We start from the raw sequence: 72089 nt of genomic DNA on the forward strand, positions 1-72089 counted from the left end.
ATACACAAATAAAAATAAACATCCTCCTTGCTAATTTGATTGTCTTATTCCAGAAGAAGACTAAAAAAGTGTTAACTCTCCTAGCACATAGAACCCATCTATTGAGGGCATGTAATGTTCCAGATACTCCCTCTCAATCAATTTTGGTCTATATGCCTGAGTCATATGTTTTGGCCAAAGTATTGTAACTGAACCCAGAGTTAGCTGCTTGTTGTTCAAAAGTGAACTCAAGAGACAAAAGTTGGTGGGCGGAAAAGCAGGTTTATTTAGAAACTGGCAACCCAAGCAGTTGTCGGACTAGTGTCAAAAAGCTATCTCTGGTTCCTCCGGCTGGCTGAAGGGATTTTAAAAAGGAAGCACCTTGGGAAACTATGTGCAAGTCAACATGTCTTGTTCTGATGATTATCTTGAGTAGTGGGCCATCTGGTGGTCTGGTTGGTCTCAGCTAGACTATAAGAGGATTGTAGATTAATGCTCAACTTTGTATTTTGAGAAGGCATTTTGCAACTGGTTTTATCTCAGGGTTCCTTCCTGAAGTTTTTAAGCAAGCACAAAGATTAGGAATTGGAAGAGAAAGAATGATTATTCTAAAATGGAGTGACTGCTTCAGTTACAAATTCCTCAATGCCAATTTTTAAATCCATTTCTATAGAAATGGAGCAAGTCTATTCTGGCTACTTCCTGCTGAATGGGGGCTCCACTGGGACCATAGAAATGAAACCATTTGGCCAGGCAGTGAGCTGATGTTCAGGATCTTATTTTCAGGTCTTTAGGACTTGATCGCCCAGTTGAAAAAGATGTTGGGCTACATCTGTGGGTTAAGTGGTCCTGCTAGAAGCAACTTACGAAGAGAAATTAATTTAGTCCTTAGAACCTTAATATATTTTACCATTGCTAGATTTCTTAAAGTATTAGTAGATTCTCCCCACAGTGTGAAAACTTGGAATAACCAGCCATATAATTTTAAAGAGAGTCAATTTGTGCCTATTTTGGGGAGCCATTTTGATTTACAAGAGGGCAATTGTCAGTACCTTATGTTGAGTCAAATTAGTTTTTTTGACATACATAGGGATTTTTTTTAAGAGTACAGTTTATCTTTTTCCACCATTATGGTCTCCAAGATACAATTTAAAGTTTGCAGGAAGCGGTGAGTTACAGCTTTTCCTGATATTACTACCACTACCATAGTCTTTTAAAAATCGGGATAGACTGGTATTAACTACAAAATATATAGCCTCCATGTCAATAAGAAGGCCAATAAGTTTGTTCCCCACTATCAGTTATACTTGGGTCTCCTGTGAGAATATGATATGTTGATTAAACATACATATTTAACAGGTAATAGGAGGAGCTATGAATATTTATTAAGGTGGTCCTGACACATGTATATTGAACAAATATGCATGTAACACACCACTCATGTTCACTTTGGGGTAGAGACTTAACATTTAATTGTATTACAGTTAGGCCCTATATGTTAAAGGTTCTTTTCAGGACAAAAAGGAAACAAAGTACACAATTTCTGTAAACTGGCCAGAACTAATCCATGGTCAATGATATCAGGAGAAAGTTACTGGAACCAGTCTCTTGTTCAATCAAACTTGTAGTTATGGCTGGTGACACAGGAACTGGGGTTCAGTCAACATCTGGTGGAGCTTCAAATTGTTTTAATACTGCTTATCTCAAGGCCAGTGCTTGTTTAGCTGCTAGAGAAAAATAAACTTGTGACAGTTAGAACATAGCATATTCTTTAAGTGTAGGGGTGTGTGCCTTGACCCTTGCCTGGAATAGCCTTAGGTTCTGTTTTTAATTCGGTATCTTATTGTCACAGAGAGTCTGCTATCAGTTCATGATTTCTATGTAAACATTCATGACGGTCACTTGTGTCTAAACCACAAAAGGGAAGGGGTTTAATGAGGAGTGTCTTAGTCTCCTATTTCATGTTGGAAACAGTTTTTAAGATTTTCTTTCCTGGGGTTTCCTTGGCCAAGGAAGTTTCCATTCAGTTGGTGAGGGGCTTATCATTTCATTATTTTATATTCCCTCTTTTTTGGTAAAGATACGCCAGAGGCAGTACTGGTGGTCAAGTTTTATTTTATTCCAAATGGATGCTGGGGTTGTGTGGCTACCTGCCCCGAGTTCATCATGTTATTAGGTGAGACCCCTATGGCCAAGGGACTTAGAGTCAAAAGACTTAGAACCAATTAACCATTCTGAGCCAGATGGGAATAGAAGTGGGCAGGCACTAATTAACACTTGGATCCCTTTTAAGTAACACAAGAGCCAGAAAACAAAAGCCAAAAAGCAGGATTACAAAGTTGACTTCCCTATAAGTCTTATGTATTGAGCCATTAGCTGCTTAGGCCCCTGTGTATCTGTCTTTGATTTGAAGGCTCTGAAGTAACTTTATCCTTCAGAACCGACTCTTACAATATCACACAGCAACCCCTTCCACGAGAGTCCCTGGGCTTAAACAAAGGGTGCTTCTCTTGTTTAGTTTTAGCAGTAGTGCATTGGCAATGCAAAACAGACTGGTCCACCGGGATTGAACAGTTTTGAAATTCTGAACTTATTAGGTAGAGAGAGAAAGGTGATCTTTGTTGTTCTGTTCAATTTTTGTAAGCTATAAATAGTTGAAAGAAAATGATTTTCCTGTCTCTGGAAGAAATATAAAGAATGAGCAATATTTATTTTATTTTGAGGATGTTTGTCAAAGATGTTAAAAGGTCCAAAATATGTGATCAAAATAGAATCACAGGCCAATGAAATATAGCTATTCAATTAACCAACAGTAATAATCAAAAAACATTTAAAAATCAATACAGAAAGTTACATAAATATAAAACCTTAACTGTTTTAAAGTTCAGTTTTCCTAAGAAACAAAAAACCTGAGAACACAACACAGGAATTATCTTGATAAAATGTAAAATCTTTGACGTGAGCACTGAAGCCCACGCTATTTATTGGTAATCCAACAGAGAAACAGGTGGTGAGAATGTGGAGGTCAAAAGGGCAGGCACATGATCTACAGCTGTGATGGTTTAGCATTCTCAGGCCAGTTATTGAAAAGAAAGAAAAAAAAAAAACTTCTGCAGTGTGATTGCTTCTCCTATGGAAAGCTCATTTAGACAACTTGGAAACCAAATCTGATGAAAAAATGTACTTGTGTTTCATCAAACCCAGGAAGAGTGTGTACAAGGTTATGAGTAGAGCAGGGGAATATATAATTCTTAGTAACTGTATGAGAATTGTCCTAAATAAATTGAAAATTTTAGTCATGTAAAGAAAAGCCAAGAGCACAGAATCAAGTTATTCAGGGAAAAAAAAAACATTGTTTTTCTAGATCTTCAAGGTAAAACTTTTCATCGTCAGGTCACAACAATAGTTAGAGCCAGAGGAAGCAGACAAAAAGTTGGAGAGAATTATCAAGGAAAGAAAAAGCTGAAAGCAGCAAGACACAGTAAAAGTTGAACTTTTTAGTTATAAATCTGAGAAGTTTTCAAAAAGAAACTGGTAATATAATTAAAAATAAAAACTTTTTGTAATTTCATTAAGAATGTTAATCAATACCTTAAGAAAATCTTGTTTTAACATAGGGAATCAATATTAGAAAGAATGTTATGTTTCTCATTTAATTATAGCCAATTTAATGACAAAATTCTTTTATAAATTCTCTTTCACAAACCTTGTAACAATGTACACGGACAATTTACAACATGCATGACATTTCTGAGTTATTCTATACTATAAATAACCAATCATTTTACTTTAGGACAAAAATTTACCATATAAGATCTTTTCTCATACAAAATTAATGTGGTTTTCATAGTCTTTCTTACCAAAAATACACCTTCCTATTCATAATTTTCTTGACATCTCTCTCTTCTGCTTAATGGCCCTTTTCTACCTTCTTTCATACATAACTTTTAAATAACCTCCAAATTACATAAAATTATTTTCTCAATAAGAACACAACCGACAGAATTATGTATTAACTAGAATTCTTATTCTTAATGACCTGAAATTTTAGTGAAAACCTAGGAAGAAATGCTCAACTATCTCAGATGTTAGCATTTTATAGATAAAATTACTCCACAATTTTCAAAAGCATATTTCCCCATATCGTAAAACTTTCTTCATGGGAAATGACCAGACATCCACTGAGTATCCATAATGAAATTCAGAATAATTTTAAAATAAATTACACAAAAAGTTCACCTACAACCATTCCTCCCATTTACATGTACTCAATTCTTTCATTTTTAAGTTTATCTAGGTTACTTCTGAAAACTGAGATACTGCTATTGGACAAAGTTAATCATTATTTAAGGTTATTTCCCTGTTAACTACTTTTAAAGCCTGTGAACATCAGGTGTTCACCTAAAGAACCTTAAACTCATGGGTATTTTGACAATAACTCAGAAAATTCTGTTTTCATTGGATCAACAATCTTAAATTTGTTTTATTTGCCAAAACAACCCACACAAACCAAGGTTATTCTGTTTTTGGTTGAGTTCACAGTATTATAATCTTTATGCCATACTCTAGCCCCTTAAAATATCTACCAAAGGCAGATATAAAATAATCAGTAAAAAATCTATGTTGACAATTCTGAAGATATTTTTATTTTACAAGTAATTTTAAAACAATTTTATTTACTAGGGATTACTAATTTCATAGGAACTTGAAAAGCATTTGGAACTACTTAATGTTGGGGTGGCCAGACCCAACACCAGGCTGTGGGGTGACAAAGTTCAGCAGAGTCAAAGGATTCAGAAAAGACAGCTTGAGAGAGAAAGGTGAAACACCAGAGGGCCATCGCGATTGAGGAGACTGCGAAGGCCCTGAGCGCTGGAGCCCACGCTATTTATTGGTAATCCAACAGAGAAACAGGTGATGAGAATGTGGAGGTCAAAAGGGCAGGAACATGATCTACAGCTGTGATGGTTTAGCATTTATAAGGAACATGTTCTGCTACTTGAGATAATGAGAATAGGAGCCTCGGAGGGCTAGAAGCAAGGAGCCAGCAAGTCTAGACACATTCCAGAGGACATTATGTCAGTCATACAAACCTGCCTCAGCTTTCTTCCCAACCCTCAGCCTTTTTTTTTTTTTTTTTTTTTTATGCTTTAAGTTCTAGGGTACATGTGCACAACGTGCAGGTTTCTTACATATGTATACATGTGCCATGTTGGTGTACTGCACACATTAACTCAGCATTTACATTAGGAATATCTCCTAATGCTATCCCTCCCCATTCCCTCAACTCCATGACAAGCCCCAGTATGCGATATACCCCACCCTGTGTCCAAGTGTTCTCATTGGTCAATTCCCACCTATGAGTGAGAACATGTGGTATTTGGTTTTCTGTTCTTGCCATAGTTTGCTGAGAATGATGGTTTCCAGCTGCATCCATGTCTCTACAAAGGACACAAACTCATCCTTTTTTATGACTGCATAGTATTCCATGGTGTATATGTGCCACATTTTCTTACTCAAGTCTATCATTGATGAACATTTGGATTGGTTCCAAGTCTTTGCTATTGTGAATAGTGCCTCATAAACATATGTGTGCCTGTGTCTTTATAGCAGCATGATTTATAATCCTTTGGGTATATACCCAGCAATGGGATGGCTGGGTCAAATGGTATTTCTAGTTCTAGATCCTTGAGGAAATTCCCCACTGTCTTCCACAATGGTTGAACTAGTTTACAGTCCCACCAACAGTGTAAAAGTATTCCTGTTTCTCCACATCCTCTCCAGCACCTGCTGTTTCCTGACTTCTTAATGATCACCATTCTAATTGGTGTGAGATGGTATCTCATTGTGGTTTTGATTTGCGTTTCTCTGATAGCAAGTGATGATGATCATTTTTTCATGTGCCTGTTGGCTGCATAAATGTCTTCTTTTGAGAAGTGTCTGTTCATATCCTTTGCCCACTTTTTGATGGGGTTATTTGTTTTTTTCTTGTAAATTTGTTTGAGTTCTTTGTACATTCTGGATATTAGCCCTTTGTCAGATGAGTAGATTGCAAAAATTTTCTCCCATTCTATAGGTTGCTTGATCACTCTGATGGTAGTTTCTTTTGCTGTGCAGAAGCTCTTTAGTTTAATTAGATCTCATTTGTCAATTTTTGCTTTTGTTGCCATTGCTTTTGGTGTTTTAGACATGAAGTCTTTGCCCATGCCTATGTCCTCAATGGTATTGCCTAGGTTTTCTTCTAGGGTTTTTATGATTTTAGGTCTAACGCTTAAGTCTCTAATCCATTCTGAATTAATTTTTGTATAAGGTGTAAGGAAGGGATCCAATTTCAGCTTTCTACATGTGGCTAGCCAGTTTTCCCAGCACCATTTATTGAATAGGGAATCCTTTCCCCGTAGCTTGTTTTTGTCAGGTTTGTCAAAGATCAGATGGCTGTAGATGTGTGGTATTATTTCTGAGGACTCTGTTCTCTTCCACTGGTCTCTTATCTCTGTTTTGGTACCAGTACCATGCTGTTTTGGTTACTGTAGCCTTGTAGTATAGTTTGAAGTCAGGTAGTGTGTAGCTTCCAGGTTTGTTCTTTTGACTTAGTATTGTCCTGGCAATCCAGGCTGTTTTTTGGTTCCATATGAACTTCAAAGTAGTTTTTCCAATTCTGTGAAGAAAGTCATTGGTAGCTTGATGGAGATGGCATTGAATCTATAAATTACCTTGGGCAGTATGGACATTTTCATGCTATTGTTTCTTCCTATCCATAAGCATGGAATATTCTTCCATTTGTTTGTGTCACTGAGCAGTGGTTTGTAGTTCTCCTTGAAGAGGTCCTTCATATCCCTTGTAAGTTGGATTCCTAGGTATTTTATTCTCTTTGAAGCAATTGTGAATGGGAGTTCACTCATGATCTGGCTCTCTGTCTGTTATTGGTGTATAAGAATGCTTGTGATTTTTGCACATTGATTTTGTATCCTGAGACTTTGCTGAAGTTGCTTATCAGCTTAAGGAGATTTTGGGCTGAGATGATGGGGTTTTCTAAATATACAATCATGTCATCTGCAAACAGGGGCAATTTGACTTCTTCTTTTCCTAATTGAATACCCTTTATTTCTTTCTTCTGCCTGATTGCTTAGACCAGAAATTCCAGCACTATGTTGAATAGGAGTGGTGAGAGAGGGCATCCCTGTCTTGTGCCAGTTTTCAAAGGGAATGCTTTTAGTTTTTGCCCATTCAGTATGATATGTGCTGTGGGTTTGTCATAAATAACTCTTATTATTTTGAGATATGTCCCATCAATAACTAATTTGTTGAGAGTTTTTTTCGAAAAGAACTGTTAAATTTTGTCAAAGACCTTTTCTGCATCTATGGAGATAATCATGTGGTTTTTGTCTTTGGTTCTGCTTATATATGCTGTATTATGTTTATTGATTTGCGTATGTTGAACAAGCCTTGCATCCCAAGGATGAAACCCACTTGATCATGGTGGATAAGCTTTTTGATGTGCTGCTGGATTTGGTTTGCTGGTATTTTATTGAGTATTTTTGCATCAATGTTCATCAGGGATATTGGTCTAAAATTCTCTTTTTTTTGTTGTTGTGTCTCTGCCAGGCTTTGGTACCAAGATGATGCTGGCCTCATAAAATGAATTAGGGAGGATTCCCTCTTTTTCTATTGATTGGAATAGTTTCAGAAAGAAAGGAACCAGATCCTCCTTGTACCTCTGGTAGAATTCGCCTGTGAATCCTTCTGGTCCTAAACTTTTTTTGGTTGGCAGGCAATTAATTATTGTCTCAATTTCAGAGCCTGCTATTGGTCTATTCAGGGGTTCAACTTCTTCCTGGTTTAGTCTTGGGAGAGTGTATGTGTCCAGGAATTTATCCATTTCTTCTAGGTTTTCTAGTTTACTTGTGTAGAGGTGTTTTTAGTATTCTTTGATGGTAGTTTGTATTTGTGTGTGATCATTGGTGATCTCCCCTTTATCATTTTTTATTGCATCCATTTGATTCTTCTCTCTTTTCTTCTTCATCAGTCTTGCTAGTGGTCTATCAATTTTGTTGATATTTTCAAAAAACCAGCTCCTGAATTCATTGATTTTTTTGAAGAGATTTTTGTGTCTCTATCTTCTTCAGTTCTGGTCTGATCTTAGTTATTTCTTGCCTTCTGCTAGCTTTTGAATGTGTTTGCTTTTGCTCCTCTAGTTCTTTTAATTGTGATGTTAGGGTGTTGATTTTAGATCTTTCCTGCTTTCTTTTGTGGGCATTTAGTGCTATAAATTTCCCTCTACACACTGCTTTAAATGTGTCCCAGAGATTCTAGTATGTTGTGTTTTTGTTCTCATTGGTTTCAAAGAACATCTTTATTTCAGCTGTCATTTCATTATGTACCCAGTAGCCATTCAGGAGCAGGTTGTTCAGTTTTCATGTAGTTGAGCAGTTTTGAGTGAGTTTCTTAATTCTGAGCTCTAATTTGATTGCACTGTGGTCTGAGAGACTGTTTGTTATAATTTCTGCTCTTTTACATTTGTGAGGAGTGCTCTGCTTCCAACTATGTGGTTTTTTTGGAATAAGTGCGATGTGGTACTGAAAAGAATGTATATTCTGTTGATTTAGGATGGAAGCTCTGTTGATGTCTGTCATCAGGTCTGCTCAGTGAAGAGTTGAGTTCAATTTCTGGATATCCTTGTTAACTTTCTGTCTCGTTGATCTGTCTAATATTGATAGTGGGGTGTTAAAGTCTCCGATTATTGTTGTGTGGGAGTCTAAGTCTCTTTGTAGGTCTCCAAGGACTTGCTTTATGAATCTGGGTGCTCTTGTATTGGGTGCATATATATTTAGGATAGTTATCTCTTCTTGTTGAATTGACTCCTTTACCATTATGTAATGACCTCTTTGTCTCTTTTGATCTCTGTTGGTTTAAAGCCTGTTTTATCAGAGACTAGGATTGCAACCCCTGCCTTTTTTTGTTTTCCATTTGCTTGGTAGATCTTCCTCCATCTCTTTATTTGAGCCTATGTGTGTCTCTGCATGTGAAATGGGTCTCCTGAATATAGCAAACTGATGAATCTTGACTCTTTACCCAATTTGCCAGTCTGTGTCTTTTAATTGGAGCGCTTAGCCCATTTACATTTAAGATTAATATTGTTATGTGTGAATTTGATCCTGTCATTATGATGTTAGCTGGTTATTTTGCTCGTTAGTTGATACAGTTTCTTCCTAGAATCGATGGTCTTTACAATTTGGCTTGTTTTTGCAGTGGCTGGTATCAGTTTTTCTTTTCCATGCTTAGTGCTTCCTACAGGAGTTCTTGCAGGGCAGGCCTGAAGTTGACAAAATGTCTCAGTATTTGCTTGTCTGTAAAGGATTTTATTTCTCCTTCACTTATGAAGCTTAGTTTGGTTGGATATGAATTCTGGGTTGAATATTCTTTTCTTTAATAATGTTGAATTTTTGTCCTACTCTCTTCTGGCTTGTAGAGTTTCTGCCAAGAGATGTGCTGTTAATCTGATGGGCTTTCCTTTGTGGGTAACCTAACCTTTCTCTCTGACTGCTCTTAATATTTTTTCCTTCATTTCAACTTTGGTGAATCTGACAATTATGTGTCTTGAAGTTGCTCTTCTCGAGGAGTATCTTTGTGACATTCTCTGTATTTCCTGAATTTGAATGTTGGCCTGCCTTGCTAGGTTAGGGAAGTTCTCCTGGATTATATCCTACAGTGTTTTCCAACTTGGTTCCATTCTCCCCGTCACTTTCAGGTACACCAATCAGATGTAGATTTGGTCTTTTCACATAGTCCCATATTTCTTGGAGGCTTTATTCATTTCCTTTTACTCTTTTTTCTCTAAACTTCCCTTCTTGCTTCATTTCATTCATTTGATCTTCAGTCACTGATACTCTTTCTTCCAGTTGATCGAATCGGCTACTGAAGCTTGTGCATTTGTCACACAGTTCTTGTGCCATGGTTTTCATCTCCATCAGGTCACTCCATCAGGTCACTTAAGGACTTCTCTACCCTGGTTATTCTAGTTAGGATCAAAGATTACCAGATTAAAAAAAAATGTAGAAAAGAACTCAATATATGCAGGTATACAAGATGGATTTGGTAAAGGAATCACAAAACATTACATAAAAATAGAAATATATAATTGAAACAGGAGGTCAAACATCCAACTAATTGGAGCTTGAGGAAGAGAAGATTTAACAAAGAGAACAATTTCAAAGAAATAATGTAGGAAATTTCTCAAGCTAAAGGACATAATACTTTAGATTAAAAGTTCTATGTAGACTAAAGTACCTATTCACCATGTTTGGAACATTGACAACAGCAAGGCTAAAGAAAGGATTCTAAAATTTCCAGAGTGAAAAAGCAAAACAAGTCAGAAACCAAACAAATCAACTACAGGGAAGGAAAACTGACTGGGCTTAAAAATTTCATCAACAACAATGAATTTAAAAGAAAAACTTGGATTCATTCTCCCCATCACTTTCAGATACACCAATCAAATGTAGATTTGGTCTTTTCACATAGTCCCACATGTCTTGGAGGCTTTGTTCATTCCTTTTCATTATTTTTTTCTCTAATCTTGTCTTCTTGCTTTATTTCATTAAGTTGATCTTCAATCTCTGATATCCTTTCTTCCACTTGATCGATTTGGCTGTTGATAATTGTGTATGCTTCACAAAGTTTTCATGCTTATTTTATTTTATTTTTTTTTTCAGCTCTATCAGGTCATTTATGTTCTTCTCTAAACTGGTTACTCTAGTTAGCAATTCATCTAACTTTTTTTCAAGGTTCTTAGCTTCCTTGCTTTGGCTTACAACATACTCCTTTAGCTCAGAGGAGTTTTGTTACCCACCTTCTGAGACCTACTTCTGTCAATTCATTAAACTCATTCTCCATCCAGCTTTGCTCCCTTGCTGGTGAGGAGTTGTGATTCTTTGGAGAAGAGGCATTCTGGTTTTTGAATTTTCAGCCTTTTTGCACTGTTTTCTCCCCATCTTCATGGATTTATCTACCTTTGGTCTTTGATGTGGCGACTTTCGGATGGGGTTTCTGAGTGGACGTCCTTTTTGTTGATGTTGATGCTATTCACTTTGGTTTGCTAGTTTTCCTTTTAACAATCAGGCCCCGCTGCTGCAGGTCTGCTGGAGTTTGCTGGAGGTCCACTACAGATGCCAGTCAGAGTTCTCCTGTATGAGGTGTTTGTTGAAACCTACTGGAAGGTGTCTCCCAGTTAGGATACATAGGGGTCAGGGACCCACTTGAGGAGGCAGTCTGACCCTTAGCAGAGCTTGAAAGCTGCGCTGGGAGATTTGATGCTCTCCTCAGAGCCATCAGGCAGGGACATTTAAGTCTGCTGAAGCTGCACCCACAGCCGCCCCTTCCCCCAGGTGCTCTGTCCCAGGGAGATGGGGGTTTTTATCTATAAGCCCCTGACTGGGGCTGCTGCCTTTTTTTTCAGAGATGCCCTGCCCAGGAAGGAGAAATCTAAAGAGGCAGTCTGGCCATAGTGACCTTGCTGAAAACATACTTCAGGATATTATCCAGGAGAACTTCCCCAACATAGCAAGACAGGCTAACTTTCAAATTCAGGAAATACAGAGAGCACCATGAAGATACTCTTTGAGAAGAGCAACCCCAAAACACATAATCGTCAGATTCACCAAAGTCGAAATAAAGGAAAAAATGTTGAGGCAGCAAGAGAAAAAGGTCCGGTTACCCACAAAGGGAAGCTCATCAGACTAACAGCGGATCTCTCAGCAGAAACCCTGCAAGCCAGAAGAGTGGCAACCAACATTGAACAATCTTAAAGAAAAGAATGTTCAACCCAGAATTTCATATCCAGCCAAACCAAGCTTCATAAGCAAAGGAGAAATAAAATCTTTTACAGACAAACATATGCTGAGAGATTCTGTCACCACCTTACCTGCTTTACAAGAGTTCCTGAAGGAAGCACTAAGCATGGAAAGGAACAACTGGTACCAGCCACTGCAAAAACATACCAAATTGTAAGGACCATCAGCACTATGAAGGAACTGCACCAACTAATGAGCAAAATAACCAGCTAGCATCATAATGATAGGATCAAATTCACACATAATAATATTAACCTTAAATGTAAGCAGGCTAAATGCCCCAATTAAAAGACACAGACTGGCAAATTGAATAAAGAGTCAAGACCCATCGGTGTGCTGTATTGAGGAGACCCATCTCACTTGCAAAGACACACATAGACTCAAAATAAAGGACAGAGGAAGATCTACCAAGCAAAAGGAAAGCATTAAAAAAAAAAAAAAAAAGGCAGGGGTTGCAATCCTGGTCTTTGATAAAATGGACTTTAAAACAACAAAGATCAAAAGAGACATATAAGGGCATTACATAATGATAAAGGGATCAATGCAATAAGAATAGCTAATCCTCCTAAATACATATGCACCCAATACAGGAGCACCCAGATTCATAAAGCAAATTCTTAGAGACTTACACAAAGACTTAGACTCCCACACAATAATAGTGGGAGACTTTAACATCCCATTGTCAATATTAGAGAGATTAACGAGACAGAAAATTAACAAGGAGATTCAGGACTTGAACTCAATTCTGGATCAAGCAGACGTAAAGATATCTACAGAACTCTCCACCCCAAATCAACAGAACGTACATTCTTCTGAGCACCGCATCACACTTATTCCAAAATTGACCACATAATTGGAAGTAAAACACTCCTCAGCAAATGTAAAATAACAGAAATTATAAGAAACTGTCTCTCAGACCACAATGCAATTAAATTAGAACTGAGGATTAAGAAACTCACTCAAAACTGCACAACTACATGGAAACTGAACAACCTGCTCCTAAATGACTGCTGGGTACGTAACAAAATGAAGGCAGAAATAAAGATATTCTTTGAAACCAATGAGAAAAAAGACAAAACATACCAGAATCTCCGGGACAAATTTAAAGCATGAAATTTATAACACTAAATGCCCACAAGAGAAAGCAGGAAAGATCTAAAGTTGACACTCTAACATCACAATGAAAAGAGCTAGGGAAGCAAGAGCAAATAAATTAAAAAGTTAGCAGAAGACAAGAAATAACTAAGATCAGAGCAGAACTGAAGGAGATAGAGACACACACAAAAAAACCCTTCAGAAAAATCAATGAATTCAGGAGCTGGTTTTTTGAAGGTCAACAAAATAGACCTCTAGCCAGACTAATAAAGAAGAAAAGAGAGAAGAATCACATATACACAATAAAAAATGACAAAGGGGATATCACCACTGATCCCACAAAAATACAAACTACTATCACAGAATACCACAAACATCTCTATGCAAATAAACTAGAAAATCCAGAAGAAATGGATAAATTCCTGAACACATACACCCTCCCAAGACTAAACCAGGAATAAGTTGAATCCCTGAATAGACCAATAACAAGTTTTGAAATTGAGGCAGTAATTAATAGCCTACCAGCCAAAAAAAAAAAAAAAAATCCAGGACCAGATGGATTCACAGCCAAGTTCTACCAGAGGTACAAAGGAGCTGGTACCATTCCTTCTGAAACTATTCCAATCAATAGAAAAAGAGGGAATCCTCCCTAACTCATTTTATGAGATCAGCAACATCCTGATACAAAAACCTGGCAGAGACACACACGCAAAAAGAACATTTCAAGCCAATATCCCTGATGAACATCCATGTGAAAATCCTTAATAAAATACTGGCAAAACAAATCCAGCAGCACACCAAAAAGCGTATCCACCATGATCAAGTCAGCTTCATACCTTGGAGGCAAGGCTCATTCAACATATGTAAATCAATGAACGTAATCCATTACATAAACAGAGCCAATGAAAAAACAAATGATTATCTCAATAGATGCAGAAAAGTTCTTTAACAAAATTCAACACCCCTTTATGCTAAAAGCTCTCAATAAACTAGGCATTGATGGAATGTATCTCAAAATAATAAGAGCTATTTATGACAAACCCACAGCCAATATCATACTGAATGGGCAAAAACTGGCACAAGACAAGAATGCCCTTTCTCACTACTCCTATTCAACACAGTATTGGAAGTTCTGGCCAGGGCAATCAGGCAAGAGAAATAAATAAAGAGTATGCAAATAAGAGGAAGTCAAATTGTATTTCTTTGCAGATGACATGATTGTATATTAAGAAAATGTCATCATCTCAGCCCAAAATCTCCTTAACCTGATAAGCAACTTTGGCAAAAATTCAGGATACAAAGTCAATGTGAAAAAAATCACAAGCATTTCTGTACACCAATAACAGATAAACAGAGAGCCAAATCATTAGTGAACTGCCATTCACAATTGCTACAAAGAGAATAAAATACCTGGGAATACAAGTTACAAGGGATGTGAAAGACCTCTTCAAGGACAACATCAATGCACTGATCAAGGTAATAAGCAAGGACACAAACAAATGGAAAAACATTCCATGCTCATGGATAGGAAGAATCAGTATCGTGAAAATGGCCATACTGCCCAAAGTAATTTATAGATTCAATGCTATCTCCATCAAGCTACCATTTACTTTCTTCACATAAATAGAAAAAACTACTTTAAAGTTCATATGAAACCAAAATAGAGCTCGCATATCCAGGACAATCCTAAGCAAAAAGAACAAAGCTGGAGGCATCACACTACCTGAACTCAAACTATACTACAAGGCTACAGTAACCATAACAGCATGGTACTGGTACCAAACAGATATATAGACCAATGGATTAGAACAGAGCCCTCAGATATAACACCTCACATCTAGAATCATCTGATCTTTGACAAATGTGACAAACAAGCAATGGGGAAAGGATTCCCTATTTAATAAATGGTGTTGGGAAAGCAGGCTAGCCATATGCAGAAAACTGAAACTGAATCCCTTCCTTACATCTTATACAAAAATTAACTCAAGATGGATTAAAGACTTAAATGTAAGACCTAAAACCATAAAAACCCTAGAAGAAAACCTAGGCAATACCATTAAGGACATAGGCATGGGCAAAGACTTCATGACTAAAACATCAAAAGCAATGGCAACAGAAGGCAAAATTGACAAATGGGATGTAATTAAACTAAAGAGCTTCTGCACCGCAAAAGAAACTGTCATCAGAGTGAACAGACAACCTACAGAATGGGAGAAAATGTTTGAAACCTATCCATCTGACAAAGGGATAATATCCAGAATCTACAAATAACTTAAACAAATTTATGAGAAAAAAACAAAGAACCCCATCAAAAAGTGAGCAAAGAATATGAACAGACACTTCTCAGAAGAAGACATTTATGCAGCCAACAAACATATGAAAAAAATCTCATCATCACCTGTCATCAGAGAAATGCAAATCAAAAACCACAGTGAGATACCATCTCACACCAGTTAGAAGGGTGATCATAAAAAGTCAGAAAACAACAGAATCTGGAGAGGATGTGGAGAAACAGGAATGCTTTTACACTATTGGTAGGAGTGTAAATTAGTTCAACCATTGTGGAAGACAGCGCGGTGATTCTCAAGCGTCGAGAACTAGAAGTACCATTTTACCCAGCAATCCCATTACTGGACAAATACCCAAAAGGATTATAAATCATTCTACTATAAAGACACATGCACACATATGTTTATTGCGACTCTATTCACAATAACAAAGACTTGGAACCAACCCAAATGCCCATCAATGAGAGACTGGATAAAGAAAATAGCACATATACACCATGGAGTACTATGCAGCCATAAAAAAAGAATGAGTTCATGTCCTTTGTTGGGACATGGATGAAGCTGGAAAACCATCATTCTCAGAAAACTAACACAAGAACAGAAAACCAAACACCACATGTTCTCACTTATAAGTAGGAGTTGAACAATGAGAACACACAGACACATGGAGGGGAACATCACACACCAGGGCCTGTCAAGGGGCAGGGGCCTAGAGGAGGGATAGCATTAGGAGAAATACCTAATGTAGATGATGGGTTGATGGGTACAGCAAACCACCATGACATGTTTATACCTATGTAACAAATCTACACATTCTGCACATGTACCCTAGAACTTACAATATATTAAAAAAAAAGAATAGGAAGGACCTGATCACACAATATTTTGCAGCAAGAACCTGGAACATAGCATTTTGCTAGAAGGATAGGTAACATATTATTTAATATTTTATGATTCTGTGTTCAAGTTTATTTTATATGGTTCCTAAGTGGACAAATATTGAAGGCATATATATATATATATATATATATATGAAAACAGATAATGTAGAAATGAAAAAAAAATTATTAATTGGTAACTATAAGTGGTTTTATAAGTGTAAAAATGAAACTGTTTTGCAATTATGGAACAAAGAAGATGGCCATTTTTCTATTCATAAAATCTATAAGGTAAGGGTTTAAAAAAATTCATCAGATGTGCTACATTTTGATGATGTCAGTTCAAGAAGAACCAGAGTAATGATAAGTCAGATCCAATTAGGGATGTGTTTGATATCTGGAATCAATATTTATAAGACAGATATATTTCTGGTTCATACATGACAATTGATGAAGCATTAGTTGCATTTAGAAAACAATTCATATGCATTCAAAACCAAAACTTTCTAATGAAATTTCACTGCCCCTTTATTTTTACTTGTGTTATGTAAAATGACTTGAATATGAAAATAAAATTATCTCTTACATCTGATCCAGCTGGTGAAAAAACAAATAGAAGAACAGTAAAAACATGTCTTCAAATTTGTTTATTATTCTACTGATAATTCTATGAACAGTGAAATTATCAAATGTCAAGATAGAAGAAATCATTTTTAGGCATCCAAACAATTACAATAGTTGTTTATCATGCATCTTATCTTAGCATGTTACTTTAGGAGAAATTTTAAAGAAATAAATACATAAAAAACTAAAAAAGCAAACAGATTAAATATTTCTCAAAGGAAATTAGTAACTGTAAGAAAAACAAAACTAACACTAAATCATAAAAGTATAATTCTCAATGTTCCAATAATTAATGTTTTATATACTCATATTAACATGATTAATGCATTCATTTAGAATTTTTAAATCAATTTAAAGCCAGAGAAGATGACCTAATTTTACTAACTGAATGAAATCACCCTTGACCATATAAATGTACATGTGGCAAAGTCAAAGGACAAAATGATAATCAAGAAAAGATAATCAGAAGGATAATAAAACCAATATCTAAATATTATAATGTTTAGAGTAAAAAATACTATAATTCCATAGAGTAAGAAATAAAAATATGAGCAATATTATTAAATTTTCCAAAACTAACTAGTAAAGCATATAAATTTGGTGTTGTAATTATGCTGATAGTAAAAGATGAAGTGAGCTTGACTGAATAAATCGTAACAAAAAAACTCAACTTTGTGAAGTTTATAAAGTCAGAAGTAGCAACATTAATATATTATTTTAAAATATGGTCATAACTCCCAGGAAAAATAAAGAATTGAACGTGTGATGGGATGAGGGAAGACAATGTTATGTTTAATTTTTAACAATCTTATTTGATTAAAAATAAATCCATAGAATATTTTAATAAACAGAAAGAAGTTTAAATACATAGATGTATATGTGCACCCTGAAGTTATAAAATTTATTAAATTAGCTAAGCTCTACTCTCTAGTAATTATTTTTTGATGGTAACTAGATAGCAGCCACCATAGGGAATAACTGAGAGTCTAACCATTTTGCAATTCTTAAAATCTAATGAGCTTCATACTCAGTTTATTTGATCCACTCCTCCTGACTATAGCTTACTCATCATTTTTGTGTGTTACTGATTTTCCAAGTACCTCATAACTCAATGGTCTTTATCTTTCTTTCTTTACCACTGCTTTCTATAAGATGTTAGAAGGTATAGACATTTTTGATGACTCACTGTTGGAAATTGTTTATTACCTTATTATCTACATTCTGTGACATTATTTTCTCCTCATTCCTCTTATACATTTTCAGTTTCTTTTTTAATCTCCTTTATAGGTCTCTCTTTGTCTTTATATTAGGTCTGCAGGACTCACTTTTCATACAGTTCGTGGATCTCTACATCTAAAAATACAACTGTACATAATGAGTCCAAAATCTACATTTAAAGTCTCATCCAAACAACTTATCCAAAGTTATTCTTTTATATATGCTACTATATTGTGCCCCTCAATTTGAATAACTCACCAACATTTCAAACTCAACCTGCCATAAACTCATAACTGTTCCTCCTCCACGTGACCTACTTCATCAAGCTACTGGTCCTCCTAAAATAGTTGCATTATCTACCTTTACCAATATTCATAAAAAGTAGCTCTCTAGGATGATCATTGAGCATACCTTCATCAGTTACCATGCTTCTTGTCACCAAACAGTGTAGACCCTTCCTCTGTAGTAACTTAAAAATAAAGGCTCTCAACTCTTTTAATATAATCTACTTACTCTTTTGATACTATCCGCTTTATAAAAGCCTTCAATGACTCTTGTATCTTTCATTTTTCTCATTCAAAAATTATCTATCTCAGCCAAAGTGGGTCTCCAGTTTCTCTAAAAATGTAATGGGCATTTTATCTACAAGATTTATTCTTTCAATAAAGCTGTTATCTGTTTACTCCACTTGCCTGTATCTTACTCAACCTTCAAATAACACATCTCCTCAATAAAATCTTTACTTTCTCTGCAAATATTTGGACACCACTTACTATTTTGAAGCCTGTGGAACTTACTACCAATACCAGTTACTAAACTTGTTCTATATGTTAGACTGAAACTTCTTTCCCTTAAAAATTATTTATCGTACCCATTAGATGTTAAGGATTTCTTAAGAACAAAATGAATCCTATGCCTCTTCAAATTCCCAGTGTCTGTGTGTCCTACGCATATTAGCTTCTCACAATATATTTTTGATGAGATGAATAAAAATCTTTACAGAATATATCTTCCCAATGTTTTCATTGTGGAATAATCTATATATTTAGGGAATTACAGTAAAGCACTAGCTTTGATGAAAAAAAATGTTTTAATGCATACCCTGTCAGCATGTATTTGGAGAAATAACACTAACCTGTATACATTATTGATCATTAGAAGCTTAACATGTGTTAGTTGATGAAAATGTCCTGACAATGTCCATCTAAGAACTATTACCTTTATCATATACCAATGGATTATATTTTTAGACAAGCAAAACCACACATTATGCAAAGATACATATTTTTAGGTTTCCACTAAAAAAACTACCTACTAATTATCTAGGAATTCATTTTTTTTTTGGGTTTCTGTAAATTTCATGCTAATCATCCATTTTATGAGATGCATGAATCAGGTATTTAGCCAAATTTTGCTCAGTAAAAATGTTAGTTTGAGAGTATGTAGGCACAGTTCAAATCAGATTCAAAAGGATGAAATAATAATAATTAAAGAGATTGGGAAGATGATAGAGAATAATGCTCATCTGAATATTTCTCATCAAAATTATCCTTATAACCCTGATCCGATGATCATCAAAGACGAGAGACTAAAGTAAACTTGAAAGAGAAGTGATAAAGGCACCCTAATATTCTTATCTATGTACTTCCTAAGGCTGAGTTCCCAACTTCCTGGTGGAAAGGGTAATTCCTTCTCAGAATACTGGGTTTTTGTTACTGCTTACATTTACAATTAAATTACACTTAAAATATGCTGCAACTAATAAATAACCTCAGAATCTTAATGGCTTACAGCAACAAAGATTTCTTTGTCACTCATGTTACATACTGATCTCATGTTACTCCCTGTAGTACTGCCACACCTGTCTTCTTTCTAGGTCCTTAACTGATTGAGCAGTCTCCAAGTGGGATAGTGCTTTTATTGTGATAGAAGTAAAAGAGAGAATGGTGATATGAACTAATGGATATTTAAGCTCTTCAGAGATGACGTGTGCCACTTGTACTCATTTCAATGATAAAAGTAAGTTCATGATCTGCCATAAGTAATGTTATGGCAGTAAATAATTTGAACAATAATCCTTCCACAATTTATTCCTGCTGTCACATATATTCACTTACTTTCTTCATATTAAATATTCTCACTTTCTTCCAAATATAGTTAAATTAAAAATTTTATCCATCGCAGCACCAGGCTTAAAGTCTAGGCTCTCACGATCTCTACATTGGTTTAGAATATGAATTCTTTTTTTTTTTTTTTTTTTTTTTTTTGAGATGGAGTTTTGCTCTTGTTGCCCAGGCTGGAGTACAGTGGCACCATCTCGGCTCACTGCAACCTCCGCCTCCCAGGTTGAAGCGATTCTCCTGCCTCAGCCTCCCTAGTAGCTGGGATTACAGACATGCACCACCACACCCAGCTAATTTTTAATTTTTAGTAGAGACAGGGTTTTTCCATGTTGGTCAGGCTGGTCTCAAACTCCCTGCCTCAGGTAATCTGCCCGCCTCGGCCTTCCAAAGTGCTGGGATTATAGACTTGAGCCACCACGCCCAACCCTAGAATATGAATTCTTTCAATCTAGAGATTTCTGCATTAAATGGCACATCATGTCTCCCAAACATGCACTTTACAACTTTGGAAAAGAAAACTGCAATAAATATACCTATTGAAAGAAGGGAAAATGGATGATGCCTAGGTGTTACTGGTTTGTTGTATATTCATTGAGGCCCAGCTCAGCTCCAGCTTAGCTGCATGTGTTTTCTCTCTGCAACTAAGACAGGTAGATTTGTCTCTATCAGAGGCTTCTGGAAAAAAGAGTAAAAAGTATGTTAAAAACACAATCACTCACAAAGATTCTTCTTGAAAACCTACTCATAATTGCCACTCACATTTTATTGCCCAAGAAAGTTACATAGCCAAAGCTCACTTCTAGAGGAATAGAATAAAGAATATAATAAAGGTAGAATGAAGTTTGAAAAAAACTAAAATCTACCACATTAAATTAACATAACTTTAATACAAATGCAAGTGCACAGGAAGAATTGTGTATATGCATTTTTGTTGAATACACAAAACGTAGAAAGAACCAGAAAATCTACATTTTCTCAGTATGTATAATATACATGTATTTCAATTTACATGATATAAAGTAGTTTAAATGAGTAAACGTTTTTAAAACAGACCCAATTTTATCTAGTATATCTCCTTGTAATTTTCCTGACTTCTTTGTAGATACTATAATTACAAAAATAATATCTTTGCCTGAGATGATATGCTGTCATCATTGATAATTGCTCTACATTGTTGAAATCAAAACTAGCCATTGAAGTCCGGCTTCATCTCTCATTTCCTAGCTTCCATTACGAAGAAACATGTACATATAATATACAATAAAATGTTAAGAACTAGTATTGCTTGCCAAAATATTTTTCTTATTGTTCTTTATCCTGATTTAATTTATAAACTTGATGATAAAATCAAGTCCTTATAGAAACGGGAGTTTAAAGTGAATATTCTTGAAATGTGATACATTTATATGCAGTGATAGAAAATTCCTCTGAACTTTTCTGACCCTGGTTTGTTGTCTTACTCATCAATAATTGGTCTTAAAAGTGGTTCCATTAGAATAACTTAAATTTACTAAGTATCCAATAGTTCAAACATCATAATAAACTGCTATATTCATCAACAACTGAAATGGGAATAATTATTTTTATAATAGATCTAGTAAATTATTTGTACTTTCCCTCTTTTGTCTTTAATGATATCTGCTTAAAAATATTAACAAGGTTTGGTTTTGATATACCATATATTTCAAATGTGTAAACCAGTTCAGGACATGAACTGCGCTTAGAGAGCAAATGAATTTACAAAAAATTATATAATTTCTAGAAATGCTGGACTTGGCTTTGGATGCTGGTTTTGTGTTTCAGGAATATTGTGGTTATTTAAAAAATAATGGTCGCCAATATTTACTGAAATCATTTTTTGGCAATGCTAAAATGTTTTAAGAAGCATCTAGGCCGGGCGCGGTGGCTCACGCCTGTAATCCCTGCACTTTGGGAGGCCGAGATGGGCGGATCACGAGGTCAGGAGATCGAGACCATCCTGGCTAACACGGTGAAACCCCGTCTCTACTAAAATACAAAAAAAAAAAAAAATTAGCCGGGCGCGGTGGCGGGCACCTGTAGTCCCAGCTACTCGGGAGGCTGAGGCAGGAGAATGGCGCGAACCCGGGAGGCGGAGCTTGCAGTGAGCCGAGATGGTGCCACCACTGCACTCCAGCCTGGGCGACAGAGTGAAGACTCCGCCTCAAAAAAAAAAAAAAAAAAAAAAGCATCTAATTCATCCCAAACGTATCAGCTATCATTTATATTAACCTAGGGTTGTCATTTCAGACTAAAGTGAATCATAAAAGCATTCAGAAATACAGGGAGTAAAACTCAATGGAAAATTTTTAATTGCGTGTGTCATGAAATATTCATGTTATATATTATGTACAATTTTTAAATTTTTGCATTAAGTTTGGTGCCACAGAGGATGAGAGGTTTTTTTTTTTTTTTTTTTTTTTTTCCAATTACTATAATTTCATGATGGCATCTATTAGAATTTTTTTCTCTAACAAATACTTCAAAAATAATGAATTAAACAAGAAATTAATTGTATATTTTATGAATACATTTGTTTCTATTTATAATGACAACATCAATAACATTGTGGCCAAAATTAGTAGAATTCCCATTTGTTTACTTCACATATGGGACTTTTCACAAAAATTGAGCCCATTCAAAGCCATTACACTGGCAATAATATCTTTGTATGCTTGGATATAATGAAAAGTAATGGAAAGTATGCTTGGAAGTAATGAAATAATTCATGGTTTAAGAGATACCATTGATTTTTTGAAAATATTAAAAGATAAACTATTATTATTATTATTTTTACTTCAAGTTCCGGGATACATGTGCTGAACGTGTAAGTTTATTACATATGTATACATGTGCCATGGTGGTTTGCTGCACCTATCAACCTGTCATCTAGGTTTTAAACCCCACATGCATTAGCTATTTGTCCTAATGCCCTTCCTCCCCTTGCCATCCCCAAACCCGACGGGTCCCCGTGTGTGATGTTCCCCTACCTGTGTCCATGTGTTCTCATTGTTCAACTCCAAACTATGAATGAGAACACGTGGTGTTTGGTTTACTGTTCCTGTGTTAGTTTGCTGAGGATGATGGTTTCCAGCTTCATCCATGTCCCTGCAAAGGACATGAACTCATTATATTTTATGGCTGCATAGTATTCTATGGCGCATATGTACCACATTTTCTTTTTCCAGTCTATTGTTGATGGGCATTTGGGTTGGTTCCAAGTCGTTGCTATTGTAAATAGTGCTGCAATAAATATAATGTGTGCATGTTTCTTTATAGTAGAATGATTTATAATCCCTTGGGTATATACCCAGTAATGGTATTGCTGGGTCAACAATTGTTAAAATACTACATGTCAAATGTAAACAATGGTCATAAAATGACACTTAGAGGGAAAAATATAATCTTGTCATAAAATAGCACTAAAATGACACTTAGAGAGAAAAATATAACCTTGAATAGTCATGTTAAGAAAAAAATTAAAAATTAATGAGCTATACATTTAATTTAAGAAGAAAAAAATAGCAGGCAAAACAAAAGGGAATTCAATAAATGAAATAATAAACATGAGAAGACTTTAATGCTATTGGAAACAGACCTACTACACAGAAGTTGGGTCTTTGAAACAACTAATAAAAGACACACAACTTGCTCAAATTAATTACATAAAACAATAAGCAAGATGAGAATGTCACAAATAAATTATAGTTGATCCTTGAATGGGTTTGAACTGCATAGGTTCACTTACATGCTAATTTATTTCAACATCTTCAGAAATTCTTTGGAGATTTGTGACAAGTTGAAAAAACTTGCAAATGAACTGTGTAGCCTAGAAATATAAAAAAAATTAAGAAAATTATATCAGTGCATGAAATATATGTAGACAATGCTAGTCTATTGTAGGATGACTACCATAAAATATGCATCAATCTATTATACAAGGTTAATATTTATTAACACATGCACACAAGCACTCACAAATAATACTTGACATCATTTGCAGCCCAGAGAATTGTAAACAAACATAATAATGGAGTATTATGTCATAAACTGCATAATATGTTTGGTACTACTGCTATAGTTTTTTAGCCATCTCTTGTTGCTGTTGTGGTCAGCTCAAGTGTTGCCAGTATCTGCTTAAATACTCTGTGACATTAATTATCTCAGCGTGAGGAGTTTGTCTCTACAATAAATCACCAATTGTGGTAAAAGGTGGTCTTTTGCGGTTCTTGTGTATTTTTCATCTTGTTTAGTGCAATACCATAAACATTGAATAATATCATGGGACCTATACAAAATGCTACTAGTCATGCTGGAAGTTCTCCCAAGAAGCAGAGAAAAGTCATGACATTACAAGAAAAAGTTGAATTACTTGATATGTACCACAGATTGAGGTCTGCTGCTGCAGTTGCTGCTATTTTACAATAAATGAATCCAGTGTAAAAACCATTGTAAAAACTGAATAAGAAATTTATTAAGCTTTCACTGAAGCTATGCCAGCAGGCACAAAAAGCTCACACTTTTTTTACAAATTACCTTTTTATCTAATATTAAAACTTCAAATTTATGTGGATGCAAGATTTGTATAAGAAAAGCAAACTTATAGACTAATATAATTTGATAAAAAGTAAAGTCATTATATGAAAATTTAAAACTAAAGGAATAAGAAGGATCTAAAGCTGGATAACATAATGCCAGCAAAGGATAGTTTAATCATTTAAAAAAGAGGTTTGGCTTAAAAAATGTCAAGATAAAGGCCGGGCGCGGTGGCTCAAGCCTGTAATCCCGGCACTTTGGGAGGCCGAGACGGGCGGATCACGAGGTCAGGAGATCGAGACCATCCTGGCTAACATGGTGAAACCTCGTCTCTACTAAAAAATACAAAAAACTAGCCAGGCGAGGTGGCGGGCGCCTGTAGTCCCAGCTACTCAGGAGGCTGAGACAGGAGAATGGCGTAAACCCGGGAGGCGGAGCTTGCAGTGAGCTGAGTTCCGGCCACTGCACTCCAGCCTGGGCTACAGAGCGAGACTCCGTCTAAAAAAAAATAAATAAATAAATAAATAAATAAAAAAAGTCAAGATAACAGAAGCAGCAGCTTCTGTTGACCAAGAAGCGGCAGACAGTTTCTCAGATGTCATCAAAAAAATCACTGAGGAGAAAGGATATCTGCCTGAACAGGTTTTTAATAAAGACAAAAGTGCCCTATTCTGGGGCCTGTGGTGGAGCTCCAAAGGACATTTATAAGTAAGTAAGAGAAGTAAGCACCAGAATTTAAGGCAGGAAGATATAGGAATGGATAGGCTACCTCTACTCTTTTGTGCAAGTGCAGTCAGGCTTATGATTAGAACTTAGAACTGTCCTTATGTCTAATTCTGGTAACTCCAGAGCCTTGAGTTAAAAACATAAATACCAAAAAAAAAAAAAAAAAAAAAAAATAGTTACCAGAGACTGAGAAGGGTAATGGGAAACTAGGGAGTGGGGGTAGTGGAGATATTTAATGAGTACAATAAAAATAGAATTAATGAATAAGGCCTACTACTTAATAGCACAACAGGGTGATTATAGTCAAGAATAATTTAACTGTACATTTTAAAATAACTGAAAGAGTATAGGTGAATTATTTGCAACTCAATGGATAAATAAATGCTTGAGGGGATGGATGCCCATTCTCCATGATGTGTTTTATTTCAAATTGCATACCCGCACAAAAACATCTCATGTATCCTATAAATATATACACCTATTATGTATCCTCAACAATTAGACAAAATCCAGCAGGTAATTTTGCATTTGGAGAAAAAAAAATGCTGCATAGCATCTCCTAGTCAGTCTTTTGATTATAAAACAAGTAGGCCAGGGCAATGAGGACATATTTACTCTGTCGGTTTCACACTGATGCTTTGTCTCTGAAGTTAGGCAGTATTTTGCCAGTAAGAAAGTGCCTTTTAGAGTTCTTTCAGTATTGGACAAGACCCCGGCCATTCTGAACCTCATGAGTTCAATGCTGAAGGTGTCAAAGGGGTGTACCTTTCCCTAAATACTACATCAATTCGACCTCTAGATTGGAGATCATAAGGACTTTCAAGCCTCATTACATACTCTATAGAAAGGATTGACATCACTATGGCAAAGAATCCCAATAGAGAGAACATCATGAGAATCTAGAAGGATTACACCAATGAAGATGTTATCGTTATAGAAAATGCTATGGAAGAAATCAAGTCTGAAACCCAGTAAATTCCTGCTACAGAAAACTGTGTACAGGTGTTCTGCACGACTTCATAGGATTTATGACAGGACCAGACAAGAAAATCATGAAAGGGATTGTCAATAGAGCAAAAAATATGGGAAATGAAGTCTTTCAAGATGTGGATCTTAGAGAAATTCAAGAGTTAATATACACCACACCAGAAGAGATAACAGAAGATGACTTGCTAGAGATGAGTGCTTCTGAACCAGAGCCAGATCATGAGAAGGACAATGTAGATGAAGCAGTGCCAAAAAACAAGCTGACATCAGAAAATCTGTCACAGATCTGCTTTTGACTTCTTTTCATGGCATAGTCCTTCCCTGACAACAGACACTGAAACTAAAGCATATGGTGAAAGAAGGATTGGTACCATAAAGAATCATTGTGAGGATAATGAAAAAGCCAAAAAATGAGCAGAAATTACAATGTATTTCTAAAAAGCTCTGTAAAAGCCTTCCTCCCCTGCCTCCCTTTCCATCTCCTTTACCTTTTCTGCCTCTGGCACCCTTCAGCCAGCAAGACCAACCCTTCTTTTTCCTCCCCCTCAGTCTGTTCTATGACAAGGATGGAGACTTTTATAATGACCCAGTCCCACTTAATAAATAGTGAATATATTTCTCTTCCTTATGATTTTCTTAATAACTTTTTTACCTTACTTTATTGTAAGAATACAGTATATAACATATAACATACAAAATCTGTGCAAATCAACTGTTTATATTATCAGTAAGCCTTCTGGCCAACTGCAGGCTAATAGTTAAGCTTCTGGGGAATCAAAACTTACGTACAAATTTTCAGTTGTGTGGTTTGTGGGCCATCCTAACCCCCATATTGTTCAAAGTTCAACTCTATACAAGGGGAAAAAGATAAAAATAATGCAAGTATGAGAAACTAAATGTAGACTAAAAGTGTAAATAATTTTATGCCAATAAACTTGAAAGTTTAGATGTAATGGATTCTTTATTAGAAAAAGTAAATTTCAAAGCCAACTCAAGGAGAAACAGAAATAAAGAAAAGTATATAACAATTAAATTAGGAGTTCAAAATATTCCCTCAAAAACACTAAGTTCAGATAATTTTGTAGGTGAGTTATTCAAGAATTTATATCACAGATATTTCCTCCTTTTACAAACTCCTCCAGGGAATAGAAGACAGGGAATATCTGTCTTCTTATCTGAGGCTAGATTTAAGTTCCATATTAAAATCAGATGTCAGGAAAAAAATTAAAGGACTAATAAATCTCGATGATAAGTATAGTTGCCAAATTCCTGAACAACACATTAGGTATAAAAGGCCCAGATATTTATCAAAAGCAAAACTGAACAAAACCAGAATATGTAGTAACCAAGATTCACTTAGTGCAGGAATTTACAGCTGTTTAATGTTAGAAAACATTTTAATAAAATATGTCACTTTAAAAGAGTAAACAATAAAAGCCATGTGAACATATTAATAGGTATACAAAAAGTAAAAATAAATAATATCCATTTATAATTTAAAAAAAAACTTAGGAAGAGAGGGTCATTTACCAAGCATGAATCAAGGCATTAAACAAAAAGTATACTCCATAATGATAGGTGAATGTGCTTTTTTAAAATTGTGAAGGAGATTATGATGTCCACTTCCACCACATTATCCAACATTGAGCTAGGAGTTCTATCCACTGCAGTTAAACAAATAACAAGAAACAATTGCTATTAAAAATGCAGCAGACGAAACTAACTCATTATTTACAGGTAGTATGATACAGAAACCCTCTCCCACCCAAATCTGAAGACAAGTTATTATAATTGTGAATAGCATTTGGTGAGATCAGTTAAATGAAAAATACAGAAGTCAATAGCTTGTCTATGCCAACTGAGGTAGCTAGAAAATATATCTAAAATAAATATATAAGCACAATAGAAAATAAAAAGTGTGAGCCTTTTATTAAAATAAAGTAATAAAACTTTACTAAATGAATAGAAATACCACCTTTCTAGATAAAGTTGTACAACACTTTAAAATGCAGAATTACTTCATTTGATTTATATTTTATAAACCTGCTTTGTATATTTCAATGTAAAAAGGAAAAACAAACTTGTAAACAAGTTCATTCTCTCCCTGGTGGAACGGATTGGTCCAGGGATAATTGCTGATTATACTGGAACAAATAATTGTAAATATATTTCACTTTGCTAGAGATAGCAAGAAAACCAATATACTAACAGAATGATATGCTACAACCAAACAAATTATAACGTAATGGAAGAAAAGTAACAAATATTAATCTAAAGAAAGTTAGAATAAAATTAATGAAGGTAAAAACACACCATAAATAATAACGAAAAAGTATTCATATTGTCAATAAAACACCCCAGCTTTTAAAAGCTTTATATTAAGTATATTTCTATATTTCTATATAAAATGAGTTTTTTTAATCTTATAAGACAGTTTATTCAATTTACAAAAGAGAAATAGGCAAAATATATTTGTATGACAAATAAGAATATTTATATGATTATTTCAGCACGTGGAATTGATTCAATAAAAGCTAAAACCCTTTCCTCATTTAAAAAAAACATTTAAAAATTAGATATGAAGCACTATAAGTTTAACAGAATAATGATCATTATTAGCTGTTAAAACAGTCAGCTAACTGCTATACTAAGAAGTTTGGATAGCAAAGGATTAAGCTTGGTCTCTGAAGATAGACTCTGATATTTCCTTCTCATGTTCTACCATGGACTAGTGGGGTAAGCTTTAACAAATTACTATATTGCAGTTCCTTCATCAGAAATATGTTCACAAAAACAGTACCTCCTTAAGGGTTTTCTCCAGGATTAAATAAGTTAATAAATATAATGCTCTTAGGATAATCCTTGCTACATAATAATTTATCTATAAATGCTAGCTTTCAGCATTACTATACTTAAATGTAGAACTATCAGAGGTATTGCAGTAAAAATAGGAAAGAAAAAATTTTACTGTTACTGCTATAATTATCGTACTGTTCACAGTCTATGATACTACAAATTTTAGTTAAAGCCTTCAATTGAATATGTTTTTGTTAAAACCACAATCACATTAAATGTATATAGCAACTATAAGATTTCACCTATATTTCAAAAGTGCTAATGTATAAGAAAGTACATTAGGATGTCAACAATATGTTAATATTGGCCTGAAAATGTAGCAAGTTATAAAAAATTGAATTGAAAGAATACATAATTATTATTCTAAGTTATATAAATTCATATCTAGTATCCTAAGAAGACTAATTTAAAAATGTGAATTAGTAATAGATAAGTAAAGAGGAAAGTATATATTTGTAAAAATAAAAACATTTATAATAGCTATCAGGCAACTATTAAAGCCACATTTAAAATGCATTCATTCAATTAATATACTTTGCCATGATTATTTATTCATGCATTGTTTTATATATATATATAAAAAACATATATGTGTGTGTGTGTGTATATATATATATATATTTGTATTCATCCGTTTGACATTATCTTCCTTTAGTAACTAATACCTTTATATCTGGACTTTAATTTTCTTTTTCTTTTCTTTGGTGTGGGATTTACTAGAAAAGTTTGAAAAACAAAGGCAATTACCAGGATTTCAAAAATAGGATACTTTTGACAGTTCTAAATACAAACAAAGGTAGATAGTGATAAATTCCATATCCTTTTTCTGAAGTCATATAATTCACTGAAAGACAGCAAAGAATAAAAATGAGATGCTTTCAGAAAGAAAAAAATATATTTCCAAATATAAGTATATTCTCAAAAAAATTAGAAAAAAAGAGGATTTTTAAGGAGTATTTCATCAAATAGAGAAGCTTAGGAAAATTCATCATAGTGGCCAATTATTTTCATAAGATAACATTCATGTAAATTTTCCTGATCTTTCAATTTGACACAACTTTGAGCACAGATTATATGCAGGTTTTCATTTCTTTTTGTCAGTAACATCAATATGAATAAAATGTACAAGTGCACTTTAACAGCTGTAAAAAGGAAAACCTAGTAGATTGCACTATTTTGACGAGTTATTTAGAAAGAAAATAAAAACCTACTATAAAGTGTTATAGATATTTAGTATTTATAGTCAAGAATATAAATATAATAGATATATTATAAATCTATATTTAACAAAATACCCCAAAATACTTACATGCCATGAAATATTTTGAAAACATTTTCCAGGATGTCTTTATTTGTTACGTATTAAGTACATGGTTTTTCTCCTAAATTTTTTAGAGTTTCTTGGCATTTGAATGGAGTGTCAAAGATATCTTTTAATTCAAAGAAATTATTACATTATCTGCAAATGATTTAATACGGGGGATAACATCATGGGAAGAAAAGGATGTAAGTATAGCCTTGAGAACTGTTAATATTTATTTGCCCTTATTCTCACTCTTTATTTGCTCATTCTTAAACAGACATTTATCTATTCATATTACAGCTCTTCTTCTTTTATCCCCTCTTTTCCTGCTTATTAAAAAAGCTTATTTATGACATTGTTTCACTTATACTGATGTATAACTAATAAAAATATCCTTCCTAACAATAAGTGATTTTTTTTACAAAAATGACATGAAACTGCTTAAATAGGAAAAATAAATAAATCTTAGACATTAAAATTTCTGTTCTTAATTTTTCAAAGCTGTTTCGATTCCATCTTGACTGTTTAAAATAAAGTAACAGAAGATAGAATCTTGGAGTTAGCCCTGGTTATTAGCCAGTGTCTTTATTTCTCCCTTTATCTTTACAAAGCCCCCCACTCAAATCATTGTACCTGTAGTTTTGCATAGTGAACATCCAAGGTATTCAAGAATCATAATGTTCTTGTGGTAGGGTTCTTTGTACAATTTTAGGTGAAATTATAGGGATTCTACACAAAATGTGTTTACAGAACATTGAGCAAATATCAACGTGGAGTTGCCATTGAATTAATTTATATTTTGACTTAATTTGATATGTTGAGAGCCAAGTCTTAACACATGTTACTTTGTAGTACATTGAGCAGTGTCGACAGAATCTAAATGTAATTTTATAAAACTAGGAAAACGTAGACTACATATGTGAACTTAGATGCTGGAAAAATTATCCCATTTTAGGTTCAGTGACAAATTAAAGCTGACAAAGCAGAAATGAAATTAACATACTTTGAAATAGAAACATGTTCACTCTAATGGATTAATTTCTACATTCACCTGCTATCTTTCTGTTTCAGCAATAAGAAAGGGAAAAATTTAATGAAGTTAGATGATCCTGTAAACTTCAATACAAAGTGAGTTCACTGAGGTGATTATGGCTTCATCATTTCCTCTGTTAGAAGACCCAATTTTCAAATATATGTTCACTTTCACTGAGGATTCTTTATAAATGAAAATCTTATCCAAAATCTCCATTTAGCAATGACATAAAATACATCACATTTATCTGCTTCCCACTTTCAGCTAAAAAAATGCTTCTTCTGACTGAACAAAATACAGCAGAAACTTCTGCAGACTTAAGTGTCCCTGTCTAACAGCTTTGAAGAGAGTAGTGCTTCTCCCAGCATGGAATTTGAGGTCTGAAAACGGACACACTGCCTCCTCAAGTGGGTCCCTGACCCCCAAGTAGCCTATTTGGGAGACACCTCCAAGTAGGGGCCAACTGACACCTCATACAGCTGGGTGCTCCTCTGAGATGAAGCTTCCAGAGGAAGGATCAGGCAGCAGTATTTGCTGTTATGCAGCCTCCACTGGTGATATCCAGGCAAAGAGGGTCTGGGGTGGACTTCCAGCAAACTCCAACAGACCGGCAGCTGAGGGTCCTGACTGTTAGAAGAAAAACTAACAAACAGAAAGGACTTCCACATCAAAACCCCACCATATGTCACCATCATCAAAGACCAAAGGTAGATAAAACCACAAAGATGAGGAGAAACCAGAGCAGAAAAGCTGAAAATTCTAAAAATCAGAGCACCTCTTCTCTTCCAAAGGAATGCAGCTCCTCACTAGCAATGGAACATAGTTGGACAGAGAATGACTTTGACGAGTTGAGAAAAGAAGGCTTCAGATGATCAGTAAAAACAAACTTCTCCAAACTAAAGGAGGAAGTTTGAACCCATCACAAAGAAGTTAAAAACCTTGAAAATAGATTATGTGAATGGCTAACTAGAATAAAGCATGTAGAGAAGACATTAAATGACCTGACGGAGCTGAAAACCATGGCACAAGATCTACATGATGCATGCACAAGCTTCAGTAGCCAATTCAATCAACTGGAAGAAGGGGTATCAGTGATTGAAGATCAAATGAATGAAATGAAGTGAGGAGAGAAGTTTAGAGAAAAACGAGTAAAGAGTAATAAACAAAGCCTCCAAGAAATATGGGACTATGTGAAAAGACCAAATCTACGTCTGATTGGTGTACCTGAAAATGATGGGGAGAATGGAACCAAGTTGGAGAACACTCTGCAGGATATAATCCAGGAGAAATTCCCTAACCTAGCAAGGCAGGCCAACATTCAAATTCATGAAATACAGAAATGCCACAAAGATACTCCTCAAGAAGAGCAACTCCAAGACACATAATTGTCAGATTCACCAAAGTTGAAATGATGGAAAAAATGTTAAAGGCAGCCAGAGAGAAAGATTGGGTTACCCACAAAGGGAAGCCCATCAGACTAACAGCAGATCTCTCGGCAGAAACTCTACAAGCCAGAAGAGAGTGGGACCAATATTCAACATTCTAAAAGAAAAGAATTTTCAACGCAGAATTTCATATTCAGCCAAACTAAGTTTCATAAGTGAAGGAGAAATAAAATCCTTTACAGACAAGCAAATGCTGAGAGATTTTGTCAACCTGAGGCCTGCCCTACAAGAGCTCCTGAAGGAAGCACTAAACATGGACAGGAACAACTGGTATCAGCCACTGCAAAAACATGCCAAATTGTAAAGACCATCAATTCTAGGAAGAAACTGTATCAACTAATGAGCAAAATAACCAGCTAACATCATAGTGACAGGATCAAATTCACACATAAAAATATTAACCTTATTTGTAAATGGGCTAAATGCTCCAATTAAAAGACACAGACTGGCAAATTGGATAGAGAGTCAAGACCCATCAGTGCGCTGTATTCAGGAGACACATCTCACATGCAGAGACACACATAGGCTGAAATAAAGGGATGGAGGAAGATCTACAAAGTAAATGGAAAACAAAAAAGTAAGGGTTGCAATCCTAGTCTCTGATAAAACAGACATTAAACCAACAAAGATCAAAAGAGACAAAGAAGGCCATTACATAATGGTAAAGAGATCAATTCAACAAGAAGAGCTAACTATCCTAAATATATATGCATCCAATACAGGAGCACCCAGATTCATAAAAATGTCCTTAGAGACCTACAAAGAGACATAGACTCGCACACAATAATAATGGGAGACTTTAGCACCCCACTGTCAACATTACACAGATCAGTGAGACAGAAAGTTAACATGGATGTCCAGGATTTGAACTCAGCTCTTCACCACGCAGTCTTAATAGATATCTACAGAATTCTCCACCCCAAATCAACAGAATATACATTCTTCTCAGCATCACATCACACTTATTCCAAAATTGACCACATATTTGGAAGTAAAGCACTCCTCAGCAACTGTAAAAGAGCAGAAATTATAATAAACTGTCTCTCAGACCACAGTGAAATTAAACTAGAACTCAGGATTAAGAAACTCACTCAAAACCGCTCAACTACACGGAAACTGAACAACCTGCTCCTGAATGGCTACTGGGTACATAATGAAATGAAGGCAGAAATAAAGATGTTCTTTGAAACCAATGAGAACAAAGACACAACATACCAGAATCTCTGGGACACATTTAAAGCAGTGTGTAAATGCCCACAAGAGAAAGCAGGAAAGATCTAAAATTGACACCCTAACATCACAATGAAAAGAACTAGACAAGCAAGGCAAACACATTCAAAAGCTAGCAGAAAGCAAGAAATAACTAAGCTCAAAGCAGAACTGAAGGGAGATAGAGACACAAAAAAACCATTCAAAAAATCAATGAATCCAGGAGCTGGTTTTGTGAAAAGATCAACAAAATTGATAGACCGCAAGACTAATAAGGAAGAAAAGAAAAGAAGAATCAAATAGACACGATAAAAAATGATAAAGGGGATATCACCACCAACCCCACAGAAATTCAAACTACCATCAGAGAATACTATAAACACCTCTACGCAAATGAACTAGAAAATCTAGAAGAAATAGATAAATTCCTGGACATACACCCTCCCAAGATTAAACCAGGAAGAAGTTGAATCCCTGAATAGACCAATAACAGACTCTGAAACTGAGGCAATAATTAATAGGCTACCAACCAAAAAAAGTCAAGGACTAGCTGGATTCACAGCTGAATTCTACCAGAGGTACAAAGAGGATCTGGTACCATTCCTTCTGAAACGATTCCAATCAATAGAAAAAGTGGGAATCCTCCCTAACTCATTTTATGATGCCAGCATCATCCTGATACCAAAGCCTGGCAGAGACACAACAAAAAAAAAAGAGAATTTTGACCAATATCCCTGATGAACATCAACGCAAAAATCCTCAATAAAATACTGGCAAACTAAATCCAGCAGTGCATCAAAGAGCTTATTCACCATGATCAAGTTGGCTTCATCCCTGGGATGCATGGCTTGTTCAACATACACAAATCAATAATCATAATCCATCACATAAACAGAACCAAAGACAAAAACCACATGATTATCTCAGTAGATGCAGAAAAGGTCTTTGACAAAATTCAACAGCACTTCATGCTAAAAACTCTCAATAAATTAAGTATTGATGGGACATATCTCAAAATAACAAGAGCTATTTATGACAAACCCATAGCCAATATCATACTGAATAGGCAAAAACTGGAAGCATTCCCTTTGAAAGCTGCACACGACAGGGTGCCCTCTCTCGCCACTCCTATTCAACATAGTGTTGGAATTTCTGGTATGGGCAATCAGGTAGGAGAAAGAAATAAAGGGTATTTAGTTAGGAAAAGAGGAAGTCAAATTGTCCGTTTGCAGATGACATGATTGTATATTTAGAAAACCCCATCGTCTCAGCCCAAAATCTCCTTAAGCTGATAAGCAACTTCAGCAAAGTCTTGGGATACAAAATCAATGTGAAAAATCACAAGCGTTCTTATACAGCAATAACAGACAAACAGAGAACCAAATCATGAGTGAACTCCCATTCACAATTGCTTCAAAGAGAATAAAATACCTAGGAATTCAACTTAGAAGGGATATAAAGGACCTCTTCAAGGAGAACTATAAACCGCTGCTCAACGAAGTAAAAGAGGACACAAACAAATGGAAGAACCTTCCATGCTCATGGATACTAAGAATCAATATAGTGAAAATGGCCATACTGTCTGAGGCAATTTATAGATTCAATGCCATACCCACCCATCAAGCTACCAATGACTTTCTTCACATAATTGGAAAAAACTACTTTAAAGTTCATATGAAACCAAAAAAGAGCCCACATTACAGGACAATCCTAAGCCAAAAGAACATAGCTGGAGGCATCAAGCTACCTGTCTTCAAACTATATGACAAGGTTACAGTAACCAAAACAGCATGGTACTTGTACCAAAACAGTGATGTAGACCAATGGAACAGAACAAAGCCTCCAGAAATAATACCACACATCTAAAACCATGTGGTCTTTGACAAGCCTGACAATAACAAGCAATGGGGACAGGATTCCCTATTTAATAAATGGTGTTGGGTAAACTGGCTAGCCATATGTAGAAAGCTGAAAGTGGATGCCTTCCTTAGACCTTATACAAAAATTAATTGAAGATGGATTAAAGATGTAAATGTTAGACCTAAAACTGTAAAAACCCTAGAAGAAAACCTAAGCAATATCATTAAGGACATAGGCATGGGAAAAGACTTCATGACTGAAACACCAAAAGCAATGGCAACAAAAGCCAAAATTGACAAATGGGATCTAATTAAACTAAAGAGCTTCTGCATAGCAAAAGAAACTGCCATCAGAGTGAACAGGCAACCTACAGAATGGGAGAAAATTTTTACAATCTACCCATCTGACAAAGGGTTAATATCCAGAATCTACAAAGAACTTAAACAAATTTACAAGAAAAAATCAAGCAACTCCATCAAAAAGTGGGCCAAGGATATGAACAGACATTTCTCAAAAGAAGACATTTATGCAGCCAACAGACACATGAAAAAATGCTCATCATCACTGGTCATCAGAGAAATGCTAATTAAAACCACAATGAGATACCATCTCACACCAGTTAGAATGGTGATCATTAAAAAGACAGGAAACAACAGGTGCTGGAGAAGATGTGGAGAAACAGGAACACTTTTACACTGTTGGTGGGACTGTAAACTAGTTCAACCATTGTGGAAAACATTGTGGTGATTCCTCAAGGATCTAGAACTGGAAATACCATTTGACCCAGCCATTCCATTACTGGGTATATACCCAAACGGTTATAAATCATGCTGCTACAAAGACACATGCACAGGTATGCTTACTGTAACACTATTCACAATAGCAAAGATCTGGAACCAACCCAAATGTCCATCAATGATAGACTGGATTAAGAAAATGTGGCACATATACACTATGGAATACTATGCGGCCATAAAAAAGGATGAGTTCATGTCCTTTGTAGGGACATGGATAAAGCTGGAAACTATCATTCTGAGCAAACTATCGCAAGGACAGAAAACCAAACACCACATGTTCTCACGCATAAGTGGGAATTGAGCAATGAGAACACTTGGACACAGGGTGGGGAATATCACACTCCAGGGCCTGTTGTGGGGTGGAGGACAGGTGTGGGGGAAGGGATAGCATTCGAAGATATACCTAATGTAAATGACGAGTTAATGGGTGCAGCACACCAACAAGGCACATGTGTACATATGTAACAAGCCTGCATGTTGTGCACATGTACCCTAGAACTTAAAGTATAATTTAAAAATAAATCAAATAAAAATATAAAAATAAAAATAAAACCTAGATGATGGGTTGATTGATAAGTGCAGCAAACTCACCATGGCACAAGTATACCTATGTAACAAACCTGCAAGTTCTGCACATGTAACTTAAAGTAAAATAAAAAATAAATAGAACAGGCGCAGTGTCTCACGCCTGTAATCCCAGCACTTTGGGAGGCCGAGACAGGTGGATCACGAGGTCAAGAAATCGAGACCATCCTGGCTACTAAGGTGAAATCCCTTCTCTACTAAAAATACAATAAATTAGCTGGGTGTGTTGGCACGTGCTAGTAGTCCCAGCTACTCCGGAGGCTGAGGCAGGGGAATCACTGGAAACTGGGAGACAGAGGTTGCAGTGAGCCGAGATTACGCCACTGCACTCCACCCTGGGCCACGGAGCAAGACTCCATCTCAATAAATAAATAAATAAATAAATAAGCTATAAAATATTTGTATTAAATCCTGTAAAATTTGCAGCATAAAAAGATGTCAAGGCCCAGCGTGGTGGCTCATGCCTGTAATCCCAGCACTCTGGGAGGCCGAGATGCCGGATCATGAGGTCAAGAGATCAAGACCATCCTGACCAACATGGTGAAACCCATCTCTACTAAAAATACAAAAATTAGCTGGGTGTTGTGGCACATGCCTGTAGTCCCAGCTAGTCAGGAGGCTGAGGCAGGAGAAAAAAAAAAAAAAGAAATGTTTCTTTTGTGCACAGGGCTAAAATAATCTAAACTTGAATCCTATTTATGTTCAAATTGACCCAACCTGTATCTAAGTAAAATCCTTTGAATTGGCCGGGCGCGGTGGCTCAAGCCTGTAATCCCAGCACTTTGGGAGGCCGAGGCAGGTGGATCACGAGGTCAGGAGATCGAGACTATCCTGGCTAACATGATGAAACCCCGTCTCTACTAAAAATACAAAAAACTAGCAGGGCGTGGTGGCGGGCGCCTGTAGTCCCAGCTACTTGGGAGGCTGAGGCGGGAGAATGGCGTGAACCCGGGAGGTGGAGCTTGCAGTGAGCCGAGATCACGCCACTGCACTCCAGCCTGGGAGACACAGTGAGACTCCGTCTCAAAAAAAAAAAAAAAAATCCTTTGAATTAAACTGTAGTTGTTATTGTACTCTCTCTTAAACTCTTATATTTAGAAAATGTATGACATAATGCTAATAATTTACAGGAGCTTTATGAAACATTCGATTTTCTACAAATATAATTAATTATTAGAAGTACCCTAATGTATTCCAAAAAAGGAAAATCTACATATTAAAATTATTTTATTTTTTGGAGTCGATTCATTATTAAAATGATGATTTAGTTCCCATTATTTTTGTAGTTTGAAATTATTATCATAATTCTTAAGATGATAATTTAAAAGGTAATTTCATCAAAATTTTATTAGCTTGTTTTTCTCCTAGAAACTTTAGGTAACAAAAAGACTGAACATGGTATATACTTTTCCTGTCAGATCTCACTGACTTGATATTTTGTGTGTTTGTGCATTTATCTTATAAAATTATAATTTTATACTGTACCCTTTAAGCACAATTATCATAGATAAATAAAGTGAGGCATTTGATTTGTATTTCCTCTTAACATACAAAAATCAAGGCTTTAATTGGTAATGGTGGCAGTGATGGCTAGGTTTCCACCAAGATCCATCCTCTTCCTTTTTCATTCTAGTAGTTTAGTAGTGGAAACATGGATAGATGATGTTTTCCAGCATCCCTTGCAGTAGATGTGGACTTCATTTTCTCTACTCTAATGTGAGCAACACTAATGTGAGTGGTTTTTAGGCTGGAGCTTTTAAGAGAGAGGATGTTTCTTTTTGTACTTGCTTTCTCTCCTGTCTGCTGGGTAGAGGTGACAATGTGGCCCAAAAGGATGGTAGAATACAAATATAAAATGGTCTAGGCTCTTGAATCAGTATTTGCAGACTAGCTCCTCAAAATACTTGTCCTGCCATTTATATGAACAAGAAGTAAGACTCTATTGTCTTTGATATTTCACATGACTCATAAGAATACAGGTATTTTCATTGGAAAGGAGGATGTTGCGGTAACAAAATCAAAAGATGTGACATTTATTTAGTTGACAAGAGTACAGGGAAAAAATGAACATTAGAACATGAGATATTTCTGCCAAACCATAATAAACATTTAATAAAGCTGTCATATGAGATAACTTAGAAGGTAGAACATGATTTGAGCTTTTAGGTCTATGGGAAATAGTTAACAAATGGAAGGTCACTGTGTTTTGACCTCTGTTTGCAGCATTTAGCAAGATATTAGAGGGGATGAGGTTAAGTTGGGATTGATAGATTTGTAAAGAGAGGAAAGGAAACAGTCCATAAAATGAGGGCCATAGGGACTTGAAATGACTAAGCTCACTATTTCAGGTAACTTCCATGTGTAGTCGCCATTAAGTTTAGAGAGAGAACTAACAGCAAAGTAAGGCACAAAACAATAAAAAACAAAAAAGCAACAACAAAAACAAAAACAATGGAACTAAAATTTTTATCTAAATTAGAAATTTAGTTGTGGCATTGGCACACAGAGCTTGCTGGAGAGGAAACACAGGAGAGAACTATTCAATTTCTGAAGGAATTTTTGCCAAAGAGCTCATGAGCTTTGTCTAAAAAGGCTGTGACTGTTGAAACTTATCTATCATTATTCTGCCAAACTTTCACAAGAAGAGAATTGTGAAAGCAGTAGGATGACACTTTCCCACATGCCCACTGCAGGTGTGGTCCCAGGGTAGAATGCACAAAGAAGAACCTCTGAGATGGCACAGTAGAGAGTCAAAGAGAGAAGGGGCAAAGAATTACTAAGTGTGATCAGAGAGATAATAGAAGCCAGATCACATAGGCCTTACATGCCATTGTGAATAACTTGGCTTTTACTCTGAGTGAAAATGGGAGGTTTCCAGGGATTTGAGTTGAATAGTGACATGATCTCAATTAAAATTTTATCCTTTTTGAAAAGATGGCTCTGGCTGCTGCATTGAGAATATACTATAGGGGTCAACCACAGACAAAATGAAGCTATTTTAGAAGTTATTATAATTATCTAAAAGATATCATGGCGGATTGGACTGGATTAGTGTGAGCAAAGTTGTGAGAAATCCTGGGATTCTGCATATTTTGTATGTAGAATCCAACAGGTATTCATTTAGGTTGGCTGTGGAGTGAAAATGAAAGGAGGAAGGGACATTGCATTTTGACTTTAGCAACTGAAAGGATGGAGGTTTCTTTAAAAAAAAAAAAATCAACTGAATTGGGGAAGCTATTAAAAGAAGCAGCTTTAGGAGGGGAGATCACCAGATAAGTTTTGAACATGTTCAGTTTGAGATATCCATTGAAGGTACAAATGAAGAGGTGGATAAAAATGGCAGGGGTTCTTGAGAGAAGTTTGAGTTGGATACTTTTGGAAGCTATCAGCATATAAATAATATTTAAAGCCACAAACCTGGGAAAGATAACCCAAGAGCTGAGACAGAGATGAGAGTAGGGCTATAGGGTTGGGTCCTGGAGAATGTCAACATTAGGAGTGAAAGATAAGGAAAGCAGTGAAGGAAACTGAGAAAGAATAGCTAATTAGATAGGAATAGATTCAAGACAGTATGGAATCCTACATTCCGTTATGTAGAAGGGTGTGTTATGGATGTCCCGTGCTGCTGCTGATAGATAATAATGTAAGATAATGTCTAGAAAGAACTTTTCATTAAGTGAGTTCATGTGGCTATATTATTTCCAATGGAATATGAACAGACGTGATGTGAACTATTTTCAGGTCAGGGTTTTTAAGACAGCACCTGTTTCAACCAAATTCTCCTTTTCATTAAGGTGACATAAAAGATGACATGAGTCTAGGAGATGCTGAAGCCATCAATGTGAAAGAAGCCTGAATCCCTGAATCGCCATGTGGAAGACAGGCAAAAACAAGCCTAGAATACCATCCTGAACTGTTAAGTGAGCGAGAAATAAAATCCTATTGTTTTTAGTGACTATATTTTGTGTCTATTTTTTTTTTACACTTGTTCAGCCTGCTCTAATTAATGCAGTAAGTTAATATAGCTTTCTCCTTAATTTCTCCTCCCATCAAGGATGGTATAATAAAACCTTAACTATTCAGTAATATGATCACTTACTGACAGGTTTTCAAACAGTTTTATGTTTTTAAGTAAATCAATGTTGATTTTATTATATTTTAGGTCACATTAATGGCTTCTCAGACACCACTATGTTGCTCAAAAGGAACACTAAAATTTTATTTAGTGATACCACACTGCTTAATAATAAAAAGAGGAAGTACATTCAAGTTATGGGTAAGCTTAACAGCACCGTATCTGATTTCAATATTGAGGGGCTTTCTTTTACTTTCCATATTTTGCTTCCAATGTGCCCTTCTCTCCACTTAATTTTTGAATTTTCTTTATTTCTTGTACTTGTTTTCTCCATCATCTCATCTCTTTTAGTCTTTTGTTTTCTCACTTTTCCCTCCTTTTTCTTTTCGATTCTTTCTCCATGTTTCCATAACTTCTATTTTTTCCCCTACTGTATAGTTCTCCTTCATTTTGATTCACAAGAAACGAACACCAAAATCTCAGGGCCAAGAATGACATCCAGGGAGAGTATAAATTGGTGTTTTAGATAGCCCACAGCAAATGGTGCAGCCAATTAACAAAAGCAGCAGACACCTATGTATGATGTTAAAATTATCCTGGATCTACGTGTCCCTGATTTAGAATGGATTCTCTTTATATTTTGTTTGAGTATTTAACCATAAATTAAGATAAATATATCTTACCAGAAGGTCTAATGCTTTCCTCCTACAAACACTTAAAAAATTGAGAAAAATCATATTTTAAAAATAGATGTTATTTGATCTGCAATGTCTTCCAGACTATCAGTGTCCTAGAAATAAAAAAAAAGTTATGAAAAGTCACTCATATCCTGGAAAGAAAAATTAGCTTGTCTTAGCAACAATATTATTTCAGGCTATTTTGCTCTGTGCCACCTCTGATTTTCACTCTACCTTGTGCCTCCTTATTCCACACTCTCACTGCAATAATGCGTCACCAGCTCTCACTATCCTCCTGGATCCTACGTTTCCGAAAAGACTGGAGTGGAGTAGGAAGGGGCGTGTGAGTGAGCGAGCATGGGGTCTGGCCACTGTGCACAGTCAGGCACTCTGCCTGGGCTCACTGCAAAGCTGATGCTGGACCAGGCAAACCACAAGCAGTTTCCATGGCTAACACCAGGGAATGCAGTGGTGCCTGGAAGCTTGGAGACTCTAGGAACCACAAGGCCCAAAATGGGGAGTCACACCCCTGACTTGGTGAGCTCCCAAAAGGTCCACAGCTCTTCTCTTGTTCTCTCTTTTCTCCTTATTTCTTCTTTCCTTCTTTTCACCTGCAACATGGTAAGCAAGAGAGGTATTTCAGCACTGTTTGTATTACAGCTCTTTGAGCCCACCATTCTGTAGATCCCGAGTTCTTGTCCTACACCAGAGAAGAATGAGGTATGTAGATAAGTGGAGGATGAGCAAGACAAAGAGGAGCTTTACTGAGCAACAGAACAGCTCAGAAGAGACCTACAGTGAGCAACTACTCTGTAGCCAGGGTGTCCTGACAGGTGTTCAGTTCTCATCAGAGAGGGTAGTTCCTCTCTGCAGCGGGTGGTCCCCCCATCTCCTTAGCTCCCAGCAGAAAGGAGACCATGACAGGGGCAGCTCCTCCCTGCAGCTGGTCATCCCATCCTCTCACCAGTGACTGAGTCAGGGGCTTTTATGGGCCTCAGAGGGGAGGAAGTGCACACCAGTTGTTCCATGGGTGGTCATATGCAGGCCCAGAAAAGGCACCATAAGTTCCCGTTCCAGTCTATAGGACTGGCAGCCTGGCTTCTAGGCTTCAAGCCCTCCCTATCTTGAAAGTGGGCTTCACTGGGGACCAGCCCCCTTCCACCCAGGAGCCTGTCTGCTTCCTGCTGCTGCTAAAGGCACCCAAGCTGTTCATGTCAAGGGACACCTGCAAGCCAATGCCAGGCTGTCCTCAGCTCCCCTTGAGGCTCCCTCCTGTGCTTGTCAGTGCCCTAAGTCTGGAGGGAGCCGACGAGGCAGGGGGCTGACATGTCAACACTGCTCTGAGCATGTCACAGCCAGCAGGGCTGCTACAGCATCCAAGCTTGGCCCTGACTTTGCTCAGAGAGTGGAAAAGGCATTGACAGCTGGAAGGAGCCAGGCAGCAGTAAAAGGCACTTCTGAGCCTGTTGGGGGCAGGGAGGCTTCCCAGGCTCCAGAGAATGTAGAGTTGGCTGGGTATCCAGCTGCAGTAGAGTGGCTGCAGCTGCGCCTGAGGAGCTCTCACCCTGCTAACCAGCAAGGGGCGGGGCTCCCACTTGTCTCCAGTTCCTGCTGGCTCCATGGAATGTGTAGCCTAGGCAGTGCCTCCTCGGACCCTGGAGTGGGGGCTTCAAGTCCTCGCTGGGCCCCTCTCTGCCTGCTCCTCGGTGCTGGTCCATGCTGTTCTCCCTCAGGCTGGCAGCTCAGCCTGGGCCTATAATGGCGGCTCCCAGGGAGGCAGGCTGAGGGGACTGCCTACCTCCTCTCCTCATTTTCCCTGCAGTGCACGTGGGTGAGAGTGGTGACAAGGGTTCAGGGTCCAGAGTGGTGGAGACTCTGGGCCTGGGAGCAGGTCCTCCCAGTCGAACAAGGGTGGGGGACAGTTGGCTGCCTTGGGTGTGTGGAGCACAGAGGTCCCACCATCACCACTGCTGCTCCCACAGCTGCTCCTGCTGCCACCTCTGGCACCTCCCCATTAGAGCTGGTGCGATGGCAGTGGCAACTCCAGATGGCCTGCCACTGCTGTTATTACCACCTCTGAATTATGTGACAAAATGGCACGCTTTATGTTTTTCTTACAATTTTGGTGTGGGAGAAGCATTCACATAGCTTTTTCCTTTCTTGTTTCTATTGTGAACCTGTTCCATTGCCCGAATTGTTTAGGCAAATCTGACAAACACAATATCCACTACCATTGCAGTTTACTACATAGTAGAATCCAGAACTGACACAACTGCCTTACTAAAGGGATTCTATGGAACAGAGTTTGGCGTTATTCTTCAACTTTGATTAAGCAAATAAATATGCCCAATTATCCCTTAAATTAATATTGAAAAAGATGCTTCTATCTTTGTCCTTGGGAATCTAACTCTGTAGTGAAGGCATAATTCAATTTCAATGAGAAGATCTGAATGATGGAATATAGAGAGAACACTATAAAGCACAAAAGGAAGGAAAGTTGTGATTATCCATGGGATTGTCAGAAGCAGCTCTGTGTGGAAGGAGTAATTTTCTTGAGTTGGACATTTCAAAAATGAATACAAGCTTACCCAGGTTTCATATGATAGCAGTGGGGAATACACTAGCAATCCGCAAATGTTATTTGAATGAAGGAATAAAGAGAAAAGCACAGTGGAAACTCAAGAAATACAGGAACCCTGTTTTGCAGAATCTTTTCATAGTCAACGCTTAGTGAAGTAAAACATATTTTTAAATGACAAAACACAAATATTTATCTGTCACTGATATATCTATCGCTATGATCTATCTATCTATCTATCTATCTATCTATCTATCTATCTATCCATCCTCTATCTATCTATTGGTTTTCTATACTATTAGTTTAGTTTCCTAAACTTTTAGCCTTACAACTGGGCAGAATTTCCCATGATTAAATGATTTAAAATGTTGCAATTCTGTCTTTAACTATTAACTTAATTTTTTTTCCTACTGAGTGCCATTGTATGCTGTACTTTTCCTTCATGATTCTGACAGTTGCAGTAGTTTTCCATCCACAGTTCTTTCAAATAGAGTAAGACTACAGCTCAGAACAAAGAAGCCAGAGGAATTTCTGATTGGATTTTTAAAGCTCCATGGCAGAGTCAATAGATTTGAAATACAATGCAGGTTTATTCACAAAAGCTGGGAGTTTTGACTTAGAATAAGATTTAGTGCCTAAAATCTCAGTATAAAGTTGATCCATAAAGAACAAAGTCAGGAAGAATAAAAAATAAAATAAAAGATAACTTTTGTGTTACACAAAGAAGAACTTAAAATTCTTTCTGTAACCAAGAAGAAATGTTAAGAGAATTGAAGAACAAGGGAACTTAGAGGCCCAAGTGAGGTTTGAGATTGCATCATAGCAAATGAGAAAATAGAAATCCCTTCTTACATTGTGCTTTCTTTAAGGAACTAGCCCACGAAGATGGCATGCTACTTAAAAAAGCCCCATTCCATTAAGAAACTAACACTACAGTTACAGTGCCCAGAAAAAGTGTCCTGAGAATGAACTCAGTTCAAAGTATTAAACTTTTGAGAGATAAAATAAAATGATTCAGAGTGGAGCAGAAGGCTTTCAGGAGTCAGGGGTTGAGGCCAGAAGAACACACCTAAAATGACCTCTGTAGATCTGATGACCAGAGCCCATGAGGCATCGTAAGAAGATGCAGGCAGAAACTACTTTCTAACGATTGTGGGGGTGTTGATAACTCAGTGGTGGCCAGAAGAGGAGAGGCGAGAAGAAGATGACTCCTCACCAATGCCATGGCAAATCACAAGCTTCCCCATCCATCCCCTACTCAGAAAATTATATAACTGAAAAGAATGAGGGAAAGAAAAGGGTGAATGTGATAATCCTGACTTGATCAAATACTCATAAGAAATTTAGATTAATTAGGATTTAAAAAAATAGCTTTATTAAAATTTAATTTATATACCATACAGCTCACCCTTGTAAGAGTATATAATTCATTGGTTTTTAGTATATTCACAAAATTGTGCATTGATCACCACTATTTAATGACAGGATCTCTATATTCTTTTAGATTAAGTATGGACGTGGAACTTTTAAGACAAATGAATAATTTGAGAAATTCAAATTCTGTTGTCTTAGGGCTAAATTCACTTGAAAACAAAAATTGGTGACTTTTGGTAAGGATGGTGTTGTAAACATTTTGTCTTAATATTGTGAGAAGACTACTCCCAGGGCCTTCATTGCAGAATTGCCTACCTCATTGAAGCATATTCTCCCTTCAGATGTAATTCACAATCAGGGCTTTCATTCATTTGTTCAGCAAGTATTTATTGAGCTGTTACGTTTTGCCAGAGTCACTGCTAGGCACTGGCAGTCCCAACTCAAGTGAGATTTTCTCAGAAACCCTACGGTCACGTGGGTGGAGAGATTGCTAAAGCAGTTCTGGCCTTCTTCATGATGCCATCTTGACGCTATACTTGGGAGACAGGAGGCTGTGAGTGGGGATCCCCTGTCTGTGGACTTGCAGCAGGGAACTGACTGTATCTGTAAAGAAGATTCTGAGGACCATCTGAATGTTTCATGAGGACCCAGATTTCCTTGGAGGATAGTTTCACACAGATACAGGAGAAACCTCTAAACTGTTCTGAGAAGAGGATGCAGATTCTGAGAAGTGCAGTGAAGGTACTGCAGTGTAGTGAGATATGAATAGAAAGATTCCTACTGCAGCGTGGTGTGCATCTTCACTTCTTTCAGATCACTACTTCAATATCACTCATCAGAGCGGCCTTCTAAGACCATTCTGAAGTAGAATCCTATCTTGCTCCATTTTGCTCTGTTTAAATAGCAAATATTTTTGATAACATCAGAGGGAATTGGACTCACAGGGTGAGTTAAAATAGAGAAATAGAGGTACATTTTTCCACACCTTCATTTTGCGGCTATTGTGGTTGTGATGTTTATTCCAGCTACTAGCAACAACAACCGTTTAGAGAGTACCTCCAATGTGCCATACGTGAGTTAAATGTTCATATACACTATTCATTTTATCCTTATGAGATAGTAACAATAGTCACCAATTTACAGGGAAGGAAGCTGACATTCCTGTCTCATATTACACAATCTGCAAGTAAATCGTGTAGACGTAATTCTAAGAAGCTTGATTTTAAATTCTTAATTACTATGAAAACATACCTGTAGCAATGCACTCAAAACAAAGAGAGAGAAAGAGAGAAAGGACATTTAGTGCACATTAGTGATGCCAACAACCTTGCCCATGAGTGAAAGGAAGGATGTCACAATCAGCTGTACTTCTAGCCCAGAATATATACTATATAAATATATATAATAATGTTAATTATATAAAATGCATAAACATATAACCTTCACTGATAAGCAAGAAATCTGTAACTCATTTTTTTCTATTGTGACACTGTATGCTGCTATGATAATAACTGCCAAAATTAGAGGTCTTACCAAGCTAGGTATTGTAGAACCAAGACAATGGTAAGAAGTTGAAGGGAAGAATGTAAGAAAATAAATGTAAAACAAACCAACACAAAAAACCCAACTCCAATAAAAAAAATTAAAACGCAACTAATGAACAAAAAATACATGAAGTATTTACTTTTCTATGAACTTAGAAATGTCAAAAATAGTTTGTCCCCATGGAGTAGTAACACATTTAACTGGGGTTTTTGAAACTGCTTTAATGGATTAGAGATCCAGAATGAAGCCAACATGTTTCTTAACACAATTTGTCAAATATGTCATATTCTTACTACTCAAGGATGTCCGTGGATGTAGCGGTGGAATAAACCTCGCCTGAAAGCTTGTGAGACATGACAACTCTCAGGTGCCACCTGAGACACACTGAATCAGAATCTGTATTTCAATGAGATTCCCATGGAATTTGCATGCACATTTATGCTTGTATGTACAATATAGTTTCTTTGAAAAAAATAAGGCATGCTAATTTTTATCAAAGATAATATATTATCAAAATTAAACTTTTTATCCTAATATGCCACTCATGGGCATTTGGTTCACAACATTCTTTCTGCCTTTTATGACACTTTGCCCCTTCTTTAGCTAATAAATTTGATTCTCCTCATACAGCCTGGGTTCCCCATTCTTTCTTCTTATAAGCCATCCTGGACTCTGGTCAAATTTGGTTGTTCTCTTGTTTATGTTACCATGAAACTTAGTTTAGGTAGCTCTAGCAATGTGTTTGAATTGGATTATAATTCTTTGTGTCTCACACAAAAAGTCATTCTTCCTATTTTCTTCATAAGTGAGGTAAGATATAATTTGGTCATCTGATTATTTCTTCAACATACATTATCTTTTTTATAAGAAGTTCTAGTGGAAGATTGGTTTTGTTCTATTACTTATTGAATTCATATATTTAAGCTTTGCTATGAAGGAATATGTTATAAACTAGATAGCTTTTTTATATTCTGGAGTCATTTGTATTGTATTGCTAGAGATGCGGATAACACATACCTTTTAAATTACAACGTAATATAGGCTTGAATAAGTAATTCAGATATTACTGATAAGTACTAAGATGAAAAGTGACAATGTTATTAACCTACTCTTTCCTCATTAACCTCATTCTTTGCCTAAGAGGTAATCATATTAACAGTTTGGTATGTATCTTCCACACTTTTTCTGTATGCATTGATACAGACAGAATAATATTGTTGGCTAACATTTTAAGTGCTTACTTTTGACATCTCCTTTTGATACATATAATGAAAATATTTCTTCAAATCTTTTGTCTTTTATATATTTATGACATCTTTTGCAGTGTGGAATATTAAAAATTATGTAGTAAATTACGTTAATCTTTACATCATCTGTTTTTTTTCCCCCCCTCATCTTGTGCCTTTGATTCTGACTGCCAGAAGTGTATTTTACTGAACTGTAATTATAGGGATCGTGTCTGGCTTTGCTTCTTAAAAAACATGTTTATTCATAATTATCCAGTACCGGTGCTGACACATTAGAAGGACTCAGTAGACATTACTGGACTGACTGACTACTTTTCTACTAAAATGAGTTTCACTAATTGAATATACTTTAAATTCGATACCAAATCTCATTCTAAAATCCTATGGAGTGGGTGACATATTAAGAACACTTGAAATGATTAAGCAGAACCTCTATAATTAAGGTAAATTTTATTATCTATCATTTTGAAAATTATATCTTAATCCATGTCAGAATGTACTTATCCTTCAAACTTTAAAACCTTGATTCTGTTCAGAGTGAACTTATTAGCAGAGTTCTTAAATGAGAGGCTAGATGCTGAAACAAGACTATTTTCAACATAACTCTCAAGCTGTGAAATAAAATTATGACTGATTTCATTTTCTTGCATTTGCTAATTTGTTAAAGAAACATGTAATTTTTTTTAAATGTAAGAGGATTCGTAGCTAATGCTATTATTGAAACAGCACAAAACCAATTGCTATTATTTAAACATAACAGCTAATGACTTACAGCACTAATTCCCAAACTTCTATATTTGAAACATGGCTGTATATCATGACACATGTCTGTGATTGTCTACTACTTTTGAAGGCAAACACAACTATTCAAAAGTATATGGGAGTTAGGGGTGGGAGTCACATGTGGGCATGGGAGAAAATTTTTTTCCACCCATATTTATTATTCTAAAATCAATTTTTATTTATTTTGCAGTTTTGGGTAGTTCAATGTGTCATTCATTTCCCATTATGCACATTCATGGATACAACATTAAACAGCAGCCACCATACTTGGCAGGCTCCATATTCCACCTCATTTTATTTTTACATCAAATGAAAGTAATAAGTGTTTCCATATCATGTGACATTTGAAGAAACTGGTGTTGGAAGATATTAGGCAACTTGCTCAAGGTTACATAGTGAATAAATGGCAGATCTAGAAGAAGTGGAACTCAGCTCTGTTGTGCTGCAAAACTCATGTTCTTTGTTTTATCCTCCCAGGAGTTTCTGTTCTCCCAGCAAAATCTGATTTTGCCCAGTGCTTACAGTGTTCCTTATAAGAGTCCACAGTTTCAAAAGAACTTATTTTCTCCTTTTCCTTTTCTCTGTTTGCTTTTTTTTTTTTTTTTTTTTTTTTTTTGTTCCATTCTCCCTCCCTCTCTCTTCTTTCTGGTCTCTGGAATCCACTAATTTATTCTTTATCTTCATGAGATCCACATTTTACCTCCCATATATATGAGTAAGAATATGTGATATTTGTCTTTCTATGCTTGGCTTATTTCACTAAACACAATGACTCCCAGGTCCCTCCATGTTGCTACAAACAAAAGATTTCATTCTTTTTTATGGCTGAATAATATTCCATTGTGTATATGTACCACATTTCTTTATCCATTCATTTTTTGACAAACACTTAGGTTAACTCCCTATTGTGAATAGTGCCACAATAAACATGACAATGCAGAGATCTCTTATTTTTATTAATTTTTTGGATGTATATTCAGCAATGGAATTGCTGGATCAAGTGGTAGTTCTACCAAAGGCACTTACTTTTAGGTGCATACTAAAACACATACTAAAACACAATTACAAGGATGAAATTCAGATAAAGAGCAGAAAATTTTATTCACTATTGATCCAGAATTAAGGCAGGTTCAGTGTTTTTGAGGTTGGCTACTAGGGTCATAGTTCTTGTAATATGAACAAAGTTGGTGGTACCGCAGGAGGCCTAATCATCATCAGCAAAATTGGTGTGGTAATCAATGTCAATTTTTTTCTAGCATTGTTCCATAAACCTGCAATCAGACAAAAAGATTTATGACATATTTAGTGGGAATTAATTTTTACTGCGAGTGTTTGGCAAATTGCATTTTGCAAAATATTGTGGGCAAATCTTAGCAAGACTAAAACAACCTTGAGCCAAAGTAGAAGCAGATATTGGGTATGAAGGTATTGGAGTAGTTAGACTCTTCTAAGTTTTGAAATTGTGGATTTGAGATAAGATTACCTAAATCCTCAAGATCTCAGGAACCCTCAGCGTGTTTTTACATCACCTTCAACACCATATATGTGCCTCTGGAGAGAATGAAAAGCAATGGGATTATTGTTTAAGCCACGAATACTAACGGACTATCTACCTGTCAAGTTCCAGCACAGTGCTAAGAGTTTAAGATAGAGTGACATGCAGTAATGGCTGAGACAAGCGGGGTCCAGCACTCCTGGTGCTTTTCAGGTGAGCAGGAGTAAATGACAATGACAATAATTTTAGCAAGAAGGCAGCTGCAGAATTGTCTCAGAACTCACCATATTTATTCAGTTTTAAGATAACAAAAATAGTCAGGCATACCACTGATGTAATCATATATTTTTTTAAATTTGTAAAATAGAAAAAGAACACATTTTTTTTTTTTTCTCAAGACAGAGTCTTGCTCTGTCACCCAGGCTGTAGTCCATTGGTGTGATCTAGACTCTCTGCAAGCTCTGCTTCCCAGGTTCAAGGGATTCTCCTGCCTCAGCCTCCCCGGTAGCTCTGATTACAGGCATGTGCCACCATGCCCGGCTAATCTTTCGTATTTTTACGAGAGACGGGGTCTCACCATGTTGACCAGGATGGTCTTGAACTCCTGACCTTATTATCTGCCTGCCTTAGCCTCCCAAAGAAAATACTATATTGAATGTGCATATCAATTAGAAGATGAGTCTGGATTTTAGAAATGTTTGAATGTGGCTCAGAATTAAGAACATCAGGGAAAATTTTCACGAGAATTAATATTTAATTGAAGGCTAGAAAGATGAGCAAAAACTGGAAGTTGTTGGTGCATGGTGGAGATAACTGAGGAAGACATGCAGCAGGCAGAAGGAATGACTTAGCTAATGTTCCTAACATGAAAAAGTAGAGTGAGCTAGATAGCGCAGAAAGACAGACAACCCCTGAGGCTGGTCATCAACATCAATAAGTAACTCAAAGTAAAGTTGAAGAGCTTGCAAGGATTCAGCATATGAAAGACTTGTATATCATGACTCAGATTTCACATTAAGTCCACTAAAGAGTTTTAAATAGGGGAATGCCATGATCTAACAGCTATTAAAAATATTATGAGTTCAATGTGAAGAATGCAGTGAATGGGGACAGAAGTCAGTGTGAGGAGATACCAATCAGAATGGCATTAACCCTTTTCAGAGAGAGGGGTTTCTATGCCACCTGCTTTGTAGGGTTACAGGGAATTAGATATATTTAAAATACATGAAAAATGATGAACTGATTAAGAAAGAAATTTCTGAGTGTAAGTTTTGTTAGACAATAGGTTATCTATAGTGATGTTTGAGAATCCTTATCTGCGGAATGCTATACACTTACAACAGAGTGTGTAGCTAACAGCTGGCCAGGCTAGTGCACAGGCCTCTGGAGAGTTATACATCTATCGGTGAATGTACACCCCACACTTGTGCAACCAGCATTGTTTTGGTTGATGAGAGGATTACAAAATTTGGAAAATAATTACTGTATGTTATTGACTTCTAGAGTATGAAAGCTGATAAAAACAAACAACAATCTAATGAGTTAGGACAAGAAAGGGTATGTGTTAAAAGAGTGAGGGATTGAACTGGACATTGAAAATTTCAAGAGGTTAATGCAGATGGTTGAGGCATTCTTCATGGGAAGAATAAACAGAGAAAAAGGAAAAGAACACAAGTTGTATCTGAGACATTAACTTAATGTAAGTGAAGCAAAAATTACATAACTGGACTTTGATCTTGATGTCTTGCTCTCCCTTAGGTGCCATGTAAAATCCTTCACATAATCAAAAAGGCCTATCAGTTCTGCTTCTGGGTAGCTCTCAAATCCATATTCTTCTGAACTGTTTTTCTAAAGTGCATACCTGATCATACTTTTCATACTTTTCATGCTCTTAACGTCCTTCAACATTTCACCCATTTTCTGTAGAGAAAGTCCATACTTCGTAATATGACTTATGAGACCTAAATGACTCCATGATCGGTCTCATGCTTAGCTCTCTGGAATCTTCTACTGCTCAACCTGCTTCCGTCTCTTTTCCACTATGAGTACTTTAGTCAGAAAAGATTTCTTTCCTTTTCACAGACAAGCCAAGTTCTCTCTTGCCTGTCAAATGTTGCATATAATTTTTCTTTCTTCTTGAAGGCTTCACTCCTTTATTTATCTTTCTCCCCTCATTTGTACATCACTTTCTCGAAAAACTTTCATATTTTCTTCCCCAATGAGACTGAGATAACAGCATCCCCCTTTGTTCCTTGTTAACCTCTTGTTTTTACTTGTATCTTCGCACTTTCACCATAAATTCCTTGCTTATACTCGTATTCGTATCTCTCCTGAAACACAACAACAACAAAAACAAACCCTATAAACTTTCGAGTGTATACACTAACTTACATTTCCAGTATTTGTAATAATACCAGGAATTTAGTAAACGCTCAACATGTGTGCTTGGAACGGATGACTGGCTGAATGGTTATCATTTTGAGAAGTGAGAAGTTGGCTTGGCTACTTGGAGAGCTCCTTATAAGAGCCTTTAAATGCAACTTGAACAAGTTTCATGTTTTTATTATTTTTATACTAGGGGTCTGCAATCATAAGCCAAATCTGGCACATGACTTACTTGGTTATATCCTGTGAGTTAACAGTAATTTTTACATTTTTAAAGAAATGAAGAAGGAGGAGAGGAGAAGAAGAAAAGAAGAAGACTGAGACTTTATGTGATCCATAAAGCCTAAAATATTTACTATCTGGCCCTTTACAGAAATAGTTTACCAGCGCCTGTTCTACAAGAATAAGTAATACGCCATCTTTGTAAGCATTTCTCTAGAATAATGTTGATATTGATGTGCTTTTAACAACACTTGGCTATTTATATACTGAGTCTTTATTGGTCATGTTTTCAGTGTTATGATATAGCAGCTAATTTTCAAAAAACCTATTACCTAAATTATTTCTCATTTATCTGTTAGTTTTTTTCCAAAAATCAGGGAGATGAACTGGATTACTAATTTTTCATTACTTGTGCTGATATGGTATCATAATAATACAACTAGGTTTAAATTATGAAGTCCTTCTATAGTATAAATATGTAAAAAAGAGAAATGGGAAGTGATACTTCTGAGATTTACTTTTTTCAAAATTAATCCATTTACTTCTCAAAACAATGCATAAAACAAGTGACATACTTTTTGCTAATAATTTTTTAGTGACTATACTTCCTCACACATCATAGTTATCAAATAAATGATTGGTGGATGACTGGATGAGGGAATGAATGACCTAGACAGTGTATATTGGTTCAGAGAGTGTAAGTAAATCAGTCTCAGTCATATGACTAGTAAGTGACATAATTGGATGCTTTCACCTAGGGCTTCTCCTAAGGCCCATAACCATTTTGTGTTGCTCAAATATGGATGCCTTTTATCTTAAACCTTCCTTAATGAACATGACAATTATAATATATTAAAATATTTTAATATTCATATCTAATATTCATTGAGTTAGGTATTATTATAAGAACTTTACATGAACATGTTTATTTAAACCCCACAAAATTGGAAGGAGTAGAAAATATTACCAACTCAATTTAATAAACCAGAAATGGAGGCACAGAAGGAACAAAACTCTACCACAATCAAACTGTGAGTAAAGCCCTTATGTGAAACACCTTCATTTTCAGAGCTCTTATCTACAGCTATATACAACTGAAGACTTGCTTTAGGGTACATACCTACTGTTATGTGTATAGCACTATGCTAGGTAATGTTTGCCTAATGATTAGCCTTCCTTTATGATCATAGTGTAGGTTAGCATAATTTTCCTCTTTTGGAAGCTGTGCAATGAGTTTATTTGTAAATCAATACAAATTCTATGGAGGATGAAATTGAAACTTAGAGGTTAAGTCATGTATTTACAAACGAATATTAGTATAAGTAAAATGGATTCATAGACCTTAAAGAAATATGCTATATATTTTTCTCATGCTAATATCTTACGGTTATTTCCTAAATTAGAGATCCTGAGAATTGTGCTTTTATTATTTATTGTCTTCAACTTGGTGATAAAGTATCAGTTTGATAATGAAGTAAATGTGTGATATTTTGAAGACAGCAGTTTCCAACTGATAAAAGTTTTTTTTATATATAGTTACAGATAACCAACTACTTTTACTGACAGTAATTTTAATTTTTTATAAATAATAAAACCAGTTATGGAGCAGAAAATATATTTTTGCACTGAGAAAGTTATTTAGTGATACCAGAGAGATACAAGCAATAAACTTGTACACCTGCAAGAAATGATACTTACAAAGAATGTCTTTTTGTGTTTTATTTATTTTTAATTTTACTTTTTAATTATTATAGGTACGTATTAGTTCTATATATTTGTGAAGTACATATGATGTTTTCATACAGGCATACAATGTGTAATGATCAAATCATGGTAAATGAGGTATTCGCCACCTTAATCATTTATCATTCTTTTGTGTTACAAACATTCTAATTCCACTCTTTTAGTTATTTTAAAATATACAGTAATTATTGTTAGGCATAGTTACCCTATTGTGCTACCACATACTAGTTCTTATTCATTCTAACTGTATTTTTGTACCTGTTAACCGTGTCCACTTCATCTCCTCCTTCCCGTTGTCTTTTCCAGCCTCAGATAACCATCATTCTGCTCTCTACCTTTATGAGTTCAATTGCTTTTTTTTAGTTCCCACATATAAATGAGAACATGTGATATTTGTCTTTCTGTACCTGATTTATTTTGCTTAACATAATGTTCTCCAGCTCTATCCATGTTGCTGCAAATAACAGGATTTCATTATTTCATTTAGTGGTTGAATAATATCCCATTGTTTACATGTATAATAATACCACATTTTCTTTATCCATTCCATCCATTAATAGCACATCACCTGATTTTATATCTTGGCTATTATAAATAGTGCTGCAATAAACATGGGAATGCAATTTATCTTTTCGATATACTCATTTCCTTTCTTTCGGATATATACCTAGCAGTGGGATTGCTGGATCATATGGCAGTTATGTTTTTAGTGTTTTGAGGAACCTCCATACTCTTCTCTATAGTGGTTGTACTAATTACATTCCCACCAACAGGGTATGAGGGTTCCTCTTTCTCCACATCCTCACCAGCATTCATTATTGCCTGTCATTTTTATAATAGTCATTTTAGCTAGGAGAAGATGATATCTAATTTTAGTATTGATTTGCATTTCTTTTCTTTCTTTCTTTTTTTTTTTTTTTTTTTTTTTTTTAGAAGGAGTTTTGCTCTTGTCACCCAGGGAGGAGTGCAATGGAGTGATCTCGGCTCACTGCAACCTCCCTCTTCCAGGTTCAAGCAATTCTCCTGCCTCAGCCTCCTGAGTAGCTGGGATTACAGGCATATGCCACCATGCCCAGCTAATTTTTGTATTTTTAATAGAGACGGGGTTTCGCCGTATTGGCCAAGCTGGTCTCAAACTCCTGACCTCAAGTGATCCACCAACCTCGGCCTCCCAAAGTGTTGGGACTACAGGCGAGAGTCACCGCTCCTGGCCTTGATTTACATTTCTCAGATGATTAGCGATGCTGCGTATTTTTATATATACCCGTTGGCCATTTTGTATGTCATCCTTTGAGAAACATTTATTCAAATCTTGTGCCCATTTTAAAATCAGATGATTTGTTTTATCCTATTGAGTTATTTGAGCTCCTTATATATTCTAATTATTAATCTTTTGTTAGATGAGTAGTTTGCAAAAAAAAAAGACTGTCTCATACTGTTTGCGATTGTATGTGCATGCAACTTTTACATGGTGATTACATATATAGATTAGAACAATGTATAGTAAAATTTATCCAGGTTAGATTTTGAGTATAGATCACATATAAAACAAGGGTATTATGTTACTGTCTTGTAAACTGCTAAATTAATGGTAAAAGAATATTTAAGAGACAAATCAATAAGGTCAAAATAAGGGAGGGAGGAGAAAAGAACAATAAAATTATGGAAGTTAAATATTAGCTAAAAGTGATGCCTGACTTATAAGAAGTAAGACAGCAGCATTTTAAAATGGCCAGTTGAGGGCTGGAAAATGGCCCAATTTATTCCACAGAATCGTTAAAAGTTTTCTGAACTGATGGCACCATATATATGTAGTTGCAATTATTTTATATATTTGTGTGTATGTACATATATATATGTAATAATTGGAACTTTTATTTTGGATTTGGGGGTACATATGCAGAATTGTTACATGGGTATATTGTGTGATGCTGAGGCTGGGGTATAAATGATCCAATCGCTCAGGTAGTGAGCATAATACCTAATAGGTGCTTTTTCGTCCCCTGCCTTCCTCCTTCTCTCCCTGCTCTAGTAGACCCCAGTGCCTTTTGATGAGATACAAGATAGGAATGGGATAATTGTCTGGAGTCAGAACTTGAATTTTTACTCCCATAAAAACACGAACTCAGGCCGGGCGCGGTGGTTCACGCCTATAATCCCAGCACTTTGGCTGAGGCAGGCGGATCACCTGAAGTCAGCACTTGAAGACCAGCCTGGTCAACATGGTGAAACTCCGTGTCTATTAAAAATACAAAAATTAGCAGGGTATGGTGGGGAGCACCTGTAATCCCAGCTACGTGGGAGGCTGAGGCAGGAGAACCGCTCCAACCCCTGAGGTGGAGGCTGCGGTGAACCGAGATCACGTCATTGTATTCCAGTCTGGGCAATAAGAGCGAAACTGTCTCAACAAAAATCAAAACCAAAAACAAACAAAAAAATAACTGAAATATCCTAGATTATTTGCCTGCTAGCCAAGGGACTGTAAACTTTTATTTGAAAAATCTTTCAAACTGTATTGAAAAATTATAGAGCGATACTATATTCATTTAGTAAACATTTTGAACTTAGGATATTTTATTATTAAATCATTACACATGACTACATTATTTCCCAGCAGAATATTTCCTTAAAAACATATGTGTCTTAGTTATCTTAAAGTTCCTTAAATTCAGTGTATTTCAAGATACTTACCAATGATTTGTTAAAGACGTTTATTGAATATGTATTGTGTTAGACAGTGGTAATAGAAAGCTAGAGATATGCTCTGACTGGCTGGGCGCAGTGGCTCACGCCTGTAATTCCAGCGCTTTGGGAGGCCGAGGTGGGTGAATTACAAGGTCACGAGTTTGAGACCAGCCTGGCCAATATGGTGAAACCCCATCTCTACTAAAAATACAAAAAATTAGCCAGGTGTGGTGACAGGCACTTGTAATCCCAGGCACTAGGGAGGCTGAGGAAGGAGAATGGCTTGAACCCAGGAGGTAGAAGTTGCAGTGAGCAGAGATGGCAGCATTGCTCTCCAGCCTGGGCAACAGAGCGAGACTCCATGTCAAAGGAAAAAAAAAAAAAGAGAGAGAGAGAGAGAGATGCTCTCATGTCGTGGACCTTACATTTGAATCTGCAGTATATGTTGTTTGGGGTTTTAAAAAAATGTGGAAGAATCAGCCTCACTTTGAAGGTTTAATTTCTATAATTTATTTGTTTTTTTTCTAATTTTGCCTTGATTTTTCACTAGGCTAACATTTTACCCAAATTTTATTGTCTGCTAATGGTTAAAATGTGATTTTTTTTTTTTTCGTTTATACAGCATTTTGCCTTGGAGCAACCTGTGCATTTGATTTCATATAATTGCGGCAATTAATCAAGAACTAATAAATCACAATACTTTTTAGGCAAACCCATTGCCATGTTCATAAAGCAAAAGAGAAAAGCAAGTTATATTTATGTTTAAAATATTCAGGACAACAAGTACAGAGTATAAAGTTATTAGTCTGATGAGTTGAGGAAAAAAATTACGCATGCAAAGAACAAAATTTGTCATGTTTAAAATATATACTACTGAATTTTAGGATCTTGAAAATGTCCTATGTAGCATGTCTCTTTTTTGTAATGAATTTTGTAATCTTCAAATTAAAAAAAAAAAACTTTAAAAATAGAGAATAGCATAGAAAGAAATCAAAAGTTATCTATGATTCTTCAAACCTAGGATAGTCATTGAATGTGTATTTCTGTTTATGTTGAGCATATTTTTGGTAAATATATATGTGAATATATTTATATAAAAGTGAACTTGTACCCGTCTCTACTAAAAAATACAAAACATCAGCCGGGCAAGGTGGCGGGTGCCTGTAGTCCCAGCTACTCGGGAAGCTGAGGCAGGAGAATGGCGTAAACCCGGGAGGCGGAGCTTGCAGTGAGCTGAGATCCCGCCACTGCACTCCAGCCTGGGTGACAGAGCGAGACTGCGTCTCAAAAAAAAAAAACCAAAAAAAAAAACCAAAACGTGAACTTGTAGCACATTTAGTTTTATAACTTGAAGTTTCAAGTTAGGATTTTTTACCTTATTTTCTTAAATCATAGAGAATTTTTATAAGATATATTTTTAAATGACTGCATAATATTCCATTTTATGGCCATTCCCTGAGTCACTGTTATAAGGGATATACCTAATGTGGTTGGTTGTCACAGACATATTCACAATATTATGCAAAATTTATTTTCACCCTTTAGATTCAAAGATGACATCATATGCCCTATTTCTTGTGTGAATATTTGTAACAGATGGTCACAATAGATTGTTCATATGTTCTTGTTGTAGTTTGTTCAACCATTAATTACATACTCTAAAACTGACTATGTTTTGAGTATGAGCACCTAATGCCTGTTAGGTGCACAGAAAATAAATTTATCTCTGATCCACTTTTGATCATTCTTTTGATTATGAGTTATACATATATGTTCACTCAGTATTATTTTTTTAGCTAACCAGTTTATTAAGTGACCATCTATTCTAGTTAGGGCAGAATGTTAGCTTTGGAAGATGGAAAGGGTAACAATTTATTTAATTCTTTCCAGGAAGATCCCAAACACTTAATCAGAGCACAATGAGCAGAAGAAACAATGAGAGCCTGTGGATCTACGGAGAGTCCTGAGTTGACATCACCACAGAGTCTCTTACCATGCTTTAATGCTGAGCATTTCACTTAATGTCTTTAAACTCAGTTTCTTGTATTATAAAATTCATATACTTACAGGCAGCTTTGTAGAAAGCACTATAAAGAATCATCATAATTCCTTTATAACACTGGCGACACATAAAAGTTGTGCCACAAATGGTGATAATTATAATTAGTGTAATTAGGATCTATAGGGATTAGGCTCACTTTCAGAAAGTCAACATCTGATCAGTTACAGATGAGAGACCATATGAGGATACTATAGAAAGACAGATGGTTGTCTGTAAGGGCAGTAATGAAATCTGTGACTGTCATTTTATAGCAATATCCTTCTTCTTCTAAATCTCACTCAACAGCAAATCAAGAACCAGACAATTTTCATTATATGGGCCCCATGGAAGGTAATAAATGGTTGTTCATAAACACTCCCGGTGATTTTCATGAGCTAAAGATAAATCTTTGGAGGTGGACTTCTGCTTTTTTGGGTGGTGCTTACAGATGGGCAGTTGATTATGATGCATTAGTCAGCAAAGGTTAATCGTTTTCAAGGGAAGCTTTGGGCCTCCCTTAGAGGATAATGAAATCCACTGGAATGGCTCAGAGCAGCATTTGCAGAAAGATGTATCACCCTCACTTACCATAGAACATATCTGTCTAGTATTACTAAATATAAATGGATTTCTATTTACCGTAACTATGGAGTTCCTTTGCTTTACTGAAGTTTTCTGTAAAATTAGGAAAAAGAATGATTAAACAAAGGTTTCCTACATTCTTACTAAAACGTTAATAATTGATAAACTTGTGCAGTGAGCTTTTACTTCTAAAGCCACTTTATAATATTTAAAATATATATGAATACTTCATTTTTGTTTCAATTCAGTAAAATTAGGCATATATAAATACTTTTAACAATAAATCATAAAGTTTTCAGCTTTAGTTAACTAAAACACCATTAGTTGCTAGTTAATTAAAATAGCATAACAGAAGCAAGTAATAGCTCAGATAATGGAACACCAAAGAAACAACTTTCCTTCCTTTTTCTTGTTATGGTCTGTGTATGATAAAGCTAAAATTTATCTCTAATTCCAGAGCAACACTGCTAGCTCCAGTAGCAAGAGGAAACTAAAAAAGCTCAATGTTTTCTTCAAACTAATTACACTTTTAACCAAGCAATCCCTTGGGGTACTAGAAAAAGAAGCAGCTAATCTTTTGCTATAGAATGCATGAGCATTTTCATTTGTGTGTGTGTTTGTGTATATATATACCTGTGTGTGTGTGTATACATATATTTTGTTCATATATAACATAAAAGAAGAGCTTGAACATGTAAGTGGGACTTTTTCTTTTGAACGACTGTCTGATTTATTACGAGTTGCATGCAAGCTGACTGATACAAACCTTTGCACAAGGTATTTCTCTTTGACAGGTATTTCTCATGTACATTAATGCTTTTAATTATATTGCAACAAATTTCAAATTTACTTTAATGTACAAAATATTCCAAAGACCTAAAATATTGTAAAATGCTTGTTTTGTTATAAAGGTTCATACATAATTCATACTTAAGCCACCAGTAACTTTTCACTAAAAATTCTTCCAAGATGATTAATATTAAAATCTTGGCCGGGTAGGGTGGCTCACATTTGTAATCCCAGCACTTTGGGAGGCCGAAGTGGGAGGATCACAAGATCAGGAGATCGAGACCATCTTGGCTAACATGGTGAAACCCCGTCTCTACTAAAAAAATACAAAAAAGTAGCCAGGCTTGGTGACGGGCGCCTGTAGTCCCAGTTACTCGGGAAGCTGAGGTAGGAGGATGGTGTGAACCCAGGAGGTGGAGCTTGCAGTGAGCTGAGATTGTGCCACTGCACTCCAGTCTGGGTGCAGAGCGAGACTCCGCCTCAAAAACAAACAAACAAACAAACAAAACCTTAAGATATTAATAGCTTCAAAATTTTATTGAAATATTTTAATTCATAACTCATTTATTCATCTATATCTTAAACACTTAGGGTACATATGTGCCAGTCATTTTCTAAGTGATGAAATCTACTATTTTAAAATAGTTCATCCATCGTTACTACATTAGGGGCAATACAGTAAAGTAGTTAACATAAGGGTTCTTAAAGCAGACTAACTAGTTTGAATACAGGCTTCCCCTTGCTAGCTATGTAATCTTGTTTATTGCCTCTCTATACTCTACTTTTCTCATCTATACATTGAAGAAAAATGACACCTATCTCCACTGTTTTTCTATGTAAATGGAAATACTAGAGCTTCATTCCAGGTGTTTTGGAAATCTAGGTGTGTTACTAGCGTATATCCTTTTGGTCACTCCAAATTCTTAATACTATTTATTTATTTACTTTCTTATTTTCAACTTTCACCCATCATCTCACAACATATCGAGTACTGTGCCATCCTTCTGTTAATGCTTTTCTTTCTTCTTCAAAATTTTCTAAGGCTTTTTTTCTTTTTTTAAAAGGTTGGTTTTGAAATGTAGAATGCACATAACCAAGACAATAATAGGAAATGACTTAAAAGTATATACTAGACATAATGATTTTATAGGTTTCCTGACCACTTTCTGGTGAACTATTGTAGGATCCCTGTGTGTTATTTTAAAAATTAATCTCTTCCGCCTAAAACCTATCTCCCAGTTTTCTTGTCTTTTCTATGATACATTCTACCACACTTTTCCCTAATAGTCACACAAAAATAGTTCAAAGGAAATCAACACATTTTAAAAAGTATTTTATATGAAGTTGGAAATGCAATCTAGGAGCATGTTGAATAAGATGTGCACAAATTCTAATTGGGTGACTATGAATTTTTATAAAGAGAAACAACAGTTTAATACGCATCCAGATCAAGAAACTCAGTATAATCAGAGACCCAGAAGCTCTACAAACTCTTATGTGACATGCCATTGTCACCCTACCTTTAACCCTCCTTTGGCACTAAGGTTAATTATCATCTTAACTTCCAACATCAAACAGTAGTTTTGTCTGGTTTTGCATTACCTCCTTTAACTCCATCAAGAATACTTAAATGTAAGCAAAGCCAGTTTCCTTCCCACACTCTTATGTACTGATAAAGAAAAAATAACATTAATTCTCATTGGAAAGCTATGGAGATACTTCTAAAAAAAACAGATTCACTGATAGAAATACTGTTTCGAAAGAGATAAACAAAAAACAAACTTGTGTTTTTGAATCTGACTTCATTTCTTGCTAACACTGGAATTCTGAGCAGTTTATTTAATGTCTCTGATTCACAATTTCCTCCATCTTAATGAAATTGTTGTAAGAATTGAGTAGGATGTGGAAGAGCTTACTAAACTATAAAGTGCTATAAAAATGCAAGATATTAGCAGGAGCAGCAGTAGTAGCTTTGCAAAAAAAGAAAAATGAGAGACAATTTTGAGCACAGCTGGTCAGTGTAGGATGTGTTCTGGAAATGGCAAGTACCGTATACAGATGAGATTGCAGTTATAGTGTCAGGTACATGGTGGAGAGATTAAATATGGGCCATTAAATTAAAAATGTAGTTTTGACATATGTTGAATCAATCTCTATTAACATGTGGTATCACCTAAACATATTTTTTAAAGTTACTTGTTATTTAAAGTTATTGCTTTTCTTGGTAGCAATTGAAATTATGTTTTAGAAACTTAGGTATGGTGAACATATTTTATAATTTTGAAACAAAAAAATAATTTTAGTTCAGCATCTGTACTTCAGAATATGAAGGTTAGTATAACTTGTATTATTGGGAAGAGAGACCTCTGGACTAATTTCTTCTTCTTAAAGATCCTGGTGTGGAGTCGGGCGCCGTGGCTCACGCCTGTAATCCCACCACTTTGGGAGGCTGAGGCGGGCAGATCACCTGAGATCAGGAGTTCAACACCAGCCTGGCCAACATGGTGAAACCCCATCTCTACTAAAAATACAAAAATTAGCTGGGCGTGGTGGCAGGCGTCTGTAATCCCAGCTACTTGGGAGGCTGAGGCAGGAGAATCATTTGAACCCAGGAGGCAGAGGTTGCAGTGAGCCAAGATCGTGCCATTGCACTCTGGCCTGGAGAACAAGAATGAGACTTCGTCTCAAAAAAAAAAAAAAAAAAAAAAAAATCCTGGTGTGAATGAGAAAGGAAAAAAAGTACTTCTGCACCCACTGAAAAATATTACTTGACTCAGGGTTTGTGGGTCTGGAGTGTATTCAGTAACAAACAAAAGAAACAAAACAAGAATAGAAAATTATGGATCCAAATGCATTTTTCTTTAGAAGGAGAATATAAATTACAAAATATAAATTTTAAAAAGCTGACATTCACAACATTTAGAATAGTAACATAAAATAACTATAGCAATTGACTGGCACATGTCTACGATATTCTCCTTAATTTATTTTGGCTGCATACTCTTGAGTCTCTTTGTAATTTGACAATTGTCTAATACTGCTTTTTCTTTTTCTTTTTCTTTGAGACAGGATCTTGCTCAGTCTCCCAGGGTGGAGTACAGTGGTGCAATCCCAGCTCAGTCACTGCAGTCTTGACCTCCTAGAATCAAGCCAATCCTCCTGCCTCAGCCTTCAACATAGCTGGGACTATAGGCTCATGTCACCATGCCTGGCTAATTATTTTTATTTTTTGTAGGGATAGAATCTCACTGTGTTCCCAGGCTGATCTCAAACTCCTGGCCTTAAGCAATCCTCCCACCTCAGCTTCCCAAAGTGCTGGGATTACAGGTGTGAACCACCACACATGGCCTAATATTGCTTATTAAAATAATAGAAAGATAATACATTCTTGTCTGCAGCATTAGTTATTGAATTGTTAAAAGTTGTTATTATTACTATTGGTAGTTTTGAAAAGTTTATTTTGGCTTCACAGTTCTATATCCACGATGCTGCATCTGTACCTTTCTTGGCAGCTCCTTGCTCAGGTGAATCTCTTGCTGGGAGAAGGTCTCAGAAAATTCAGGCCTTTGCTTTTTCTTGGGCCCTGACACTTGCTGCTTCTTGCACTTCCATCTCTGCATGATCCTCTTTGCTGCTACGTTTTCAGGGTTTGTGGAGAGGCTGAGTGTGGGGTGAGATGGTCATGAAGCTATCCCTACAAAATGTAGAGAGCAGAGTGAGGTCTGCAGTCTGCTTTTCCTGGGGCTTCTTGATGCTCGTTTAAGTTCATAAGGAACACGTTGTCGCTGGCTGTGTGTGGATTCCAGCCTGCAACCTGGAGACAACCACCGGGTCAGGGAAGGCCTTAGGCTGAGACAATGACTATGTCCTTTATATTCTTGGAGAATAACTCTCTATCCTGGGGTGTCAGGCGTTTGCTAATGAAAATATGGTTTTAGCACTGGTTTGAATCCCTAACATAGTAATTGGTATGTCATACATTTCCAAATCTCAATGGTCCCCAGAGATCACTTAATGTTTGGATTCATGTTCAGACAAGGAAGGGATATCAATGATTGGGTTATTTTGAAGCACTACATATCTTGCAGAAAAGTGAATTACCTTCATAGGCACAGAGGCCTTATAGGCATATAGGCACCAGGGCCATTTTGGTCCCAATATAAATGAAATTTTCATGATTGTTTCCAAACATCAATTAGCTCAGGCTTATGGGATAAAAAGCTATTTATCATTACCATATCAAAGTCTAAACAGAAAAATACACTTTCTGTTTAGACAAGAAAATACAAGTCATCAAAAGATTAGATAATTTGCTTCAAATTAGAACCAGACATAACTAAACTGTTATTTTGAATGGTGTGTATCATGCCCTCCCCCAATTTTGATAGTTGGCTGACAAATAAAATGATTTAATTAAATATCTTACAGTTGTGCTGTATTACATTACATTTTCTGAGAACTTTTAGAAAGTTGTTCTTCAACTTAGTGTTCTAAATTGTGGGTTATCATAATCACCACTGATAATTTGTTCCATTGATTGAACCACTTAAGGGATTCTGCCAGTCAAATGATGAGCATTTTTAGGGGATAACGTATGGAATAATTGAAGTGTTTAGAAAAACTGACTGTGAGTAATAATTCTAATTGTATTTGACTGACAGAAGAAACGCCTCATGATTATTTAGTGTAGGATCTAAAGCAATGCTTATCATTAATCTGATTTTTCCTTCCTAGCTAAAGTCAAAAAAAAATCATACTGTTGAAAGAATGTAGAATACAGAAGGAAAGCATGGGTTTTTGTAAGGTATACTGCTGTTAAAGAACAAAATATAATATTCTGATGTCCTAGGTATTGTGGTGTTGGTAGTGTTCATGTCTAGTATGGTGACTGGGCATTTGACCAGTGGTCTCACCAAAGAATATTGTATATGTGTGTGTATGTGCACACGCATGTGCATGTGAAGAGATACAGTGGGAATTGGAATTGGGTGAGTTCATGTAAAACATGGTCACAATCTCCATCAGTGTCTCCTTCCCCTACCCAAAACCACCTTTGAATATCCATATTCATTAAAAGTAAACATGCAGCTTAATTAAAATTCATGTACATGCTATGCAGATCAGGATTAAGATAAATCATAGAGCCCTTTCAGCTATATTCCAACTAGATTTTTGCCATTAAGTGTCTCCTGTATAAGAATTACTGATTAGTACTCTTGTGTGGCATCCATACTTGATAGAACTGTAAATGGGCAGGAGGAAAGAATGGCAGACCAGCTTGTATTATGTAACTAGTGGGCTCTTGTACATTACTGATTAGATCTCATGTGATACATTGCACTGAGTGTCTTCTTCATGTACCTATGGCATCATATCCATGTTCTGCAGGCTGTTCGATGAGAAAAGAGGTGAATCACACAGTCAGATATAATGGATTAGACCGGAGTAACCAAGAAGTACAATCTTACAATTCCACTTTTCAAGGGTTGTGTTGAGTGGATGGGCAAAAGCCTGGATCGAGGCCTCTTTTGTGTACAGACATATGCGCACACACACACACACACACCCCCCACTGAGTTTTAGGAATTTCTTGGATCCCTTCTAGTAAAATTAAATCTAGTCAAAGTATTGGATTTGTGTTGTATATTCAAACTTTAAACACAGTATTTCCTGGGGATACTAAGATTTGTTCTGAGGTTTACATGTAGCAACTAATGGGTAAAACTTAGCATCCAAGTGTTGAAATTCTCCTCACTGTTTTAAGTTAGAAACAATCATAGTAAGAATTGATTAATGCTGAATGATCAAGATACAGTTAATTATCTTTAATAATTATAAGAGGAAAGAAATTAAATGTAGAGTTTTTATCTAATATAGTATAACCTTCATATGAGTTTTTTCATAGTCTTGTGTTATTGCTTATACTTTTAGTGTTATACTGCTATTGGTCATGAACTGAGTGTAGCAACTAGTTTCATATTTCTTGGTATCTCAACCGTAGTTTCCTGTCATTAGAGATGCTTAATAAATGCATGTAATAATGTTATTTAAAAATTTCTAGAGCTACCACTGCTCTTTACTTATTTTTAGGATAACTCCCATGTACAGAGGACAAAGAAGCAAGATGAACAATTTTACAATGAGCTCTTTACTGTTCCACCAAGCTCTGTTCTCTATGTAAAGCAATGAGTCAATAACATTTATTAAATAGCAATATTGTGCCTGGCTGGGTCCCAGCCCTAATGTCCACTTATAGAACCTTGGCAACTTTCATGTCTGTGCTAGTTGTGATACCATTAAATTGGGAGAATGGTATTTAAGATTTCCGACATTGTAGAAATCAATATTGCTGTCTGGCATGGTAGAAAATTGTGAATTTGTCGTATTGTATTTTTTTTTTAATAGAAAGATAATAATTGAACTTTTCATTACTAATAGATGTTTATAGAAAGAGTTACATGGTACCAAATCAAGATTGTTAAGATGTAAAAACCATTCTCAATGTTTGACACTCATCAATACTTTATATTCATAAAAAATAGTATTAACATTTCATATGTATTTTATTTTTATCTGCATAAAGGTGAAATGTGTCATATATACACATTTCCCATTTCTTGAGGGACATAATAGTTAAGGAACAGTGCAAATCTGGGGTCTTGGAACTCCTAGTGCAGGTGCAATTTGTTTCACACTCTGAGTTCATGAGCGTCATCAGTTCTAATCTCTAATTTGAACATTGCCCTCTCTCTCACTTAGGTTGGCCCTTATCCTTCTTTATTTGTTATTATGATTGCCTTTTACCTATTTTTTCCCTCCACTATCCCTATGACCTCATTTGCATTTCAGTTGTAGAGAAACTTCTCATAACCCATAAAGGAAAAGGAGAAAGATATGATTACAACTTTCAAGCATGTAGTTGCTATTATAGATGGTATAGAAGAGTATATTTCTTTAGGATGTTTGTTGTTCTGCCTTTGTAACAGATATTTCAGCATATTGAAGTCATGTCTCTGAGTTGCCCTTGTCTTTTACAATTAAGTCATCCCTCTCCTAGGAGACATGCTTCTGTTTTGCCAGCTGATTTAATGATGATTGTGTGAATAGTGTTGAAAGTGACACTCTGCCGTCATGTTGGTTGCAGAGAGGTCATCAAAAGTATAGATGGCAAGGAGCAATCAATACATCTCTATTATACACAGATGGAAGGGAAGTGTTTAAGACAGCAGTTCTATCATCTAAAGGTGCTTGTATATTCTCAAAGTAGCTGTCTTTAAAAGAATCAATTTTTAATGGGGTTAGGGCCTTATCACTTTAAAACTGTTTGGCCAGTCTATAACTTTCACAAACACCTCTATGTCATTTCTCATTTGTGGAGTTCTGTTTCAGCAAAAGTGCCTAGAGAAAAATTTACAAACAAACAAAAAACCATCTAGTTTTTCTTTGAAAGAAATTTCTTATACAACAATTCCAATTTTGGGGATTTTGAAATTAATAGCTCCCTATTAAAACAAAATACCAGTTGTCAAAAATAGTCAACACATTATGAAAAGAGCATGCGTTTTTAAAACATCCTTAAACTTAGAAGTAAAACATAAATAAATCCTTCCTGTAGATGGCTTAGTAATTGGATGGGAGTAAAAATTGAGTTGGTTAGAATTGAGTAAGAACTCTTTCAAGCTGGATAATGACAGTACTGATATGAAACTAACTCAGGCTTTTCACCAGAGCTTGACATCTTAGCATTAGCAGCCTCAGGGACTCTGCTGTTGTTGCTGAGACTTACTATGGTTATCCGCTATATCTGAGTCTCGCTGGCATTCCAAAACAGTTCTGTTTTAACACAGTAATGTTGATCTAATGGCAGTAACTTTTGGCTTTGTGTTGAAAGACTTGTGACATCTATTACATATAAAATGTACCTACTTTAATTTTGTCTACATAAAATTTTACCTTACAAATTTTTTAACATTTTATTGGTTTATAATTGGCATATAATAAATCACATATATTTAGACAGTAAAATTTGACGTTCTGTCATATGAACCAAGTCCACATTCAAGAAAATGAAAGAATGTATCAACTTCAAAAGATTTCTTATGTCCTTCTGTTACCCTTCCTTTCATTGCACTCGATCACATTGTGCCCCTTTTCCTTAACAAGCATTAATCTGCGTTCTGTCACGATTAGATTGTATTTTCTAGAACTTTTACATGATCAGAATCATAGAACACTTTTTTTTGTGTAGATTATTTCTCAATTTTTCTTGAGATTTGTTTCTGTTGATAAGTATATCAATACTTCATTTCTTCATATTGCTTAGTAGTGTTCCATCATGTGAATTTATCTCATTTCGTTTGTTCATTAACCTGCTGATAGATATTTGGACTGCTTCCAATTTTTATTTCTTATATATAAAACTTCTATGATCATTCATCTTCTAATCTTTGTAGGGATATATTCTTCCATTCTTCTTGAATATCCAGAAGTAGAATCTCTGAGTTACATGGTAAGTATATACTTATCATATTAAGAAATTATCAGATCAATGTATTTTTTGAGGTGGTTGCACCATTTTACATTTCAACAAGCAGTATATGAGGGTTTTAATTGCTCTATATCTTTGCCAAGAATTTGTATGGTCAGTCTTTTTTGGAAAACTTTATAGTTAATATTATTTTTGATTGCCAAGGCATAATTATGTACATTTATGGGGTACAATGTGATATTTTGATATATGCATACAAAGTGGAATGATTAGATCAAGCTAACTACATGTGTAATGGCATCTTGCTGTGGTTTTAATTTGCATTTCCTAATAACTAATGATACTGAATATCTTTTCCATGTGCTTATTTGGCACTCATGTATCATTATTGATGAAATATTTATTCAAATATTTTGCTAACTTTTATATTTGGGTTATTTGTTTTCTTATTATTTAGTTTGAAGTAGTCTTTATATATTCAGGATACACCTTCTGTTTTGGATTTGTGATTTGTAAACATTTTCTGCCTTTTCGTAGATTGCCTTTTCTTTGAATAGTAATTTTCAAAAAGCAGAAGTTCTTAATTGTGTTAAAGTTCAATTTTTACATTTGTCCTTTTGTGAAAAAATTTCATATTATTTAACTTTTCAATTGCATGCATTTGATATTGTGTCTAAGAAATATTTGGTTTAAAAAGATTTATAATCTTTCTTTCCAGAAGTTTTATAGTTTTAGTTTTTATATTTCAGTCTAAAGTAGGTTATTATTTAATTGTTGCATATAGTGTGAAGTACATATCAACATTTTATTTTTGCACATGCATATCTAATTATTCTAACATAATTTGTTGTAATGGTTGAATGGTTATTCTCAGAAGTGCCTTTGGACTATGGTCAAAAAATATTTTTTTAAGTTGATATGGGTCTATTTTGGAACTCTTTATCATTTTCCATTTATCTCTTTGTTTATATTTATGAGATTTCCATAGCATCCTAATTACTTCAGCTTTATAATAGATCTTGAGATTAGATAGTGTATGTCTTCCAATGTTCTTTCTCAAAGATTTTTGGCTAGTCTAGGTTCTTTCTATTTCCATATGAATTTTTGAAACATCTTGTAAAATAGTACCAAAATGTCTGCTTGATGTTGGATTGGGATTGCATCCAGTCTCTAGATCTATAGACAAATAAAGGGAGAATTAACATTTTAACCACATTCTGATCCATGAACATATTATACCTATTTAAGATTTTTAATTTACTGACTCTTTTGTAGTTTTAAGAGTACAAGTCTTGCACAATTTTGTCAGTTTTATCACCATGTGTTTAATCTTTTTAATACCATTTAAATTTTAAAAATTTGACTACTGCTAGTATGTAAAATTCAATACAGTTAATTTGTGTAGTTGGTCTTGTATCCTTCGACCTTGCTAAGTTCAGTTATTAGTTCTAGGCACATCTTTGGAGCTTTTTGGACTATTTTTTAATAGATGATTATGCATTCTGTAAAATCAGTTTACTTCTTCTTTTCCAGTTTCTCATCCAGTTGAACTAAAATGGCTTATTACATAGAAATACTGAGAATGGATATCCTTGACTTTCTCTTTCTTTCTTTTTTTTTCTTTTTAGATAGTCACTTTGTCACCCAGATTGGAGTGCAGTGGCGCAATCTCGGCTCACTGTAACCTCTGCCTCCTGGGTTCAAGTGATGCTCCTGCCTCAGCGTCCCAAGTAGCTGGGATTACAGGTGCCTGCCACCACACCTGGCTAATTTTTGTAATTTAGTAGAGATGGGGTTTCACCATGTTAGTCAGGCTGATCTCGAGCTCCTGGCCTCAAATGATCCACCTGCCTCAGCCTTCCAAAGTGCTGGGATTACAGGCGTGAGTCACCGTGCTTAGCTGACTTTTTCTTTATGTTGAGACAAATATGTAGTATTTCACTATCAGACATGACATTAAATGTAATCTGT

This window comes from Macaca nemestrina, chromosome 8, assembly GCF_043159975.1.
Source record: "Macaca nemestrina isolate mMacNem1 chromosome 8, mMacNem.hap1, whole genome shotgun sequence".
Classification (NCBI taxonomy): domain Eukaryota; kingdom Metazoa; phylum Chordata; class Mammalia; order Primates; family Cercopithecidae; genus Macaca; species Macaca nemestrina.